General features: G+C 35.6%; 3 protein-coding genes across 3 annotated transcripts in view; 2 read left to right on the top strand and 1 right to left on the bottom strand.

Moving 5' to 3' along the window:
- Window positions 1-530, top strand: part of LOC133850344 (uncharacterized) — a 6,476-nt gene extending 5,946 nt beyond the window's left edge. The window contains exon 2 of the mRNA XM_062286403.1: window positions 1-530. This exon is cut by the window's left edge and continues 544 nt beyond it. Coding sequence (XP_062142387.1) covers window positions 1-198 — 198 coding nt within the window. The 3' untranslated portion in view covers window positions 199-530.
- Window positions 531-2,998: 2,468 nt separating this feature from the next.
- Window positions 2,999-7,861, bottom strand: LOC133850499 (eukaryotic translation elongation factor 2). The gene is made up of 5 exons (XM_062286626.1): window positions 7,735-7,861; window positions 7,048-7,262; window positions 6,449-6,976; window positions 4,339-5,035; window positions 2,999-4,271 (listed from the first exon to the last, which is right to left on the bottom strand). Exons 1-5 carry the CDS (start codon window positions 7,735-7,737, stop codon window positions 3,180-3,182), a joined length of 2,535 nt encoding a protein of 844 aa, XP_062142610.1. The 5' UTR covers window positions 7,738-7,861; the 3' UTR covers window positions 2,999-3,179.
- Window positions 7,862-26,219: 18,358 nt separating this feature from the next.
- On the top strand, window positions 26,220-53,713 carry LOC133839649 (uncharacterized). Its single transcript, XM_062271287.1, is given in 10 exon segments — window positions 26,220-26,437; window positions 35,659-35,948; window positions 35,951-36,077; window positions 36,145-36,456; window positions 36,515-36,714; window positions 36,776-37,077; window positions 37,139-37,221; window positions 47,517-48,725; window positions 52,752-52,957; window positions 53,017-53,713. Coding segments are annotated over 9 exon segments (2,601 nt in total). The 5' UTR covers window positions 26,220-26,437; window positions 35,659-35,905; the 3' UTR covers window positions 53,136-53,713.
- The last annotated feature ends 18,376 nt before the right edge of the window (window positions 53,714-72,089 follow it).

Below are 72,089 nucleotides of genomic sequence, written 5' to 3'. Positions count from 1 at the left end.
TCTCCACAGTCCGGCTTGGAGGTCGGATGCCTCGTCCTGGTTCACGAGGACAATACGCCACCTCAGCGGTGGATAACTGGAAGGGTCGCAGGCGTAACCCGAGGAACAGACGGCCAAATACGGGTGGCCGAAATTAGAACGGGCACTGGCACATTCAAGCGCCCAATCCATAAACTAGCACGGTTGCCAGTGATTTGAAATCCCACGTCGGGTATTCCAAGGTGGCCGGTGTTAAATCAAGCGCCTTGTCCCACTGTAAGCCTGCTCAGCCTAACTGAGCAGTTACATTTAGACTCAATTTTGCGCTCTTCTTTTGCTATAGTTGTTACAGTTTAGTTATAAGCTTTCGCTCATCTTTGTTTTCTAACTACTATTGTCGGAATAACCGGCAAACAATAAATTGTCACTCTCTCCTTTCGCAACTAGCAAACGAATCAGACGTGTTTTAATTTGCGCATCAGCAGCCTTCAAAGTGTCTCATCTTTTTTGCTCCCAACAACAACAATATATTTTTCGATTTTCGTAATTTTACACCATTATTATATCGACGGTTTTACACCAAGCAGCGGCATCTGCGTTGGAAGTATCGCAACAAAACTTTGGAAGCGTTACTTTTCTACTGGGTTGCGTCGCTGTTCTGGGAATCTGCATCAATTTAATTAAGTCCCGAAAAGATTTGTTTTGCGCTTCAAATAATGCCCGCCATTGATCGTTCCATTTTGTGGCGAGACCGATCGCACTTCTGATGTCGGAGAATAAGGATTAGGCACTGGAGTGATTGGCTTTTCATCTCCTTGCATGATCTCTTTTATGGCACTTCGCACAGCAAGTCGCTTGCAATGTTCTCTGTCGCGTAACTCGAAGCAGACTGACTCGCAAGCCATCGCTCTCTCTTCGCCAATTCTTCTATTTCACCACAATTATTTCATCATCAGTCTTATATTGTCTCTATTGCATCAGACAAAAAACTGCAAGCGTCATGCTCATTTGAGTTTGTATCAAATGATGCTCTGTCCATTTAACAGAATGTTACCTAACATACTTTCCGTTAACTTTAAACTAAACATTGTTTCTACAAAAAAATGTATGTAACAGGCAAAAGGAAGTATTTGCGATCCCATATACATATGTATATTCTTGATCAGCGACAACTTCTATAAAGATATAGCTATGTCCTTCAGCCAGTATGGATACTTAGATTTACGCATAAGCGTAATTTAAAGAATTGTCTTTGTTTTGGAACACGCAATAATAATACTTGGAGTCTCTTCGATTTCTGAAAATTTGGTTGTGATCAAACAATAATTAAAATATTAATTAAATACACGAAAATCAACTTTAATAATACCGAAGGCTATATTCGATATTTCAACATACTATTATTCAAAACATTCTATAAAGTATGCCAGATTGACCATAAAGCAGTAAATAGTTGACTGTGGTAGCCGTTTATTGCTAAATAACTTTTAAAATTTGTATTTAATCGCGACCGAATTCAGGAATCATAAATGGACATTATTCTATATACCAATAATCGCAGCTCTAGCTTTAAAGTTGCGCTTGCTATTCGATGTTTATGATTTGCTGAAGTGTGTGTATAGAAAACAAAAAATTTAAAGCTACCGTCGAGAGTGCTCGTGTTCGACTGTATAAATTCAAAACAGCGCGGCATTATTAAAATATACCAAATATTATACCTCCAAAATATTAAAACAATGTTGAATGTTAACAAGGAAAACACCTAACAAGGAAAACACTTTTTTTTGGTTCAAAATTAGCTGTAATCATCATTAGCCTAATCTGGGAAATACAGTGGCAGACGGCTTCGGTTTTTTGCCGACGAGACTACCTTCTATAATTGTATTATGGTGTTATTGTATCATGTGGGAGCCATTCGAAGTTTAATTTATGTAGTTTTGTCTTTGTCATTGAATCATCAACACGTTCTTGTTGTTAGTCAACAGTGAGCAAACGCGGCACCCTATTTGAAGAGAGCTTTCTCATAGCTCGTGCAATATGAAGCCAACATATTCTTTTGATATCTTTTCTGATGTCAGCTAACTCACGCAAATTTAATTTTCGATCATTGAAAACGATTTTGTGGATTTTTTTTTATATTTTCTGTTGCGACCTAATTTTTACATCCTCTGGGTTCTGCATCATCGGTGTCTCTTCAAACGCGTTTGAAGTAAGCAAACCAACGTTTTGTTGGTGTTTCTGATGGAACGGAGTTTGTTTTTGATCCATTGTTTTGAAAATAACAAAAGTAGCGTCACTCTTACCACAATTACTTAGAAACTAATGAAATTTTAACAGCTGTCTCTTGAAGGATAATATTAACTGACTGCAATAAAACTAGCACCATCTATGTGTTAGGCCCTGGACTTTTCAGCCGATATGTTAGGTATATTTATGTAGTACTACATTAAAAAAATGCCATTTAGCGCAAAAAACGTGCTTGCCAGCGTTTGTGCCATTTAGAAGCATTTCTTTAATAACTTCGGTAACTTTTATATGATCTCAACCAAATTTTTAGGAATCACAAAGGCTAAAGACTTATAGCCTTTTTCCACTGCACTCAGTTTTTTTACGTTCCAAACTAACTTTCTTTCTTATGGGTTTTTACATTGGGCGAACGTAACATTCGACCTGAACGGAAAAAGTACTACTACTATTAGTAGTAGCGGGGGAGGGTGTGGGCGTGGCAAAACTTTGAAACAAACTTAATCTGCGTGCAAACATAACGAGTAATATCGAAAGTCATATCTTATAGTCTGAAACGAACAGATTGACATGACTATGTCGTTTCGGCTGTTGACGCTGATCAAGAATATATAAATACTATATATATGTATATACTTTCAACTTTATACCAGGCAGCTTAGACTTTTCAGCACAATTTTCAATTTCGATCTGTTTCAAGCTTCTTCCAAAGTTTTGTTGATATTTGCGTTGATTTTCAGATAGTTTGTATAGATAGTTAGTATATAAACCTTAATTACCATTTCACTTGATTTATTTAGTTTTTACTGTTTTACAAATCAATAATCATTAAATTTTCTTTAAATGTGTTTTTAAAACGCTGCCAAGCCAATTATTTTTTGATCATTCTCGTTATCTTGCTTTACCAACTGCAGCCCTTTGAACACCTAAACCCATATAGGTTTATATTGTCGTGCTTACAACTTGTCCAAATACTGCGATAGGTCAGGCAGACCCTCCTTGAGACCCTTGCGCTTACGGGTATCTTGAACAATTTGATAGGGCTTGCTAGACGGCTCGCATGGATCACCAGGCAGCACTTGCCAATGGTCAAACACACACTGTGGGAAGGCCTGACCACCGGTGTTAGAACGTAGATCAGCAGTAAAGCCGAAGGACTCGTTGACAGGAAGATATGCCTTCACTACGAACATAGGCGTGCCAACCACTTGATTCTCCTCGAAAACGTGACCACGACGTCTGTTTAACACGCCGTAAATGCCACCAACTGCGACTTCGGGGCACTGGATTTCGCACAGATAGACAGGCTCCATCAAGCGAGGTCCGGCAGTAATAGCAGCAGCATACAGACAACGACGTGTAGTTGGAATGATCTGGCCACCACCACGATGAATGGCATCAGCGTGGAGGGTAACATCATAGATGTTAAAGCGAACACCACGCAAATTCTCATCGGCCATAATACCTTCCTTAGAGGCCCACTGGAAGCCGGCAACCACAGAATCCTTGATTTCATTAAGGTACTGCACGGACTTGGTGCAGTCGAGAATAAAGTTGGGTCCAGTGCCATCGGGACCAAAGCACCAGATCTTACGGGCTTCAGTCACATCGTAGTCGTACTTCTCAGCTAAATATCGGGCACGAACCTTGAAGTCATCTTTGGAGCTAACTTCACCATTGTCAATATCTTCGGGCAGACCATCAGGCATGGGTAGAGCTTTCATGAGCAGACGGTTGTGCTTGTTGGGAGACTTTGACAAGCACATCTGGTTCGACTCTTCGGAGACGGTTTCACGGTACGACACCACAGGATCGGATTTCTTCAAAGGGATACATGCGTGATCTTCTTCTAGATCCTTAAGACAGATTTCCAAATGCAATTCACCGGCACCGGCAATGATGTGCTCGCCAGATTCCTCAATGATGCACTGTACCATAGGATCAGATTTGGCCAAACGTTTCAGACCCTCAACCAATTTGGGTAAGTCGGCTGGATTCTTAGGCTCCACGGCCACGCGCACAACAGGCGAAACGGAGAACTTCATCACCTTGAATTTAAATTTTAAATAAAGCACAAATTATATGTAAAATCTTGCAAATTTTAAACGATTTTACCTTCATGTTATGGGCATCTTTGAATGTAGTGATGGTACCAGTTTTAACCAAAAACTGATCGACTCCGACCAGCCCACAGATATTGCCAGAAGGCACATCTTCGATGGCTTCAACGTAACGACCCATCATTAGAATGGTACGTTGGATAGCCTTCTCATACAAATCTTCCTTTTTGCCGGGCGTGTAGTTGGGGCCCATGATGCGGCACTTCTGGCCAGTGGCCACTTTGCCTGAGAACACACGTCCGAAAGCGTAGAAACGTCCCTTATCTGAGGTCGGAACCATTTTTGAGATATACATCATAAGTGGACCATCGGGATCGCAGTTCTTGACAGCAACGGCAGCCTCATCGTCATGAGGTCCCTCGTACAGCATCTCCATACGGTACTTCTGAGCAACAACAGGTGATGGCAAATGAATTGCAATCATCTGAAGCAGAGCTTCTCCGGCTGGCAGCCAGGTGCGCATCACGGTTTTCAATAAAGCTTTACCGTCCTTGTCCTTATCTTCATGCTTAAGAGCAACGCCGATCTTCTCTAGCAGATTGTTTATTTCTTCCTTCTTGTAGTTCATAATAGCATCAAATACTTTGTAAATGGGATCCAAAATGTACATACAGAAGGAACGTTTGTTGTCCACTTCCTTTTGCTTCTGCCACTTCTTAGTTTTCGCATTGAAGAAGTTTTCTCCCCAAAGTCTGTATAGAATTATATAATCATTGTTAAATTGACAACTCAAATAAAATGTATTTTATTTTATTTTTAAGAGCATGCAACCATTTGCTTTAATTGATTTAGTGAGAAACTACAGTGTACTCGGTCGTGTGATACTTGCTTACCCTTTTTTAATTAAAACTAAAGCACAAAAAAATATACGAAAAAGTATTCCTGCAGCAACTTCATAAGGTTTTAACTATGTATATACAATAATTTCAGAAATTAGAAATAAGTTTCAGTGACTCCATTAAATAATCGGACACTACTTTCACAAATCGAATATGCCTAACAACTAAAACAAAAGTTTACTATATTTGAAAACTTAACGTTCTAATTTCGTACTTTTTTTTGAGAAATACTAAAAAAAAAAAAGTCTATTTCAAAAGATAAGAAACTTCCCAATTTTTGCCTGGAGAAAGAAAGCATTTAAGTAATCATAATCACAATGCACACTTAAATTCCAGACTACGTAGTAATAAAAAAAAAAACCCCCCCAATAGGAGCTCAAATCTAATCAACACAGATCAAAATCTAGTCTCTCAAAGATTTTGAAACAGTGATCGAGAAACTAACCAAATTTCTATATTGCCCAAAAATGCATGAAAATAACAAAAATTCTACGAGGCTGTTGAAGTCAGGCCTATAAAAGGCCTTCTCGAAAAATTACTATTTCAATTTTCTTGCGAGACTTTACATGATCTGACTTAGTTGTTTCTTGTCGAAGGAGGGATCTACCAAAATATTTTTGCAATTTACTGGGAATACAGACAGAACAAAATGTGAAAAAGTTTAACTTAGGTATTTCTATTATAAATATTGCTAAGAATTATAATATATAATATAAAGGCATAAAGCAAAAGCTGATGCAGTCTGCTTGCATGCAAAAGTCTCGATAAGGGAGAGAACCCTCAATTAAAGTGGACATAAATACTTATTGCAAAACTAATACCTTTTATTAACCTATAATTATAAAAAGATCTATTTATCTGATGTTGCTTTTCAACCACATGTACACCTTTTACATTTATTTTTAAGAGTTATTTTAATAGTTAGCGAGTACAAGATTCGAAAATATAGTTGTAGATACTCCCTTTACTCTTTTTTATGTTTATAATTTTGCGCTATACATTAGAAATAGCATCTTACAATTTTGTCTAGTCGTTGTCTTGGCAATATACCGTTCGAGACATTTGGAAAGAGATCTCGGTATAGCGTTTCAACAGCGGCTGTTATTTAATCTGCTTTTATTGTTGGTGCACTTGTGGCGCAATCATTACGCTCGATTCTTCAAAAATTTCCGGATTAGGAGCTAATTGAAAGAAGTCGTACGCTCAGCGCCACACGTTTTATGCTAAAAGCGAAAAGTTTTTATGGAAGCGATAGAATTAACTTACCGGTTCATTAGCTTGACAACATCGATCTTGAACTTCTCAGAGTACATCTCAGAGAACTGCTTGAGAGTGAAAGCCCAACCGTGAAGACCTGATCCAAAACCAACCGAGCCCTTTGAGGGATCCACGCGCACTTCACCCATTGGACCGCCATCGTCGTTGTAGGTGGCAATAATAACGTTTACATTCTCAACAATCCGCTGGAAAGTCTGATACAGCTCCTCAGCATCCAGTTGCAGCTCCAAAAGGGCACGATCCATTTTATTCATGAACAGAATAGGCTTAATACGCTCGGCAATTGCCTGACGCAGCACAGTCTCGGTTTGCACGCACACACCAGAGACACAGTCAACGACGACGAGAGCGCCATCGGTAACACGCAGAGCAGCTGTCACTTCGGATGAAAAATCAACGTGACCGGGCGAATCAATCAGATTGATCAAGAAACCCTTGCAGTCCTTCTCACGCTGGTCAGCATGGGTGATGAACACCAAATCCTTATCTTCCACCTCAAAGTACATGGAGATAGCACTAATGTATATGCCAAACATAAATGTAAGTCAGGAGTAATTTTTGATTTTATTTTTTTTGACTAAACTCACGTTGACTTGATGGTGATGCAGCGCTCCTGTTCATCCTTACGAGTATCGGTGAAACGGGTCTCGCCAGCCTTTGCACCAGCAATAATACCAGCTTTGGACACCAACGAGTCAGTCAGGGTAGACTTACCATGATCAACGTGAGCAATTACGGACATGTTGCGAATATTACGCTTCTTGTCCATCAAGCCACGGATTTCGTCGACGGTGAAGTTGACCTGTAAACATTTTAGTAAAAAAGTTGAAAAGCAAATCTAATAATAATAATAACATATATATCAAAAATGGAGTGCGCACCACATATATCTAAGTATGAGCATAACAGTGAAATTCATCTTCCAAACTATGGAATAAATTGAGGTTAAAGCAGGAAAAACCACTAAAAGAACCCATAGGGTGACTTTAAATTATTTCGCAAGTGTTGAAATATTGCAATCTCCAATGTAAATACATACATACATTGTATGTGCTGTGTGCAGTGTTGTTGTCATGACTTCGCATACGTCATTTATTTCTTTGTCTTGTCATTTATGTATTCAAGTACACACACACAAATGTTGGTAGCATACCATTAGTTTTTACAAAATATAATGTAAATCCGTAATATTATGGTAAAAATTACTATGAACTTAAATCACACATTTCATTTTACTGCATTAGAAGGAATTATTTGGATTTATTTTCACCTACCATTTTGGATGTTTATTGATTTTCGTGGAACAACTTTAAAAAGTACTACACGCCTGCACTGGCGTTCGACAGGAAAGAACGAGAAACGTCGCAGCTTTAGAGATGGCACAACGAGCCATCGATAGTATCGATACATTTTGTACCAATGATATCATATTTATCTTTTTAATACTCAATTTGTGATGCACTTCTATGATGCAAGTGTTTACACCTCAACTGCAGAAGTTTAGCGGTGAATAACTGAACTACTCAGGCAGCAAGGAGAATAACAAAGACAATAGATACAAATCAACCGAAAATTAGCAATTAAATATATAATATAATGCGACACTGAGGGCATTCAAAAAGTATAAGTATATATAACTTATTTATTATTCATCAAATGACTCTACTTATTTTCGTTTTACATCATAGAAAGCCATGTTGCAGAGCGAATAATAATTCTATACAAATTGGTCAAATTTATCGTTTCGACTATTTTCTTTAAACCTTTTCTTATGCCTCAGTGTATTTCTTTTGATTTTTATGTAATTTTTTTTTCTTAATTTTCTTTCCAATGCACAATGCATTGATTATTTGCACAATGCATTGATATCGATAAATTTACTAAAATATTAGCCATAATAGGTTACCTTCTCAGAGTCATTCATGTATTGAAAACATACTAACGAAAGCATAGCGTGACGAAATACGCTTGTGCTCATCTTTCCGCATGCGATGTAGGACTAAAATAAGCAAAAGAGTTTATTTTTTGGGGTCGCAATAGTGACGTTGCAAAAGATATGGTTTGTTTCAAGATTTGGAGTAGTTACATATGTATTATATGGTCAATGACATTACCATCTACATATTTGTTGTAAATTATATGTGAATTTGTATTTTTCACACTTTTCAAGCAAGAGATTAAAATGAGAATATCAGTCATGTTCCGGTATTCACTTTTCGTTTTCGTTTTGGGACCAAAATCGAGATTTTCGTTTTTGGGTGCTCCGGTCTTCACAAGTTTTTTGTCATCGTTTTGTTATCGGAACGTTTCATTTTTTACAGGTGAAACAGCTGACTTGTGTTTTGGTCAGAAGTAAACAATGCGAAAAAATGCCTTTCGTATGTCCAATTTCCTGCGTGGGTAGAACTCACATAAGGATAATTTTATCCTGCATAGTTGATTTATGGTTCCCCTGAAAGAAATATATTTGCCTTTTGTCTTTTTTGCAAAAAAAGATTTGAAACTTTCTTAAAAAAAAAATTAGTTCAACGGCAATCAGCTGTTTCATACAAAAAAAGGGGACCTTTTTAATGGATTTCATTCCGGTGTTTTCAACAATATATTTATTTTTTAATATTTTAGTACTTAAGTAATTAAATTAAATAAATTCATTTTTAAAAAATATATTTTACTCAACTTCAACAAATTTGATGCCATCTGTTTTATCATACAAGTATTTTTAACTTGCTTTTTCATTCCCCCAAAAGTATGGCAGCTTATGACCGCTCCACAGTGGGCGATTTGGTCTCGGCATTTAATTCAAATTTTGAAATTTAAAAAGCGTTGATATTTTTTCACAAGTCGACAATAGATACTTTGATTAGATTTATCAAAGCGTTTAAAAGCTCTACGGTCAACTGATCATCAGCCGTGAACGGTCAAACTCACCATATGATTTTGCAAAGAGCTCTAGAAAATTCTTTCTTTTTTCGCGCATTGATATTGAGTTTCTCGGAAATTTACAATTTTTATTGAATTTTTTAAAAGTTTGGCTTTTTATTATATTCAAGGTATGTATTACAATAAATATCAATGTTTGTGACCGGTCTATAAATATGTAGCTCATAAAACGTAGTGGTTAATCAACGAGTTTGGATTAACGTACACCTGTCTTTCGTGGAGTCGAACTTACTGGATTCAAGTGGACTCAGTCTAACTCTTTTATTAGCCGAAAGTGTGAATCAGTGGCGTCCAAAATGTGTAATATGAACTGCTATTACCTGCTAGCCTTCAAACTATGGTACTTTTTAGGAACAGTGTTAGTACTAAAAAGGGATCTTTTTTTAGTATGACACTCAGAAGTTATCCCATTTTTTTCCATCATCCCATTATTTTTTAGATAAAGTTTATACTACTGTGGCAAAAAGTAAGGTGAATTTGTTCGTAAAATGAAAAATCTTTATTTATTCTTCTAAATCAATATCATGCCCTTCAAAGTAATCCCCTCCCGATAAAATACACTTATGCACACTTTTTTTCCTATCCTCGAAACATGTCAAATAGTCCCTTTTCGGTATAGCCATCAGTGCCTTCTTCGATTCAGCTTTTATCTCCTCAATCGACTCGAAACGCCTTCCCCGAAGTGGTCTCTTTAGTTTTGGGAATAGTCAGAAGTCACTCGGAGCCAAATCAGGCGAATACGGTGGTTGTGGAACGATATGCGTCGAATTTTTGGCGAAATAGTCAAGAAAAACGTGTACAGAAATTGGTCGTTTTTGGTACCAAACGAGATTGGACTTTTCGTAGGCCCAAATGGTCTTTCAAAATGGTTTTCACAGATCTTTCTGATGTTCCGATCATATCAGTAAGGTCTCTAATAGTCAACCGACGATTTTTGCCTCCACTTCATTGAAGCGTTGGTCATGTGTTGACGTCGATTGTCGTCCGGAGCGCTCCAAGTCATCAACACGTTCTCGAGCCTCTTTGAAGTCTTTGTACCACTTATAAACATTTTTTTTGTGACATCACCAAAGGTCTTCCGCAACATCCTCAACGTTTCCGCAGCCGAAATTTCATTCCGCAAACAAAATTTGATGGCACTTCTCATTCAGACATTGTTGAAAATCGAAAAATGCTCTTTTGGTCGCTTGGAAAACACAAGCGTAAATATATTTCTGATAATGACATTCATATGAAATTTGGCCCAGATGTAATCAACAGTCTTGCCAACTTAAGAAAAAAAGAATTAGGCCGAATTGTTAGGCCCGCGAAGTTTAAATTGAAAATTCACCTCACTTTTTGCCCACAGTAGTATATGAAATTTGTTAATTGAAGTTTAAAAAAAATAAAAGTAAAACAAAATTTTATATTTAATAAATTTTTTTTTTTAATTAAAAAAAATAAAAGAAATGTAAAAAAAAATTTTTGTAACTTAAAAAAATTTATGACTTTACTCAGATCAGTGAAAAAAACCTTCTGAAGACATCTATTTTAGTATAGTATATAAATGCCGCTAGCAAGACTACATCGCCCACTGTGCACACCACATAGCGTGCGATAGATAAACTATAGATGATGTGTGATCGAACCAAAGTTATAATACTAATGGGTAATGGGTATAGTTAGCAAAGAAAGATCAGGCAAGTGAGAGCTGTAATTTAATTTCATGCCACGAAGGGTGAAGAGCAAAATTTTTTTGAACGGATGAGCGGGGATAATTAAATTCATGAAGTCTACCATTAATAAAACCCGGCACGCCAAAGGCACGAGTAGCTGTACATAAAGCAGGCCATCCAAAGGCGAGCATGTTTGCGAATATGTTGTGCTCGACGAAATTTTTCTGGTGGATGGTAGCGTTCGTCGTCAAATTTCGTGTTCGTCAAAATGTTCGCATGGGATTAAAATTATTCTATTTTGTCTGTGTTTGCACGAACATGCTCGCCAATGGATGGCAACGTTGGCTCGAACAACATTTCTGAAATCATTTAGTAGAGAGAAGACGTGTTTGCGAGCGCAAAATGAGCAAAAAATATATGCAAGAATTCATTTTTTGTCTGCAAAATCAATTATTATATTATTATATTTCAATTATTATGCGCCCAAGGCTCTGGGGCGAAATTCCTGTTAAGAATTTCAGGTCCTTATAACTTTGGCCACTACTAAATTTAACAGTTTTTCATATATAGAACTGTCCATTTGAAGAAATTTTATTTTTCTTTTTTTCTAAGCAAATATGTATTGCCATCAGTGCAATTATACTGCCGCTGTCGTTATCCGTTGACATGTTGACTGCTTGAAAATTCCCCGACAAATGATATTCGCGAGCATGTTGGCACTAGTTGGTGGGCAAATGAAATACAAGTTGGCGAGCATATTCGCAAACATGCTCGCCTGTGGATGGCCTGCATAAGACATACAAGACAAACTTATAGCTTGGATCGAAGGAAGTAAATTAATCGTATACTCAAGATGTCCAAGTGCTTTTGCATATGGGTAATTCTCTGGTAAATGACGCGTGCGAACATCTTTACAGTGACAAAAAAACATAAACTAAAACAATTTTAAAAATAAGTGAAGGTCATTCTTAAAGCTTTGGATAAGCACTATTTTCAGAGATAAGATCAATTATAGGAACTTGTTCTGTTTTACGATAAAATATATAAATTCGTTCAGATTTTGGTTTTGCCTACGAATTTGTTAATTTTTGCAATTATCAGAACAGAAAACAAAACAGAAAAAAAAATTTCAAAACTATTCTTAACTCTAATTAAAGTACTAATCTAGAGCTATAAAAATAACATTTTCTTATTTTTAAAATTGTTTCAGTTTATGCTATTTTCAATGTAAAGAGTCTCGCACGGGACAAATTCCGTCATGTAATCACACATACTAAATACTGAATGTATACTAAACTATATATATATAAATATATGTATTATATTATATAATGTGCAATTTTTATACCCGCCACCCATAGGGTAGAAGGGTATTATAACTTTGTGCCGACAGGAAATGTATGTAAGAGGTAGAAGGAGGCATTTCCGACCCTATAAAGCATATATATTCTTGATCAGATAGAGATAGAGCTACAATTTTCGACAGTATTTGTTATGTTTGCACGCAGATCAAGTTTGTTTCAAATTTTTGCCACGCCCATTCCCGCTCGTGCAAATCAATAATAACAAGAGTAATATTAAAACTAGACGTTTTGGTATATACAATAATAACAATGTTGCTTGTGATTTCTGATTTTAATGCGATCAGATAAAAATTGTTTAAGTTATTAAAGAAATAGTTTTGTATAGGCAAAAACGCCTTCTATGTACATATGTATGCGTATGCATACATATGTATATACATGCTCGCCTCTATATTTGTATCTGTATGCATAGAGGCACTGCGATAGCTGTATTGGTAGAGTGCAAGCATATTCGTATTGTGGTACTTGGGGAACTGTGGTTCGAGCCCACTCGGGGTTTAAACTTTTTTATTTTTTTAATCGTTTTTATTACAAATATAAATAAAAATTGTGGATTTTATTAAAGAAATACTTTTGTATGGGCAAAACCGCCTGCTATGTATGTATTGTATGTATGCGTACATATATGTATATACATGCTCATCTATATTAGTATCTGCATGCATAGAGGGTTCAAAAGCAATGCGATAGCTGAGGTGGTAGAATGCAAGCCGAGCATGTTGTGGTGCTCGGGTTCAAGCCCGCTCGAGGTACAAACTTTTTTTTTTAACCACCCGGTCGGTGGTCGAATTCCGATCGAGATACATGGATATCTATTTTTAATATTTTGAGATTATTACCGTAATATTTTGCTTTTATTCAAAATGGGTAACGGTTATCTCACAGTCGAGCGCACTCGACTGTAGCTTTCTTACTTGTTTTTATTGTATTGTACTACATTTACTGCAATTAAAATTTAATAAATTAATTTGACACCAAGATTGGAAGATGTCAAGGTTATATATAAATATATACATACATATATCTTTTCTAAATATACAGTGGTTAGAAGATCAATGTTCGGTCAAACTCTGTGCAAAATAATTTTGTACCGATGCTTGACGTAATTATATTAACTATATTACCTAACTACATAACCTATAGTTTATTGAATCGCTTGTCGATACGCTCTTTTTCAAGTTAGTTGAATCATGAATTCTTAAACGAAAGCAACACGTCGCCTCTTTTCGCAATAATTAATTACTTATAAATTAATTTTGTGACCTCGCAAACTGATGTTTGCTTAAAAAAACTTTGTGCATCAAACATTTTGGCGATTAAATTGGGACAGTGCTTAAATAGCTTATAAACAATTGATTTCTAATCTCACAACTGCAACGAAAAGTAACAAGTACGTTAAGATAGTTCCGCAAGTTTAGAGGCACATATCAATAAAAAAATATCGGATAAATAAACTTTTTATTTTAGTCTTTTTATGTGATATTTAATCTTAAATTAAAAAAGTTTAAATGCAGAACAATGGGAAACTAAATTATCTGTCTACTAAATCCATGTTCGTCAAATTGCATGCAGGATTTATATACTAAAATTGTGAATGAAAAATTGGGGTAGCAACATTTTTGCCAATATCTCCGCTTTGACGAGTTGTCGGCCAAATCAAATTTGACAAGTTATAGATTACTGTTTTACAATAACCTCAGCTCCAGCCCCATACAAAATGAGCACAAAAAATCAATGTTTCCGATTAATGACCATAACTTTTTTTTTTGTCTTTCTTGTCGGCCATTGCGCATATTATACTTTCGTAGATACAACTATAAAGAAGATATGTATTTGAAATCCTTTATGCTGTTTTTGAGAAAATTGACCTTTTGTCAACTGGAACCAGTCAGGCCAGAGCCGACTCAAATCGGAACCCTTTAGTGTTAAATAACACCCTTTGGACTTTGGGGGGACTTTAAATACTTGCAGAAAATAACGAAATGCAACAACTATAACTAAAATTTAATATTACATTTAAATACTCTATTTACATATATTTTGATTTACTATAATTAATAAATATACGCAATTTTATATTCTTATGTAAATCGTAATTTTGCAGTTTACCTGACCACTGTTAGCGGTAAAACACTATGTCAACGCTATCATCAAATTATTCTTCATATTTGCAGATGTCGCGCTATTTCATTCTATACGAATCAAATATACAAATATTTTGCTTTTTGCTTTATTCAAATCGGTAAAGACGTTTTCGAGAAAATTCAATTTTTGTGATTATTGCGAAAAGTACAAATCAATTGAATCTGTGAAGCTAGTACAAAGTTAGCGTCGAATTTTTATTTTGCAGATTTTTCAACATTTTGACTATGTACATAATTGCTCAATACTTTAAAAAAATAAATAATTAACATATGTATTATTTCCCAATATATACTACATAGCAATTAACATAGTTTCCGAGCAAATTCAAAATATATCTACATTTTTCGATTATACGCTCGCGAACATCTAAGACACGAGCAATTGTTGTTGTCTTCTTCCTAGAGACTTTCGTCGCAGCAAAACAAAATTGTCGTGCGCTAGTACCAACGCGGGTGACGGACAGCCAATAGGCTGTTGCCAAGGATGTGCTGTTACGGCTGGTCACATTGCATGGGTCGATCTGAGCTCGCATCTCGAAGGTGTCGATCAGGATGTTGGCCGACGGGAGGATTCTCACAGCTTTATCCTGTAGCAAGGAAACGCCCCTTCGGCCAGAGGTGAGGCCTGCTCATGGTGGGAAGGCGAGCGGGAGCGGGGCCGCGCTGGAGTCGGAGATCGAGCCGGGTCCGGTTGCTCGTTGCGTCGTCGCTGCCGGCTAGGGCGAGCGCTGTGTGGCTCTTTGAAGTGTACTTGTTAATAAGTACTGCTCTCAACCGTTTCTCAGCTGTCAGCCTGGCACTTCCGTAGTGGATGGATTCCGCGGCACACGCGACACCGGAAGTAGTTGGTGCCAGCGGGGAATGATTATTATAGTAGCCTTTTTTACATTGTCAATGACACATGGAATAGGACAGCATAGGACGACGAATGGAGAAACGAAGTAGAAGGTAACAATAATAAATAATTCGTCAGTCCTTCCTTCCTTCAGTTTGGCGATGGGTTTTCCGACCTTTGTGTCGGTGCCTATCTTGTTTGAATGAATGATGAGGCAGATATAAAAAAATAGGAGTGGTGACCACCGCCTGCGGCGAGATGGATGTCATGTGACCCAATTCAATGCAAACGGGCTTCCGGAATGGAAGAGTCACCCGATATCTGCCACATCTGCTGCGTGAAGTTGTGTCTTCGCAGCTAACCAGCTTCGACGGAATATCCTCCGCCTCCCAAAATTTGGAGCTTAGTCTGTCGAGTTGATCGTCTGCTTGGATAGCGACTCTTGTCGAGACGGTTGTCAACACATTCTGGGAGACGGGGCCGGTGAGAATGCAACCAAACACGGTTTGTTGGCCAAGGAGTGAGCCACAAATGTTTGGCCGGGAACCGCTCAGGATGACTGACGGAAGGATATCCGCCAATTAAAATGTTAATCTGAGCACTTTTGTAGAAATATGTATCCGCCAGTTCAATCGCTGGTAGATCCTTTAGGAAGCCTTTCGGCACATGGGATAAAGGCAGCTTGTCTGGCAACTATGGAACTTCGGCTTCGTTGGAGAACTAATGCTGAAGTTACATAACTTCTGCGGTTGGGCCGCAACTGCATGATTTAGCTCAGATACTTGGGCTTACATGGATTGGAATGGCAACTTTATGTGCTGGAATAAACGCTCAGAAATGAAAGTCGCTTCGGACCCAGACACAGTGTGCGATTTGGTCTCGCTAGCGGCATTTAATTAATAACTTCTAAACTAAAATAGATGTCTTTAGTCGGTTTTTTTTACTGATCAGAGAAAAATCATAGAATTTTTTAAGTTAACATTTTTTTTTTAATTTTTTAATTAGAAAAAAAATTTTTTTTTAATTTAAAATTTTGTTGTACTTTTATTTTATTTGAACTTCAATTAACATATTTCATATATAAACTTTATCTAAAAAATTATGGGATGATGGGAAAAAATGGGATGACTTCTGAGTGTCATACTAAAAAAAGATCCCTTTTTGGTACTGTCGATGCCAGATGATGGCAGGTTTGACCACTCAAAACAGCTGACAGTGTGGTCGCGATCAATTGATATCGATAGTGACAAAGCTAGTATACTGTGCGTGCACACGCGCAGTCACACTGATCTAGTTTATCCTCACGTTGGTCACCCTGCCCTCTTTTAGTGCTTTTTCCTATATCATATGTTTCTATTCTCGGCACAACAAGTGCATTTTCCAAGTTCAATAAAAGACTTTGTAAAGTTTACAAATATACATTAATTCCAAAGCGAAAGTGTTGTTTATTTATCTGAAGACGCCCCCTTACACATTTTGGTCCTTCGAGCCGGATATATAATTGGATTCGCTCGACCCCAGCAATAGCATTGGTTTTCTCAAGATAAGTACTACACTTTCATACATTCTCCATACATTTTGTGCAAGTGTCGTGTTCGCGCCATATTCTTTTTCCTTGTACATTATATATATGTGACACAGCATACATATATATAAGTACATAAGCGTTCTACCGGCTTTCTTTCCGCAATCTTTTCTACTTTGTGTATACTTTGCACCGTATATATATATATATATATATATCCTTATATGTATATGTATATGTATATGTAAGTATTTATACAGTTTAAAAAAGTTCGCTTATATTTTCCAATTTGGCCGCTGTTGTATGTACTTTGTTACATCTCTGTCGTTTCGCGTTTGCTTTTTTGACACACTCTAGTGTATGCAACCTCTTCGTGTTATTTTACTCTAAATAACAAGGAAGTTGCACTTCATTAAGAACAAACGCGCGTAGATCCACTACACTCCATATATATATATATATATATATATATATATATATATATATATATATATATATATATATATATATATATGTATATGTATATGTATATGTATATGTATATGTATATATATATATATATATATATATATTTATAAATATATACCTATATATATATATACATATACATACGACATATATACATCCACATACGACACACATACATACATGTACACTTCCATACACGACACTTACACACGTATACACTCCGTATATGTTACATATATACTGATAATATATATATAAGTCCATTATTACACATATAATATACATGTATTATCACATACATACACGTACACTTCCGTACACGTTACATATACACTCCGTATATGCTCCTTATAAATTGATATTATATATTGAAATCCGTTATTACACATACAATATATATATTATCATATCCATTTCCGTATACGTATACAAACAGCAGCTATCACAACGAGTGTCGGCCTTGTTCACTATCCTGTGACAGCCGAAGTTCCTATCTTTTTTGTGCTTGCTCTCGGCTGCCGAAGCGTAGTATGTCCAAAAGCCAAAGGAGGGAAAAAGTCTCTAAACTTTCCTTAAAGCTTCCGACCACAGCTCGTCGCCTGTCGTCCGCTTCGCCCGCTCCTTCGGGATCCAAATCCGCCACTCCTGCCGCTCAACTCCGAGTCAAAGTTGATCGTCCGTCGCCGTCTGCTTTTTCTGCAACTACATGATCCGTCCAGGCTAAACTTAGCAACACCCGTGCGATGGCTCTCAGGAACTTCGTCGCCGTCTCTGACAGACTGGTGCACTTTGAGAGTCGGGTCAGAGGGCCTGCAGCCGAGAACGTACACACGTACGAGATCCGTCGTGACCGCCTGCAAGCCCTCTGGGACAGTGTAGAGGCCGCTAATGCCACGTGCGCTGATGCACTGCATCGAGACGGTGACAACGACGGCATACAGGCCATGGAGGCGGTGTCTCGCCCATGTAAAGGGGCAAATTACACAAGTTTCCGAATCAACCAGGAGTGAAGCATCCGCTCCTCCTGTGTACTCCAGTGGCTGCCGGCTCCCTCCAGTCGACACCGAAGTATTCCGTGGGGATTACTTGCGGTGGCCGACCTTCCGTGATCTTTTCACGGCCATCTACGTCAACAATCCGAGGTTGACTCCGGTTGAGAAACTATTCCATCTCAATTCAAAAACCGCAGATGAGGCCAATGAGATCTTAGCCAAATTTCCGCTGACGAACGATGGTTTCGCGTCGGCTTGGAGTGCTCTCTGCGAGCGATTCGAAAACAAGCGCTTGTTAATAACGAGCCAGTTAAAATTCTCTTCAACCTGTCCACGGTTTCGCAAGAGTCTGGAGCAGCGATTAAGGAGCTGCATGGCACACTTCAGCGGTGCTTGACCGCTCTTGACCACTCAGACATTTCAGTCTCTAGTCCTTTCGCCGACTGCATCCTGGTCTTTCTTTGCTCATCCAAGCTCCCCAAACTTACACTCTCACTATGGGAGCAATCACTGGTGGACAAGTCCAAGATTCCCGCATGGCAGGACATGAGCACATTCCTCAACGAGCGTTATCGTACGCTCGAGGCTGTTGAGGACGTGAAGCAAAACAACTCGCAGAACTCTACCGCTGGACCATCCCGTTCACAGCAGAGTTCAAAGCGAGTTAACTCTTTCAAGGCCCAAGTCAATCAGAGAGGCAAATCGTGTGACTTGTGCTCAAAAGAGAACCACCCTGTCCGGGTATGTCCAAGCTTCCTTGAAATGTCGGTAAACGATCGGATGACTTACATCAAACAGAAGAGCCTCTGTTTGAATTGTTTTGCAAGAGGTCACCAACTCCGAGAGTGTACGAGTGCGCACAATTGCTTGACATGCAAGGGGCGGCACCACACTCTTCTCCATCGGGGCGACAGTGCCCACGATGGTGCCTCTTCCTCTTCCACTTCAGCCACACTTTCCAACATACAGTCCACTCCGAATCAATCGGCAACAAATGTGCAAAATTACTTTGCCATTAACGCTCAGAACATCCTTCTCGGCACGGCGGTTGTCAATGTATGCCATTTAGGTACTATCTACACCGCACGAGCACTAATCGACTCAGGGTCCGAAGCGACTTTCATTTCTGAGCGTTTATTCCAGCGCATAAAGTTGCCATTCCAATCCGTGCAAGCCCAAGTATCTGGGCTGAATCATGCAATTGCGGCCCAACCGCAGAAGTTATGCAACTTCAGCATTGGTTCTCCAACGAAGCTCCATATCGAAACCTCAGCGTTCGTTATTTCACAACTGGCAGACAAGCTGCCATCAGTCCGTGTGCCAAAAGGCTTCCTAAAGGATCTACCAGCGATTGAACTGGCAGATTTAACCTTCTACAAAAGTGCTCAGATTGACATCTTAATTGGCGCGGATATCCTTCCGTCAGTCATCCTGAGCGGTTCCCGGCCAAACATTTGTGGCTCACTCCTTGGCCAACAAACCGTATTTGGTTGGATTCTCACCGGCCACGTCTCCCAGAATGTGTCGACAACCGTCTCTGCGTTTTCGACAAGAGTCGCTATCCAAGCAGACGATCAACTCGACAGACTAAGCTCCAAATTTTGAGAGGCGGAGGATATTCCGTCGAAGCTGGTTAGCTGCGAAGACACAACTTCACGCAGCAGATGTGGCAGATATCGGGTGACTCTTCCATTCCGGAAGCCAGTCACCACTTCTAATTTTTATCTGCCTCATCATTCATTCAAGCCAGATAGGCACCGACACAAAGACGAAGAACCTACTTCGTTTCTCTATTCGTCGTCCTGTGCTGTCCTATAATGTAAACTGTGCCATGTGTCATTGACAATGTAAAGAAGCTACTGAAATAATCATTTGATCTTATTTCGTTCCATGTTGCATGCCCTTCTCCGTGTGGATGGGCCTCAACTCGCTCGTACACATTGAGATGTACTTCTACTACATGATCGCTGCCATGGGACCCGAGTACCAAGAATTCATTTGGTGGAAGAAGTACCTGACCACCTTCCAAAGATTGCAATTCGTGGCCAGCTTTACGCATCAGTTCCAGTTGCTGTTCTACGAATGCGATTACCCCAAGGGGCCATGGCGTGATGTTTCTGCTCCTCTTCCCGTTTCTCCGAACGACCTCACCTCCCTGGTGCTCGGCACTGATGTGTATCCTCACATCTTTCAACCTGGCATCCTGCCGAGCACCAACGGTTTGCCAATGGCCCAGAACTCCACATTGAGTTGGATTCTGTCCGGTCCATGTGGACAATAAATCCGTTTGCAACTCATTGCAAGGGGGGGAGGATGTCGATGCCAGATGATGGCAGGTGTGACCACTCAAAACAGCTGACAGTGTGGTCGCGATCAATTGATATCGATAGTGACAAAGTATACTGTGCGTGTGACCTTGTCACACGCGCAGTCACACTGATCAAGTTTATCCTCACGTTGGTCACCCTGCCCTCTTTTAGTGCTTTTTCCTATATCATATGTTTCTATTCTCGGCACAACAAGTGCATTTTCCAAGTGCAATAAAAGACTTTGTAAAGTTTACAAATATGCATTAATTCCAAAGCGAAAGTGTTGTTTATTTATCTGAAGACGCCCCCCTACACATGTACTAACACTGTGCCTAAAAAGTACCATAGTTTGAAGGCTAGAAGGTAATAGCAGTTGATATTACACATTTTGCTTTTAAAAATCTAATCAAAGCATCTGCTATCGATATGTGAAAAAATATTAACGGTTTTTTAAATTTGAAAATTTGAATTAAATGCCGCTAGCGAAACCAAATCGCCCACTGTGGTGTGGTCGCTACTCCGCGCGGTATCGTTGGGTCAGATGTAGTGCTGTCGGTCAGCACGTTAACATCCAAATAAATAAAGTTGTAACTGACATTCTTCAATATTTTGTGCTCATTGAGAGCTAACATATGTATGTATATCCTGCTTACAAGCGTATAAGTGTCTTCAAGTAGTGCAAGGCTATAAGACGACCAGTGCACTATGGTCCGAAAGCCCAAATTTGTGGCATAAACTCTAAAAATGGACCTAAGATTCTGAAAATTTGAACATATATATCTGGGAGAGAAAGATAGAATTTCGGAAAAAATTTTGTGTCAATTTGACCACGCCTTCCCCACTCCCCCATATAACCGTCCGTATGAAACACTGGATCTCAGAGACTATAAGAGATAGAGCTATAATTTTTTTTCGACAGCATTTGTTATGTTTGCACGCAGATCAAGTTTGTTTCAAATTTTTGCCACGCCCACTTCCGCCCCCGCAAATCAAAAAAATCGAATAAAAAGCGTAATTTTAAAGCTAGAATTTTGGTATATACAATAATTACTATAGTAGTTATGATTCCTGAAAATTTGGTTGCAATCAAATAAAAATTGTCGAAGTTATTAAAGAAATACTATGAGCAGCGCTGCATGAGAGAACTCATAAACACATGCAACATGTATTGTTACTTCAAAAACGGGCAAAAATGGGCAAAAGCCATTACTAAAAATGGATTCTACAGAGATTTGTTAAAAATATTACATTTTTACCTTTAAGGCACTTGTAGGCACTTAAAACAAAAGCTTCACAGAACACATGTACTTTTGTTAGAATAAGCTAGAACAACACATTTGCAACACATTAGTCAAAACAACACAAACATTTAGAAATATAGAAAAACGTTTAGTAACTATTAATTTACATACCTTGACCTTTATTTTCCATTTACACACTTTTAACTTTTAATGTTTGGTTCAATTGATTTACGAGCTGCAAGTCGTCAAAATTTTCGCTGGTTTTTTGTCTAAAACAAAACAACACGGAACAGCTGACTTTAAAAGCGCACAAAAAAATTAGGGGTATTCCCAAAAAATTTTATCAACATTTTTTTATATCATATAAGTATTCAAGATACCAAAAAAATAATTAAACAACTTATTTCAAAAAAATCATTTATGCCGCAAATTTGGGCTTTCGGACCATAGTGCAGTGTTGACAGTAGAGGTGGAGAACTATCGATAGTGGGCGGCATCGATAGTCGACGATAGTTTATTTTAAACCATCGATAGTGCCATCGAAAGTGGCTCGATAGCCCAACAAAAAAATTTGTTTTAAGCAAATATAATAAAACAATTGTTTTTTTTTTAACTAAGTTGCGAATTAAAAATAAAAGAATGAAACGAATACAATAAAATATGCTTTGTTTCAGCAAAGAGTTGCGATTTAGAATAACATTTTTTTCTTTGAGCCGGAATGTAGTAAACATACCCAGATTTAAAAAGCAATCTATATTAATTTAATTAATATTTTTGGAAAAATAAGCTAGAATAAGCTAAAATTAAAAAAAAAATGCTTAAAAACAAGATACACCCAAATGAGAGAAAACATGAAATTATGTTTTACTTGGATGGCAAATATCATTGGGAGCTATACTTATGATAAGATCTTCAAATTTTCATTGCACAATTTCCGAAAGAAAAAGCATTAATTCAAAGCTGATTGTTTTTAAATTTATAATAGTTTTTTGTACGTGTGAACAATAATCTTATTAAATATCTAATTATTGCCCATTGTAACATGTGCTTCTTCGGTTCGCTAAAAATTTGTTTATACATACGTACATATATCACTTTCGGCAATTTAACAAACGTTTTATTTAATTTCACAACTCCGAATGATTGGTGGTAACACTTTAGCCAACTTATCGATCTTTGATGACACTATCGATTATAAATAAATTCACGATCTTTTGAAATGCTCATAACCATCAGCAAAAAAAACAAGCTTTTACAAATCAAACCGTTGATGTCGCAAATACATTTAAAACTTGAATATGCTAGATGAATTTTAAAATAAGCTATATTTCAAGCTATAAGCTAGAAGAACATTTTACAAGCTTTTCCAGTTTCAAATATGCTACAACTAGCAACTAACCGATAATTATCGATTGAACCGATTGAGTACTCGATTATTCTCTATCTATATAATTACATCGACTGTAATAGTTTACTTTTATACTTTTAGACCAAGTGCATATGCTTTAATGATGCAGTTCTATGATGCATCAAAAAATGCTTCATAGAACAGCTGAATATTTTTATTTTATTTATTTATTTGGACGTTGACGTACTAACGGCATATAATTAAATTAACTTAAAAATATGTTAGGATATATGTATAAGAAGATGAAAAACAATTAAATACTCGATAAATATGCTAATAATAAGGTTTTGAGCAGAGGAATCGATTTACTAGAGCAAATTACGTTATCGAGATTATTATAATTCACACATAGAATACAGAAGAGGAAGAAAATTCCTAGTGATCCTGACCGGAACTGCAAAACTAATTTGTCTAACACCTCCAATGAAAAGAGCACCTTGCATAGTTTTACGGTCAGAAAGAGAAGGAAGGTTTAGTAATAAAAGTCTACTGCGATAAGGTGGTAATTATTATATTAAATATTAGGATTCCAATTTAAACTACGAAGAGCAAATATCAACAATTGTTTCTGCACCGACTCAATTCTATCTTGATAAACCCTATACTGGGGATTCCAGACAAGAGATCCGTACTCAAGTATAGGACGAACCAGCGAGAAGTACAAAGTTTTGGTAATGAAGGGATCGTTGAATTCATTCGACCAGCGTTTTATAAATCTTAGAACACCCATGGCCCTATTTACAGCAGACAGAATATGTTTATCAAATTTTAGTTTTGCATCAAGCAGAACCTCCAAGTCATTCACAACTTCAATTCGCTCTAAAGGAGTATCATATAAAACATAGTTATTTACCTGGGAAAAACTCCTACAGAAGGTATAAAGGTGAAAGAGTAAACAAACTCAGTCAGGAAGAAAAAGAATAACAAGAGCAATAGAAACAAATCTACCGAAAAGCGGAGTGCATTAAAAAATTCTAATTACTATACCATAATAAATAACTCGCTCTGCAACGATTATAATCTTGTACAAAGTGTTCAAATGAAAGTCTTGCCGATTTTCGTTGTGCCTATTTACTTTTTATCAATATTTTTAGTTATGTTTTTAAGAATTGCGAAGAAAGTTTAAATAATTTTCAGGCGATAAAATTTGTATGTGGAATAATCAGTTTTTTTTATTGATATCGCAAAGTTATAGCCAAAATATAGCCAAATTTTCAGAATTATTGCCGCAAGATCAATGATGTGGATCAATTAGCCACTCTCTCTTATACACAGCAGCTTAAGGAATGATACGGTGTAGGGTTCTACTTAATGCAGTTCAGTCTAAACAGGGTATTATTGGCTATTTAGACCAAGTGAAACTGCTTCAATCAGGCATGCTCCGATATTCACAAACGAAAAAATTGGTGCTCCCGTTTTCACATTCACAAGATTCTTTCGAATTGCAAAACGAGAAAATTAGTCTTGTTGAAATTATTTGCAAAAGGAAAAAAAATAGTTGACTCATTGGTTTATTGTCGTTCTTTTAAGACCACTAGAAGATCAGTTAGGCTTGCAATTATTTGTAAAACGACTAATTTCTGTCATCACCTCAAATTTGGAAATACAATTTTGCCGTTGGCAACAATAATTTTCGGTTTGGTGAGCAAGCGATAAGTCAGACACCATGAGTTATCGCCTAAGCTGCCATACTTTAGATGGAATGAAAAAGCAAGTTACTTGTATATTCAAACGGATGACACTAAATTTGTTGAAGTATGTCATATGTTTTTTAAAAATTAATTTATTTAATTTAATTACTTATGTGCTAAAATTGTACAAAAAAAAATTGCTGAAATCACCGGAATGAAATGCATTAAAAAGGGTGGCATCCCCTTTTTTGTGGGAAACAGCTGATTGTCGTTCCACTATTTTATTTGATAGTGGCCAAATTGATCGTCATGGCGATTTTCTAAACATCTTATTATGTGTTCGTCTACTCCTTTTCATTGTTTTTACTTTGCTTTCATTTTTTTATAGGAATTGCAAAGCAATCTAAAATATTTTTAAAGCGACAAAATATACAAGTAGAATAATTAGCTGGCTTTCATCGAAATCGCAATTTTTTCGATAATTATTAACATTTTCAAAATCATTGCCGCATCACCAATGATTCGGCTTCTTTTGCCGTAACCCTCTTACACACATCCATCGGAAGGTTCTACTTTACGGATATTTTCAATAATGCAACCCAGAAATTTTAAAGATAAGGTCTTTATAATTTTGTGTGCATGATGGCGTCTCACTCCAAAATTATTATTTGTAATATTGATCTAATAAAAGGTACCAATAATATTACTCTAGTGTCAATAATAGTTAAAAAAAAAGTTATGCCCTTAAAATTATAAAGAAAAATTCATAATTGTTTATATGTTACGAACAATTATCTTTCAAATACTCTTTAATTCAACGATTTCTTATTTGGATGAATTTAATTCATATATTATATATGAGCATCTTATACTTGCATTCTGCTTTAAACGTGGAAGTATTATGAGTGGAAACAGTTCGTTATTATTTGTTATTTAAGGTTGCCATTTCGAGTATAACAGTATAATGAATTACTTGCAAGATATGTTCGAGTGTTGTTAGTTAATGAACAAATAAACATTGCAGGCTATTTGTAAGTCTGAAATTATATATCTAAAATGTTTTTTTTTATTGGTGTCTGAACAGTGGCCTAAAACAAAATACATATGTAATAACTTATTGTTAAAAAAAACTTTCTTAATTTTACAAGAGACCGATAAAAACGCGTCTGTTTAATTAACAGAATGCAAGTGTATTTGTATGTATGTACATATGTAAAACCTCATCCAAGTCTGATTCATAACAATAAATGACAGAAGTAATCGAATTCTCAAGTGTTATGGTCATTGCTTGGAAATGTAATTTGAATGGAGTTTATTGAAATGGAAACAAAATTGCAAACCCAATAAATATTAACAAAATTGAATGTAACTACAACAAAACAAAAATCAACGAAAAAACAATAATATTTTCCTCTAGAAATAACATTACGTAGTGTGAACATGAGTCCTAGAAATGTGCCTTTGTGTATGTATGAATAAAGATGTATGTACATATGTATGTTTTTGTGATGTGGGCGAAGTTAACTACGGTGTAGAATTATTCCTTACTCGACGAAAATGTTTGGTTTTATTAATTATGGTTATTTATATACATTTATATGTATGTGTAAGACCAATCCGGAATTTGTTTATCTATTTTCTAATGTGAGTTGAGTAATGATAGATTAATCTTGTACATACATACATACATACATACATGAGTATTTGCGAACAATGCACATAAGTTGTACGAATATTAAAAGAACAATGAAATTTAAATTAATATTAATATTTAACATACAAAGCGACTGTTATAAAAATTAGGATTGTATTAGACAGAAGGAATAACTCCCTTTAATTTTTATTTTCAAGTTCAGGTGTATGTTCATGTGTGTATATTTTTAGATGTGTCTCGAATATTTTAATTAGTAGAATTCGATTTTTATGTTTTTGCCTTTTCAACTGTTGCTGTGAATCTCAAAAATATGCATCTGGACATGTACATATGTAAATGTATCAGCATATACACAAATCTCAATATGTAAGAAATTTAAATGTGTGTCATGGTTTTTGTTGTATTTTTTCATGAGGATATATAGGATACGCTAAAAAACGTATAGCAAAAAATTTTACATAAACAAAAATGAGCATTTTCTATATACATGCCTATATGCAAATATATGTATATATGAACATCCATGTATGCATGTACATATGTACTTATATTGTATACCTGCAAGGATTCGTCATTTGCGAATCGTATAATTTCTCATCGGTAAAATGAAAAATATAACAAGATTATTATTAAAGTTAAGGAAAATCCGAAAAAAAGTTTGAGTAATCGTAAAACGTGGACCACATTCTCAATCAAATTAAGAAGTTATTGTTGTTTTTTTTTTGGTTTACATAAAATAGGTGAAATATACATATGTACATATGTATGTATATTGATGATAAATATATTATGTATTAAATAATATGGGTCAGTCAACTTATATATGTAAATGCGTTTTATCATTTATTTTTATAAGCAAATTTTAGCAATAAGTAGAAGAGATTTAGTAATTTTGTTATGGCATACATTGTTTCTCAAAAATTCCAAGATTGAGTAAATTTATAAATGCGTGTTACCAAACATTCCCCCTTTGAAAGATTTTTATCAAATTTGAAGAAAAGTATGGATTTTTAAATTAAGCTATCTTTCTATAATTATCGTGTTAAAAATGACTTCTGTAGCCGTACTTTCATTTCCCTTACATGTTTGTTTACTATCATATTGAAGTCACTATGCTGACACACAATCGCAATAGTACACATGTTTTTGCATGACGACCAACAATTACACAAATAAATTGTAAATAGGAATTGTACAGAAATTAATTCTTCTTTAATTAATTTACAAGATTTCAATATATTCAGTGTTTTTTTTTAATTAATCTCAATTCGGATACAAAAGAGTGGTAACACTTTAAATCAGGGAGAATTTAGTAGAATTAAATCGAATCGATTAATACGTATTTTACTTAAAAGTAAAGTTTTTTCTGTTCTATCTTAAGACAAATCACTGACAATACTGTGTTACCCACGTTTGTTTATTATATAATTATTTGTTTTCGATGTATTCAGTTGGTATACCGATATCTTATTCCCATTGCTTTGCTTGTACATATTTGTAGTTTGAGAAAATTAATTTTTTTTTTTTAAAGATGCTCTATTACTTTTTTTTAATCAATCGTCAAAAAATGTGTGTCGCGTTTTTTGCGCACCCACACTCACACACTGATATGGTTTTAAAAAGCTTTTTATACCCGGTAGGTATAAATATGGTATACCCAGAGGGTATAAGGGTATTATAACTTTGTGCCGGCAGGAAATGTATGTAACAGGTAGAAGGAGGCATCTCCGACCCTATATACTCTTGCATCAACAGCTGAGACGATCTAGCCATGTCCCTCTGTCCGTATATGTAAGTATGTGTCTGTCCGCCTGTCCGTATGAACACCTAGATCTCAGAGACAATAAGAGATAGAGCTATAATTTCTTCTCGACAGCATTTGCTATGTTTGCACGAATATCAAGTTTGTTTCAAAATTTTCCCGCGCCCACTTCCGCCCCCGCAATTCAATAAATTCGAATAACAAGCGTATTTTTCAAGCTACAGCTGCGAATTTTGGTGTAAAGAAGTTATTAAAGAAATACTTCTGTATCTCACAGTTGAGCACACTCGACTGTAACTTTCTTACTTGTTGCTAATCGTATTATTCTATATCAACATGCCATTAGTGTTTTCACAACTAGAACATCGTCTTGTACATCCAAATTTTTATCCATTACAAGTTACTTTTGAAAAAATAGCCTAATTTTAATAATATCGATGTTTGATATGTCCAACAAGTTATTTGCAACTTTTATAGTTGCTGAAATCTGGGTGTCATTTGTGGAATTTAGCGGGTATTATTAAATTAGATCGAACTATCGAGAATCCAAAATAGACTGATTGTCAGAATATATATTATTTATGTACTTGATGATATCTCTGTGTGAACATACATTTTTACTCTTTAGTACTATTAAGTAAAGGATCTAAAAATATTTCTATGGCTGGACAGGGAGGGTTGGCATTTAAACTTTCTTCGATTTTACATAGCCCCTCGAATTTCTTGCTGCTATTTCAGGCATATCGTAATATCAATATCCAAAATTGTTTTAAAACTATAGGAAGATTATTTATGAACAATGCGAAAAGGTTAAGGCGGAGTTTACCATATTAAGGAGCTCCAGAAGGGGTCTGGTATGGATAAATAAGTAAACTACACAAATGCACCAACATCTTCGCATAAACTATCAAAAAAGTTTACAGCCGCGGCTGTGTACATGGTTGGGAGCTCCATCTGGCGAGGAACATCACTCATTTATGGACAGAATATCCAATTCAAACGAAACCGACTGTAAAGATATGGAGCAATAAATTTGTTAGATACAAAATAAGTAACAATACAAAACTATTTAAAAAGATTGCAAATCAAAGTTTGGTTTTGAACTTTATCGGGTGTTCCAATCGTATGTGCATATATAATACGAGGGTAGGCTACTATAAAAACGGCCTTACAAAGAAAATAATTTTTTTTTTTAATTTTGCTTTTTTTATTTCTCAACATAATTTCCTTTTAGACTTATGCACTTGGATCACCGATCCTCCAGTTTCCCAATACCTTCCATAAAATAAGATTTGTCCAGGTCCTCAAAATAGGAGTGTGTTTCACAGATTACCTGTTCATTTGACTGAAATTTCTTACCCCCAAGCCATTTTTGTAAGTTTGGAAATAAATAATAGTCACAGGGTGCTAAATCTGGAGAATAGGGTGGATGGGGTAGAATTTCGTAGTGCAATTCACACAATTTCGACATGGCGACAACGCTCTTGTGAGCGGGAGCATTGTCCTGGTGAAACAAACCTTTTTTCTTCGCCATGTGCGGCCTTTTTTTCTTCAGCTCCGAATCAAATCGTCCCAAGAGATTGGAATAGTATTCTCCCGTAATTGTTCTGGCTTTTTCCAGATAATCCAAATGAATTACACCTCGGGCATCCCAGAAAACCGTTGCCATCACCTTGTTGGCCGACAAACTGATCTTTGCCTTTTTCGGTGCCGTTTCTCTAGTTAAAATCCATTGCTTTGACTGTTCCTTACTCTCTGGTGTATGGTGATGAATCCAGGTTTCGTCAACAGTCACAAAACAAGGAAAAAACTCGTTTTTGTTTGCGTTAAGCAATGCCAAACTCTCCTTCGCAATGTGCAAGCGGTTACCTTTATTTTCCATTGTGAGCAATCGCGGCACCCATATTGACGAAAGCTTACTCATGTGTAAAAATTCGTGTATACTGTTTCCAACGCGTTCCCGAGAAATGTTTAGAGCATTTGCAATCTCTCGCAGCTTGATTCGGCGATCATCCAACATCTTTCCATGTACTTTATCCACAATTTCTGGTGTTGTCATCTCTCTGGGACGACTCGGGCGATCATCGTCAAAAATGCTTGTCCGCTCGCGTTTAAATTCAGCAGTCCAATATTTTATTGTTGAAAACGATGGAGCTGAATCCTTATAAACTTTGTCTAACTCCTTTTTAATATCGTCGTCGGATTTCTCTTTTAAAAACGGAAATCTTATGACAGCACGATATTCGATTTTATTCATGTTGACGACAATGCAAAAGTAAATGCGCTAAAAGTCGCGCCAAAATTATCAGTGTTGATTAAACCGCATGAAACTTTCACAGTAATCAGCTAATAGAAAACACTAATCGAATAAAATATTTACGAATTTTTTCTTTGTTAGACCGACTTTTTATCTGCCCACCCTCGTATGAAGACAGGAATATAAGAAAGTTATATATTTGCTTTGCTTCTTTTTGTCTGATGAACGGAATTCTTTCAAGTGTTTTGAAGTAAGGTTTTCAATGCACTACATCTCATATGGGATACTGCTTGAAGTCTGTATCTAAATATAATGCTGTTAACAGAGCTTCACCCTAGAAACTTTTATCTAATCTTGCGTCATTTAGCATGCCATTTACTTTTTGGGTAAATGTATTTATTATTCGCTTAAAAGCATCGACGTTTAATAATAAGTAAACCATTTATGTACTCAAATCTCCTTCATATCATTCGACAAGTATTCTCTTCTATTGCATTATTTGCAATTAGAAAAATGTTATGGTCAATGAATTACCAAAACATCAATCTGTTATGCCTCATACTCAAAATGTTAGCTCAACAGTTCTTGTGGGTATAACAGCTGAAAAATCAACTGTTAAATATTTATTTGTGTATAAAACAAGTAAGAAAGCGACAGCATTACAATTACTCATGATATTCGAGTTTTGTCAATTTGTAGGGCCGGAAGTGGGCGTGAAAAAAATTTGTAACAAACTTGATTTGATGTTATGCTACCCATAAGGTAGAAGGGTATTATAACTTCATATCGGCAAGAAATGTATCTAACAGGCACAGAAGGCATTTCCGACCTTATGAAGTATATATATTCTTGATCAGCGTCAACAGCCGAGACGATTTATACATGTCCATCTGTTCGTAACAAGTGTTATTTGACAGCTGGAGTGAAATTTTTGGCACATACAATAATATCTACAGTCATTATTATTCCTGAAAGTTTGGTTGCGAGCAGATAAAAAAATTTTGAAGATATTAAAGAAAAACTTTTGTGCGGGGAAAACTTCTGCTTTCTAGGGATCTTAGTTGCTTTAGCTGGTATATTTTGCACTCTATGGTATATTGTGCATATAGTACTATGTCAATATACCAAACATACAATTCGGTATATATATATATATATATATATATATTTTGTATTTTTACGGTACATTATTTTGGTATATTTTAAGGCAAATTCCGCACTGTTTTGCTTTTATTCATTTTTACTTGTTTTATTACAGCTATGTTACTAATTATTGGATATTTAAAAAAACAGTTTATATGTATGTTGGGCATTAGATTTTGCCGGTTTGTGTGCGTAGTTGTGTCTTTGTAACTAGCACTAGCAAATATTGGTTGCGCTATAGGAAGATTTTACCATCTTAGGCAAAACTGATACTGATACGATGACAGTATTCGCAGCCGTAGATGTCTGCTCTGTTGCTTGTGCGTAAAGTGGATTGGGATGGCAGCAGGTGTCTTGGCGTGAGGGCTTCTCTATCGTTAAGATCGTTGCTTGGCGACGCTATTGGTATGTGTTAAGAGGTGGTTCCACCTTGACTGACTGATCATTTAGTCAGCTCGTCCCCTCACAAACTATAAACTAAAAAGCTCTTTTGATTGTAATGCACGCTGATCCGAGTTTTCTGTGTTTCTTAAGTACATTGCTAGCTTTGACAACGTTAGTTATACATTTCCTGAAGAACATCTTTGTTCCTGACAAACCTATTTAAGAGTCATAGAAAACAATTAGTTTACAGATCCACAACAAATTCCAGTTTAAAGGACTTACACGTAAAACAAGCTAAAACGACCACAATCACGGTCGAACCCACAAACTAGGAAGGGGCCTGATTCGCGAACTTGATCAGCTGATAGATTTTCCATAGTTCAATAATTTTGACTAATAATGAAAACCATACTGTAAAGTCATATTTGCTGCCTGAGAAGAGACCATTACCTCTACCCCTTCATGACAGTGAGTCTTATGCATATTGCAAAGATACAGAGTTCAGAAATGCGACTTGTAGGGCAACAGTAGTAAACAATTTTGCATAATAGAAAATTGACTCATTAGGGAATCTTCAATCTAAAACTAAAAGCAGCCGCACGTATGTTTCATTGGGTCTACTAGTGTGTACAAACGCATTCAACGGTTCACTATGGTCAAGCCGACAACTTTTCTCTACCGAGAACCAATTTTTAAAAGTTAACGCTAATCCTCGATATTGGCGGCGTTGCATCAGAAAAGAATGCAAAATAATGTTGCGTGCCAGGAATTAAAATTTGTTAAAATTTTTTTATAAATAGTGTGGCTTATTCTATGTGTTTTGTTATGTGAAGCGTAAAAAAATAGTTGTTAAAGTGTGTCATCCAACATGTTCCAATTAGAGAACGAGTCAGCAAGCTACATTCGAGTGTGCTCAACTGTGAGATAACCGCTACTCATTTTGAATAAGAGCAAAATATTGCGGTATTATTTTCAAAATATACTGTAAATACTACAAAAATACTGAAAAGGGACCAAATGGTATATTTGTAGTAGCACATTCACAATATACTATAGAATGCACAATATACCAGATTGTCAGCCAAGAGCCCTAGTAAGTAGGCGTTTGTGTCCATACAAAAGTATTTCTTTAATACTGATCGAAACCAGAAGGGTATAATTTGAAAATCAATTGAGTTTTTTTTATAACTCTTATAGAATGGCTATATGTAGTATAATTCATATGAGCAATTTTACCAAAAAAAAGGGATAAATTGGTAAAATCGGACAATTAATTCCATGAAATTTGAGATATTTTAAGTCCATTTAAATGAACAATATAAAAGCTCTGCTTAAATTAGAGATCCTTAATAATGCTCTTATTATAGGTTAACGCATAACAAAAAATTATTTTCTATTGAGTCTTAATCCATTAATAATCTGGAGCCAATGTGAATAAGTAATTTCATTAAACCAGCAAAAAACTCAATTTATTAAAAGACAAAATTCATCAAATTTATATTTTTTAAAATTATCCATATTTAAAAGAAATTTGATTAAAAAAAATATATTTCCCGTAGGCGTGAACACGCCCACTTTCCCAAAATTATTCTAATTACAAATGGGCAGAAATTTAATCCAAAAACAAAGTGTGCAGAAGTGGTTCTCTTATCGGAAAATTGCTTTCAAAAGCATTAATTCAATAATTAATAAGGTTAATTCACAAGGGATATACTATTAACTGACATCGCCGATTTGTATAAGTATTTCGTAAATTCGTTATTGAAATAAGTTTGATTTTAGAAATCATCTGAATACTATCATATTATCTACACTCATAGTTTTTATACTCGCTACCCATAGGAAATACATATACATATTTATATTTAGTTATTTTCAGCTGGTTGAAATAAGCTGTGGTACTTTTTTTTGGCATTTTTTTGATTTTCAATAATTTTATATAGTAAACAAAAAATTAGAGGATAAATGAAAAAGTATCTTGTATATTAAAACATTAAACTAAAATCCTGCGTTTAAATAAAGTTAATACCTCTTTTAGTTTGACCAGTACACTAACTCAAAGTTGTCGGTTGGTGGTGGTTGAAATAAGCTGTGAACCACTGTATGTAATGCTCTGCTTACACACCCAGTCAGCTTTTGCACAGTTGATCGTGTCCCGCTTTGCTGCTTCCACAGCAAACAAGTAAGAAAGCTACAGTCGAGTGTACTCGACTGTGAGATACCCGCTACCCGCTAGCAATATATTTTGCGGTATTATTCTCAAAGTATACCACTTATACTACATATCAGCGTCAAAAGTCGAGGCTATATAGCCAAGTCCGTCTGTCTGTGCATCTGTCCGTACGAAACAGTGGATTTAGACACTATAAAATACTTATAATTTTTTCTCACAAACACTTGTTAGCTTTGCACGCAATCATATTATATTATATTTTAACTACACTCAATTTCACTAATGTGAAGTGCGAATGCGATGGGCGGGTGGAAATCTATTTGCCTAAGCAAAGTCTGCGACAAAAGACGTTTCAAAAGAGAGATTTATAAAAATTAAATTATTTTCACCGTAATATTCGCTACTTAGAAACGTATAAGTATATTAGATTTTTGTTAAAGAGACAGAAAACAAACATTTTAACTTTATTTTTATCCCCGCTACCCAAAGGGTAGAAGGGTATTATAACTTTGTGCCGGCAGGAAATGTGTGTAACAGGTAGAAGGAGGCATCTCCGACCCTATAAAGTATATATATTCTTGGCTCAACAGCCGAGCCGATCTAGCCATGTCCGTCTGTGTGTCTGTCCGTCTGTCCGTCTGTCCGTGTAAAACACTGGATCTCAGAGACTATAAGAGATAGAGCTCTAATTTTTTTTCGACAGCATTTGTTATGTTTGCACGCAAATCAAGTTTGTTTCAAATTTTTGCCACGCCCACTTCCGCCCCCGCAAATCAAAAAAATCGAATAACAAGCGTAACTTTAGAGCTACAGCTGCGAAATATAGATATTAATTAGTATTTATGATTCCTGAAAATTTGGTTGCGATCAGATAAAAATTGTGGAAGTTATTAAAGAAATACTTTTGTGTGGGCAAAAACGCCTACTTACTAGGGCTCTTAGTTGCTTTGGCCGATAATCTGGTCCATTGTGCCGTCTATGGTATATTTTGAATGGTGTACTACATATATCGATATACCAAACATATCATTTGGTATATTTTTAGTATTTTCGATATATTTTGAAAATAATACCGCAATATTTTGCCTTTATTGAAAATGGGTAGCGGGTATCTCATAGTCGAGCACACTCGACTGTAGCTTTCTTACTTGTTAGTTTGGTGAAAGTGTGAAAGTATGTAGTCTATTGCCAAGTAATTTTTGTCGTTGAACAACGTACTATTATGATTCTTATTTATTATTTTAAAATTACAAATTTTATTAATAAAATAAAAATAAAATAAAACACTGACGAGCTTCATTTTGCATTTATAGGTTGCTACACATTAAATTAGAGACCAAATCGCATAGAATATATATAGAAGAAAAAAACCAATTGGAATCGAATTTACCTAAAAATAAAATAAAACGCTGCTTGAGTTTGAAAAAAAAATTAATTAATTAAGGCCAAGAAACCACTGAATCTAAAAGCGTGAGCCTAGTGGACCCTGGACAATCGCCTAAGCAATAGATAACATTTTTACGACGCCAACCAAGATCATAAAGTATCAGGAAGAAATTAATGACGTTACTTGGGCCTAGCGCCCCTGGTATGGCCTTTATGATGAAAAAAAATATAGATTTAATGTGGAAGTGAATCTTCAAGATTTGGTAGAGGTAGCACTCGTTAACGAGGTACTCTTTGCTAAGATACGATTATTGGATGGCGGCTCATTTCAAGAGTATAGTAGCCGGTAAATATATGGAAGTCTCGATTTCCCTTTTAAATATAAAACCTTGATCGTTTCATTTCGACATTAGCGAGGAAGTGCGCAATCATCGGGTGGAATGGAATCGTAATTTTGAGTTCCCATGTAAAATGAGCGCGAATGCTTCTACCGGCGTGTTGGATCCTTGTCATTTGCGTATTTCAATACGAAAGGAAATGAAAGGAGGTCGAAGTTATTATAAGCTAGGTTTTATTGATCTAAACCTCGCCGAATATGCTGGTGCTGGCCTAACTTCACGACGCTTTCTTCTCGAAGGTTATGATTCGCGTCATCGTTTGGATAACTCTATGTTACGAGTTAGCATAAAAATGCATATGTTGAGCGGTGATATTCTCTTTAAAGCGTAAGTAATGTAATTGGTTTAAGCAAATGACAATGAAACTGTTGTTTTTTTGGTGTAGCCCAACGTCTAGTCTGAAGAGCAAGCAGTGTAAACCGGCATCTGCGGACGATGATGCGTGCAGTGGGCTGCAAATGCCAACAGCTGCGGTCTTACCCAATATTGGCAGTAGCGGTGGAGCTGCTATTATTCCTTTGGGGGGCGTTTCCAGTACGATTTCATCACCTGGCACTCGTCCCGTGTCTGTTGCCAAGGATGATGGTATGTTTTACATATTACTCAATATACATATCTAAACCTATGAATTTTATTTTTCATACAGATCAAGAAGTTCACATAGCACCTATTATAGCAGACTCGGGATTATCCGAGTCCTCTGAATCTGCAATTACTCTAACCTCGGATAATTTACTACAACATGTAATAGCTTCTTCCAGTGCGGCAACACCAGTCATAGTACCCTCTCAACCTGCCTTGTGCACCATTGGAAGTAACAATAATGGGACCACACTCCCTTTGAATGTTAGTGGACTCGGTAGCAGTGGGAGTGGCGGAATTGGAGTAGTTAATACAGGTGCTGTCACGGAAATGGGTCATTCCAGAAATTCTAGTAATACTAGTCAAGTGAGAATTAATATTAAAAATTAAAAATATATATGTGCATATAGTATTACCTTTTTTTCAGATGTCGAAAGGTTCGGGTTATAGTAGTTTTTCTCATAGTCAGCATTCACGCCAGAGTTCCGAGGGTGACTCGAACCATGCTAGGTAAGTAAATAAAAAAAAAAAGAAAACATGTATGTTTTCAGTTTTAATAAGTCAGTATAAAAACGGACAACTTTAATTTAAATAATCTTGAATAATTAGATAAGACATTAAATTTTATACAATTTTAGTGTATAAAAAAATAAGTCACAATAAAAGAACAGTGATTCTAATTATTTGATCGAAAGAGTGGTGGGACTAGGATATTTAACCAACAAAATCGTTTCAAAATTTTGGTCCATTAATTAGAAATAGTTCATGAAATGACTTTTGCGTTCGAATTATTAATCTAAAATGATGCCTTCATCAAATTTTCGTGCCAAAGCTATATCAATGCAAGACTACTAGTAATTAAATACACTACTAACACATACACAACTATTATTCTTTTTTTTAAACAATCTCCTTATACGTTTTGAAATCAATGTTGCCATTTTAATATAATTCTTATTCCATTACTGCGACCCTTAAAAGCAAGATCGTCACAATGATAAATTCTTGGTTAACAATTTGAAACAAATATGGTTTAGTTTTCAATCAAATGTTTGCAAAAAAGCAATATAAAAAATTGTGGAAATATTTTTAACATTGCTTCAGATTATTGGGTTTTGGGTGGTACTCTTTCTCAACATTTGAAGACTGTCGTCAAATAGCTAAATAATGCAAAAACTATTCTATTGTTTTTTGGGCCAGACAAATTATATACGTGAGATCCGCATTATTTGATATTTTGTTAGTACTTCGTATTTCTTTTTTTTTTATATCATTTTTACTCTTTTGGGTTTTCGGCTATTAACCGTTCGGCCAATTTGCGTTCGCAAGTGCTTGTTGGCAAAAGTCGACGCAAAATTTCTAATTCATGGCATATTATTACTCTATTTTTAAAATTTTGCAATGAATTATACTAAAACTTTATTGATCGCCCGCACACCCCTGTTGACTAAACAAAAAGTAACCAACCAATAGAGATGCTATACTTCAATGTGATAAAACTTTAAAATGTGTTAAATAAAAGCAATGATTTAATTGAAATTCATCTGACAAAAATCGATGCATGTCTTTCCGGTTTTAAATTCAAACATTAGAAAAAAACTTTGTAATCTTGCACCGTTTCGCTCATTTCATAGATCATCGGATTTCAAATGGCTAAGATTCGAAAGATACCTGCTGTTTTATGAGATCACATTGATTTTTATTGCGATTTAGATATGGACTACGACTAGGCTATGCTTGCTTTGCAAGTCTTTAAAAAAAACCAAAGTACAAAAAATTAAAACAAAAATTCTTTTTCCCTTGAGTTTGTTTAATTTTGCATCCTTAAACAGGAGCTATAAATTTTGTTCGGCAGATCAAGTTTGATTCAAATTTTTGCCACGCCTACTCCCGCCCCCGAAAATCAACAAGTCTCGAATAACAAACGTAATTTTAAAGCTTCAGCTGCGAATTTTGGTGTATACAATAATAACAATAGTAATTATGATTCCTGAAAATTTGGCTGCGATCAGAAGTTATTAAAGAAATAATTTCGTATGGATAAAAACGATTACTTACGAGGGTTGCTATTTATATTTCTGGCCTAATCATGAAAAAGCTAATATTTATCATCAAAAATGAATTTATTGTTTTTCAAACCAATTGTCGAAACACTTTTTCCACTCCGAATGAGGTACCTCCAAAACATGGTATTTGAACGCTTCAATAGTATCTTCTGGTATCGAAAATCGTTGAACACGCCTTTTTTTCTTAACTTGCGGGAATAAAAAGAAGTCATTGGGTGCCAAGTCAGAGTTCGCGTTGTCATGGTGCAGAATGATCCATCTTTTGTTCGATTTTCGAATTTCTACAAGGACTTAAGCAAAAAAAATTGTGGTGTACCACTCAAACGTTGCTCAAGCGGAACAGTCGCCACATGACCAGATTAACCAAAGAATAAGGCATCCATTTGCTTCGAAGTGCTTCTTCCATGAACAACTTTTGTCAGACTTGGCTCGTCTTCAAAGACCCACACGGTCGATTGCTGTTTTGTTTCGAGCTCATAAGCATAGATCCACGATTCGTCACCTGTAATGATCTTATAAATGTCTTTTGAAGCACCGCGAATGTATTTTAATCAAAACTAACCTGTTTACGACCATGCAATATAGAATGTATTCTGGTGGTAAAAATGTCCAAAGATGCCGATCTTGTATTATCAGTTCACGCACATCATCAATGTTTTCTGGCTAACGACTCTTTTTGGACGACCTTCATCTTCGAGCGAACATCGGCCACGATAGAATTCAATAAACCAGTTTTTCACAGGACTATAGGATGGCGCCTCATCTCCATACAAAGACTTAAATTCATCAATGCACTCTTCTCATGATAATCCACGTCGAAAGTTGTGAAAAATTATTGCTCGAAAGTGTTCACGAGTTAATTACATTTTTCTGCCGAGGTTTTTTAATTAATCGTTTATCGATATCAATCATGGTCACACATGAAAATGTTGTATGGAGCTTTTGTCGATAAAAGTCCAAACGTTTTTTTGAGAAATAGCCAATTCGTCCTAATATGGCTACAAGTGACCTAGGCCAGAAACTTAAACAGCAATTAAATAGCGGTACGATATTGATATATCAAATATACCATTTGACATATTTTTAGTGTTTTTGGTATATTTTGAAAATAATATCGCAATATTTTGCTTTTATTCAAAATGGGTAGCGGGTATCTAACACTCGACTGTAGCTTTCTTATGCCAAATATACAATTTGGCATATTTTTAGTATTTTCGGTATATTTGGAGAATAATAATAATTTTGTTTTTATTCATAAATTCTTACAAGCAAGGCTGCATATAAAATAAAAAATGAAGCAACCAAGTTGCAATAATTTATGTTTGGGATATTGTCGCCATAGAAATAGGCAATGAATGTGATTTCATCTGTTTTTTAATAATTGCATTTGCCTAATAAATATTACAAAATAAAAATTACGAAAATACTACAAAAATACTAAAAAGTATAACAAATGGTATATTTGGTATATCGATATAGTACCACATTCAAAATATACCATAGGCGGCACAATATACCAGATTGTCAGTCAAAGCAACTAAGACCCCCTAGGTAGTAGGCGTTTTTGCTCATACGAGAGTAACTTCCACAATTTTTATTTGATCCAAATTTTCAGGAGTCATAATTACTATTGTTATTATTGCATACACCAATATTCGCAGCTCTAGATTTAAAATGACGCTTGTTATTCGATTTTATTGATTTGCGGGGGCGGAAGTGGGCGTGGCAAAAATTTGAAACAAACTTGATGTGCGCGCAAACATAACAAATGCTGTCGAAATTATAGCTCTATCTCTTATACTTTCTGAGATCCAGTGTATCATACGGACGGATAGACAATTTTTAAGGGAACATTGAAAAATCTGCCCTTTTGATAATTTATGGTCCATTTAAATTTATTATTTGTAACATATATTTAAATTCCAAATTTAGTACCGTTTGAAGTTATGTATGTAATAAAATTAATTCTTCAAGCATCCACTTTTTTGATGAATTCATACATTTACGTATAATCTTGAATTGTGATAATAAAAATTTAAAAAAATGTGAAGAAAGTAATTTAGGTAAAAAGTAGTGACCAGAAAATAATCGAGAAATTTTAACATATTTCAGGAAAATCCCATATAACTTTAGGTAGTTTGTAAAACATACATAACACATGGGCTGAAAAGTCCCGGGCCTGACAAAGAAAACTTGCTTTTTTTGGATCAAAATTGGCATTACACATCAACTTAATCTTTATCAAGAGCATCGCAATCATTCCAGAGCCGCTGTAACATTTCAATATAAATTTTTTAGAACGATTTATTTTTTGCCTCAAAATAGGCTTCAATTTCAGTGATAACCTCTTCAATCGTGCGAAACCTGCTAACCTCCAGAAGTCGCTGGGAGCCTAATCTGGCGAATTAGTGGATGTGGGAGCAATTCGAAGTTAAATTCATGTAGTTTTGTCACTGTCATTGAATCATGAACACATTTTTGTTGTTGGTCAAAAGTGAGCAAACGCGGCAGCCATTTTGAAGAGATTTTCTCATTGTTAAATGCTCATGCAATATTAAGCCAACATGTTCTTTCGATATCTTTACGATGTTAGCTAACTGACGCAAATTTAATTTTCGATCATTCAAAACGATTTTGTGGATTTTTTTGATGTTTTCTGGTGTGACCTCCCCATTTGGACGTCCACTGGGCTCTGCATCATCGGTGTCTCTACGACCACGTTTGAAGTCAGCAAACCAACGTTTAATTGTTGTTTCTGATGGAGAGGAGTCCCCATAACACTTTTCAAGCCAAAGCTTTGCTTGAACGGTATTTTTCCCCATCAAGAAGCATTGTAAGATTAGAAGACGAAATTGCATTTGATCCATTGTTGTGAAAATGGAAAAAGTAGTGTCACTTTTGGCTCAATAACTTACAAACTAATGAATAGAATATCATGAAATTTTAGCAGCTGTCTTCTGAAGGATTGTATTAACTGAAAAAAAGGTGACTGCAATAAAACTTGCACAATCTATGTGTAAGGCCCGGGACTTTTCAGCCCACGAAGTGTGAATAAAAGTTTAAAATATATTTAAATAGTTAACATATTTAAGTTTCTTATTTCATAGTACATATGAAATAACCTATTGTAATTCTTTGACATTCAGAATAATACAGTACCGAATCCAATGTGATATTAATTATACACTCACTTCGTGGACCTGTGCAGCTATTTGGCTTTAATTGTTTTAAGACTAGACACATCGGATAGGCTTCGAAGATATAATAAACGATATTATTCGTCTTTAGAATACGCTTTACAATGTGAGTTGTCTAGTCATAGACTGCAAAACTTGTTTCATTCACACGTATGTATTTGTGTTTGTTGTACGACTGTTTGTTTAAGCTCAGCTCATTGTATGCATCGTATAGATATGGTTTAGTAACCACAACACCACCTTCTAATGATGCAAAAAAGTCATCATTTCTATATAAAGATCCACATCCAAATGTTATTTATTAAGGGTAGTATCTCCACACATACGAATTTCCCAGCCTAATCAGAAATGTCAATATAAAACTTTAACTTACTAGCAATCAAAGCGTAATTATATCTGGAAAAATATTTTTTTCACAGATATAATTACCTTTTGCTTGGATGCACATTTATCAGAACTGTTTCGAAATGATGTTAAGCCTCTATTGACAGCTATTATTCTGATTCATAAGTCCATAGGTTAAACATAGTATGTGCAATGTACATAGCTAAGATGTAGTATATGTTGGTGTGCAGTTCAGTATCTGTCCAGCGAGTTATTATTCACAGTTGCATTAAATTTGACTACTTTTTCTGGCCTAAACCCATTTTATAAAAGTTCAGAATAAATCAAGCTTCAATGTTGCATACTAGAATTTTCAATAGATGTCGCCACTGAGAAAATAACAGCTGATAAACAGAGCTCATGAAAATGGCAACCTAATATTAAGTTTTTCATACAATTTTGAAGTTGTGGATAGTGAAAATCTAAACAATATTCGTTAAATGTTTGGAATTAGGTTGAATTAGGAGAGTATTTATTATATGTTTGAATGCTCCAAATTTTAACTCTCTTAAGAAAGACACTTATTGCACTATTGAGTGAAGATTTCAAATGCGTCCACCAGAGTATATCCATGTAATATATTTTGTAATTCAGGTAATTTAATATAATATAATATAATTTAATATGGGTTTGCTTATCTAATCAAAGACTAAAATGCGTTGTTATTACTTATTGCTGCACGAATAAGTTTAATTTACTATTGTTATAAACACCTCCCTAGCAACTTCTATTTAAAGAAAAAGCGAACGACTATCAAAACATTTTAGATTATGTTAAAAAATTACCTTAAATAAATTGTACATATTTTTTATTTTTATATTAAGTAGGGTAGGTTCCACGACCATAATTTTTTTTAATTTCTATAAACTATGGTTGTCTTAACTTAATCCCAAAAAGCGAATTTAATTATGCTCCGTTCGATATTAATTTTGGTCAGAAAAAGTGGTCAAATTTCCTATAGTGTAATGCCTTTATTAATAGTAACGAAAGAATAAAAAAGTCATATATTCATTTTAAAAATTAGGTTTCATTTATAAGCAAGAAAGCTTTGGTCAAGTGTGCTCGAGTGTGAGATACCCGCTACCCATTTTTAATAAAAGCTAAACAAAATTAATATATCAAATAGATATTAAATGTTAAATTAAATTAAAAATTTTACCATACTTAAAGCAGTCCCAACTTTTGCTGTATAAAATTATTTTCAAAATAACTTTTACAATTGTTATCTGACTATATCATAATATAAAGAGGAATCATAAAGTCTGTAGTTATGATTGTAAGTAGCAGCAAGAAAAAACTACCATCGAGTGTGCTCGAATGTGAGATACCCGCTAACCATTTTGAATAAAACCAAAAAGTGGTATTCTTAAAAAATATATACCAAAATTCTAAAATATACCGAGTGTCACAAGTACTACAAAATATACTAGATTGTCAGCCAAAGTAGCTTAGACCTCATTGCAAGAGGTGTAATTTGCGACACAAAAGTTTTGACTAAATAACTTCTACAATTTTTATCCGATCACAACCAACTTTTTAGGAATCATAAATACAATAGTTATTCTATATATAGACTATATACCGACTATATCTTCAAAATTACTCTTGTTTGTCGCTTTGCAAGGGCGGGAGTGGTCCTGGCAGAAATTTTAAACAAAAGTGATCTGGGTGCAAACATTACAAGTGCTTTCTCCCTTTATAATAGTCATTGATTAAATTAAACACTTTTCTTTTGTATTTATTGATTGCGCCACGTTTTTTTTTACATGTGATAGAAAATACTGAAAACAGCTGGAGTAGTATAATAGAACTCACATGGGGTACTCGTATTTGGTGCTCAACATGTTAGAACATGACAATTCACACAAGAAGCGTATAGCTTTTACGGTTTCTTTTCAAAAGTGAGACCAGCAATGTTGTCCGCACTTTTACAAGTTTATGAAATATATGTGTACCTCTGCTGACCTTTACTGGACACGTAGACAATGTTTTTACTACACCTTTTTTTAATCCTTCCTCCTTATTCAATATGCATATATAATTAATTTTCCCTCAACGGCTTCGCAGTCTAGATTATATGTATAATAAAATCATTACCAAACTAATGTCCTTCAGAGTGGTAAACCATGTCCATGATTAACATCATTTTTTTTTTAGGTTATATACTTTACCAGATTAGGCCACGGTTAACACAGAAATCTTGTCATTATTAAATTAACCAAATTATTAACCAAATTTACAGTAAAATGCAAATTGTTTTAATCGAGCATAGATTACAGAAAACAGTTTAAAGTTTGGACCTAACCGCACTATGGTCATCTAGTCAACTCGCTCAAATTTATGTCTAATTTGTCTTTTCAAATGTGTTTTTGAAATTGGCAGCCGCTACACTTTATGTAGAATTTGCCATGCTTTCTTTTTAAATATTAATTATTCTCATGCATAAAATTATAAAGTACGCATTCGTTTTGCATTGGGAATTCAAAATGTCATTATTTATGTTGTCGTTTTTGGTTGTCTTCTTTTACATTCCCTCTAACTATAGTCTGCCGCGTGGTGGATCGTACGAGGCAATTCCGGTTTTCACGGGTTGTGTTTTGTTGGGTAGTAGTTAGGTGTGGAGCTGTGTCATTTAGCCGGTTGCCGTAGGACCAGAGATCGGCAGACATATCTCCTCACTGAGTAGGAAGTGTTCTACTCAAACAGTTTGTTTTTCCATTGTGTATCTGCGGAAAGTCGAAGCGCCTTAATTGATCGATGTTTTCGTGCACCGTGAAATGGAGTCACTTGTGACAAGAACTCACGTAAAGCGTATGCAAGTAATTAGGACTATCGTCGCAGTAGTTTTACCTTTTTCAGCAAACGACCAATCAACAAATGAATTTATATATTTTTATATATTGATAAATGTATATAAATATAATAGTATTTTATTTATATCAATATATACATGTATATATATATTATCAAAATATATAAATTCATCATATATATATAGATATTTAATATATACATAAAACTGGCTCTCGTATTCAAAAACTCATTTATTAACTAAAACTAACATATATATGGGTAATTTCATGGCAAAATTTGTCCCGTGCGAGACTTTTTACAGTGCACTGCATTGAAAATAACATAAACTGAAACAATTTTTATGTGAATGTTATTCTTAAAGCTGCTTAGATAAGCACTATATTTAGAGCTAAGATTGATTTTAGGAACTTAGGAACTTGTTTTACGATAAAATATATAAATTCGTTCTTTTTTTGGTTGTGCGCACGAATTGGTTAATTTTTGCAATTATCACAACAGAAAACAAAACAGAAAGAAAATTCCAAAACTATTCTTAGCTCTAATTAAAGTTTTTATCTAGAGCTAAAAAAACAAACTTTTCTTATTTTTAAAATTGTTTCAGTTTATGCTATTTTCAATATAAAGGGTTTCGCACGGGACAAATTCCGTCATGGAATTACCCATATGTATATACATACTACATACTAAATGTATACTAAACTATATATATATGTATATATATATATACATATATATATAGTTTATATATATATATATATACACATATATAATGTGCAATTTGAAAACTCACAAGAGTTTGTATGATATTATATTTTTCCGCTTTATTCGCGAACAAAGAATGGACCTAATTGTCGTTGCAAGACAACGAAAGCGAAAACGGAGAGAGTGATGACGCGCTGATGAGTTCTCAATTTCAACTGCATTTACATATGTTTCTATGTTAGGTTACATTAAGCCTAACTTAACTAGAGTGGCGAAGCGAGGCGAATTCGCTCAGAGAGCAGAACGAAAGCTCTATTGCGCTCTCGCTTCGCCCTAATTCTAATAACTTTATTTGATACTTCATGCTCTTAAAGTAATATACATCAAATGCGCCAACAAAATTTTTATACCCGCTACCCATAGGGTAGAAGGGTATTATAACTTTGTGCCGGCACGAAATGTATGTAACAGGTAGAACGATGCATCTCCGACCCTATAAAGTATATATATTCTTGATCAGCGTCAACAGACGATCTAGCCATGTCCGTCTGTTCGTCTGTCCGTATGAAACACTGGATCTCAGAGACTATAAGAGATAGAGCTATAATTTTTTCGACAGCATTTGTTATTTGCACGCAGATCAAGTTTGTTTCAAACTTTTACCACGCCCCCGTAAATCAAATTTTAAAGCTAGAGTTGCGAATTTTGGCACATTCAATAATTACTATAGTAGTTATGATTCCTGAAAATTTGGTTGCGATCAGATAAAAATTGTGGAAGTAATTAAAGAAATACTTTTGTATGGGCAAAAATGCCTACTTACTAGGGGTCTGAGTTGCTTTGGCCGACAATCTGGTCCATTGTGCCGTCTATGGTATATTTTGAACGGTGTACTATATCGATATACCAAACATACCATTTGGCATATTTTTAGTATTTTCGGTATATGTTGAAAATAATACCGCAATATTTAGCCTTTTTCAAAAATGGGAAGCGGGTATCTCACAGTCGAGGACATTCGACTGTATTCGTCTGTCCGTTTCTGTCTAACAAAAATCTTAGAAGTTATTGAAAAAACATAACTACCCACATATGTTTAAAGGCCTATCTAATATTCTTTACAAAAATACAAATCATTCTTAATTCTCTAATTTTTGAAAATCTTTTGCCTAAAAGTTATTTTTTGATTTCATCGGAATAGCATATTACATATATTAACTTTTAATGTCATTTAAATAATTAATTTATGGGTTATGTACTATATAAGACGGCCCACGTGAATATATAAATATTTGCATATGCACCATATCTATAAAAGTGATCGACAAAAATATAAATTAACCCGTAATATAGGCTATTTGATATTATTCTTATATATTATATTTTTTAATTTTATAAATTTTATTTTATTTTATATTTGTTCTAATTTGCTTAATCCTCTTTGTTTCTTTTATTACCAATATTTTGTTTTTATGATACCTAACTAATAATTCGGATAAATGGTCATCTAACCAAATACCAACATGTAATAAATTATTCATATAAACTAAACCAAAATTCAAATAATCAATTGACGGACGTTGTAATAAAAATTGAGTGGTTTTAGAAAATCCGTTTTTCTGCTTAATAGACTAAATTACAGAACTCTAAATGCTATGCAATTGAATATACCAACTAAACGACACCAGAATGAGATAGAAATGGCACATAGTCAGGGGCTAGGATTGGCACTTGTGCATGAGCATGAATTAATTCCTTCAGTTCTGCAATCAACCAGTAAACCTCAGCCGCATAAATTAAATGTTAGCCTAACGACACATATTGAATATGAGAACGATGATATTTATCTTACGCTTAATGAAACGATGAATGACAGTCAGAATCATTCGAGCGTTGAGGACTTCAGCACGCCCATTGCCGATTTACCCCTGCCAATTTTGCGGCAACCAAGTATTACCCACAGCGTGTCTCCTTTAAACATAACGCAGTATTATGACAATGGGGATACGAGCGAATCAGATGAATGTCCCAATGAAGATTTCGGCGATAACGATTCCGGTTTGGAAGAGAATTATCACACGCCACGTGTGGCTAAAATTAAATCCATGGAAAATTTATCCATACTGGAAATGGAGTTTCACAAGGCTTCATTGGAACTGGACCGCAATTCACCGCGCCGACTGAAGCAACTATATGAACATGCTCAACTACCTAAAATGAAGTCGCTAAACAATCTTTGCTTTGATAATTATTCCAAAAAGTTATCACGCGATGAGTTTCAAAGCATAAAGGAAAAATTATATTTGCAACCATCGAGTTCTCCCACATATCTTCATATGTATTATAATAGCAATCTGCGTAACAATTGCATAACATCAGATGGATCATCGAGCAAATTATACGTCAAGAATTCGCAGACACATCTAAAACAAGCTAAGATAGGCAATGCTAAGTTTATTGGTCAAGGGAGTATCAGTGAGAATGCGCAAATGTCATCCCATTCTATACACAAGATACGTTCTATGGGAACCATTCCTGATGCTCTTAGTGAAAGTGCTGAATCTGATCAGTTTCTAACACCTACTGCAGAATGCAGGCCTAGCTTAAATCGTCGAATACATTCTGCTGATAGGTCAGCCTTGGCTAGTAGCTACGTAAATCGTATGCTCACGTATAATGTGATCGATTCGCCAACTGACTTCACGGATTCCGAGACACTAATGTCACATACACCATACGAACTTGCTTACCGCAGCAGGCTCCAGAGTGATCCGTCGTCCACACTGTTGGTCACGCAGGAGTCTTACATGGTCAAACCACGTTCTACGAGTGCTGTAAACGATCTTATGAGGTGCGTCGCGCTCAATAACAAATTAATTTTTTAATCGTTAAATGCTTATTATTTCGTGCCTACAGACAGTCATTTAAAGCGCTTAAAGTTCTTAATTCGTTATCATTTAAGTATCTGTAACCACGTCTCTCATTTTGCTATCGCAATTAATTTTGTTGTTATTTATACTATTTAGATAATTAAATGTTTTATTAATAATTTTAATTTTTATGAAAATAGTGAATACGATTACGGACTTATAAATACTTCTAGCTAGCGAAAATTTTCCATTTAACTAAATCGCTTTTTTGCGCTGAACTCCATGTTAATCAATTAAGTGAGCTAATAACAGCAAAACAGTGTGAAATTATTTTTTTTTATTAAAGTACCGAAATATATTAAAATATACCGAAGGCTTTTTACACTTACAATGCACATAAGTAAATAGTGAAAATATACCAGATTGTCAACCAAAGCAACTAAAACCCGTCACAAGAAGCCGTTTCTTGCCATATACAATTATTTTTTAAATAACTGCTGCCACATTTTTTGCAGTCGGGTGACCCAACGTAGTATACACAAAATATGGTATATGATATATTTTATATTTATTTTGGTATATTAATTATTAATTATCAGGCATGCTCCGGTTTTCGTTTTCGTTTTGAAAACGATTAATTATATTATTATATTATATATATATATTATATTAATATATTATATTAATTTTATAATTTTTTGAGATTATTTTTAACAATAATACCTGATTCGCATTGTTTTGCTTTTATTGAGGTAGCGGGTATCTCACAGTTGAGCCCACTTGGCTAACTTTCTTGTTAAATTTATGTTAGTTCCCTGAAAAATAATCATATCATGTAGAAAAATAAAAATAATTCCAGGGTTATTATTATCTGTCTTTGTTATATATCGAAATTCTGATGCCACGTCAAAAAAAATGTTACCCTTCAAAATTTATTTAGTGTAGACATCGACTTCGTCGTTAACAGAAATATTTTAATTTCTATATCTTAATTTGAAGAATATTAAGCCAATTTATTATAGATTTTCCAACTTTTTTAAATATACTAAAGCAGCTTTATTATCTTTATTGATAAAATATAATATATATACTTACATTTGACAAATCGGCTACAGTTGTTTTGTAAAAAATGTCATTGAGTATTCATTACGTTTAAGATAGTCGATATACTTGTATGTTGTTGTCAAGTTGCCATTTCATATACAAAATTCTACATTCTTTTCTTGATAAGTATAAGTGGTGGTACCTCTAGCCTTTAGGACATAATATATTATCCGATATTACACTTGGTGGGGTGAAAAAAAACTTGACCGTCAGTAGTACCTAGTGGATCATTTAAATTTAGCACATTAAATACATTTTATGTAATTGGCCATGTTTTAATTTACTTATTCATTAAATTTTACTTTTTTCATCTTAAGGACGTTACATTAGACCACCTATGTTACTAAGTTAGTCCCTACACCAAATGGGTAAATAGCTCATAGAGTATACACATATATTCTTAATAAGCCGGATAGTCGTTATAATCATATTTGTTATGTGGAAGTTCTTATATTACTATTTTGTCATTGAACTAAATAATAATTTTTACAATTATATCAATAAAGTTTGTTGTTAATAAGTTAAATGAAGTTTATCAACTGCCAAGCCTGTCCATATGTGCATTTAGATCTCGGTAACTATTAGTGATTGTGTTATTTTTTATATATACTACAACATTTAAAATATACCAGATTGTCAGGTAAACCAATTAACTCCCGACAGCAGCCGGTTCGATTTGATTTGATTTTATCTGCGAGCAATAATAAGTATTATTAAAGTAATTATAGTCTCTGAATTCAAAGTGTTTATAAGGGTCGGAGAGTTCTCTTCTGTATGTTTTATACATTTTCTGTTGGCACACGAAAAGATATAGAATATAGAAGGTAATTCTATACTACCTATAGGTAGTGATTATATAACATTCTTATTTCTGCTCAGAGGTTAAACCTAATCAGTCAATTTTAAATTAAATCAATTTCTACATGCAAATAAGTTCTAATAGAAATGTAGGACTGGATTAAAAAATAAAACTTCTTTATAACAATTCAATCAAAACAAAAAATATATTATTTCCTGCTGAATAATATTATTTGAATATAATTAAGTAGAAAGAGAGTTATATACATATACTCTTGTACATAGGGAACAAAATAATTTACTTGAAATATATTTGATTCAATATTTATTATGTATATTTTGCAAATTATTCTTCGACTTTTTCTTCCAACGATGAAATTAAAAATCCTCTTTAAACAATAAATATGTGTATAAATTAATACAAAATAAATAAAAACAAACAACATAACAGAAGCTTCAGCGGAGTTCCGCGTCGTTTCTTCGATTGCAGCGGCAGCAGCAGTGGTACTTGCAATATTAACACCGTTTGCAACAGTAATCGGCAGCAATCAACAACAGCATCTGGTATAGCTGCAACGCATGTTTTGGTCTCTAGTTCTTCACCTTATGGAACATTAACAAGTACACATTCAAATCACTCTGCCTCCTCGTCAAACGGTAGCAACAGCAGCAGCAGTGGGGCTCCAGTCACATTCCAATGTAATACGAGCAACTGCAACGATATATACGATGTTTCACCGCCTCAGCAACAAGCCCTCATTGATTCACCCACTGGTCATGGTAGTATTCACAGGCTAGGAAGTGTTATATCAGGAGATATTCTAAGTTCATTGGCGACTAGCCCAACTGATGCTTCCAGTATGCGATCGAATCCTTCAGCTGCCTCGTTATTGCTCTCAACTTCAGCTGCTGCTGCAGAGGCGTCGGCTTTAACTTCTGCCACAACAAGTTCTTTCTGTGGTGCAACGCTTTCACCATTAGCCACTACACAAATAATACGCAGGCCCAGTGTTACAATTATGTGGGTTTTTTTGACAGCATTTTTTGTTTGAATATTTTCGTTTTGTAGCAAAAATTGTACTTCTATTTGTACTATATCACTATTTAATATTTTGATGTTGACATATGTATGCATATTATGTATATATGTATATAGAACATGTGTTATCATTTATTTGCTTAAAGTTGACTGCATATAAAGTAAACTTGACAAAAAAAATCACCAATTTGAAGCATCATTTAAAATATTTATGATTTACTGTTTAATAATATTTATCTATGAAGTATAATTTTTAAATATGATTTTGTGTGCGATCTGTTTCCCGATATAAATAATTTTCCATTTATCTTTTATGATAGTAAAATATCAGTGAGTTGAGCGGCATATCCATATATAGTACAATTAAGCAATTGATAACAAATGCATTTTGCAAACATTAACATTTAAGGGCATATATAAAATATATTTTTGAATGAACCAAAACTGTTTACTGCAAGACAATTGCCAAAGCTCGAACAAGAGTGTGTAGACTTAATTAGTTTTCAAATCAATTTGCTTAACTAAAAAAATTATGAAACCCTTTCAATGTAAATTTTAAAATAGTTTTCTAAGATATTAACCATGTTGTTACAGTGAACACCTAAACTTTGCACAATTTAGAATTTTCGATTATTTTTAAAAGGAGTGAAATATTTTAAAGTCTTATGAACAAATATTTGTAATCATTCAAATATTTCATTCATGCAATGATCACCAATTGTTCTATTTTATCATTTTTCCAATGTAATGAGCAGGAATAAGCAAAGAACATTAAAAAAATGATGCCTCCAAAACAGTGACCTAAATAATTATAATGTTTTTAATTTATGATTTTTAATTTATAACATACACATACACATTAAGTATCATATCAAGGCATGATAATATTAATAGTCGTTTTTTAAGGCTTGTCCATGTTTTTAATTGCACCTCTTAATGCTTATACTATAAAGATAATTTTTTGTTACAAGTCTAAGCAAATCGTACACACATAGTTCTTGAGTAAAATATGACAATCGTAATAACATTTTAACATTCATACAATATTTTAATTTCGATCCGACAGGAATCCTAGCTCTGGTTCGTTAGTAATAAGTGAAACTGGATCTCTCGACCGCACGAAAAACAGTGGTGAGAAACGTAAGAAAGGCACTCTGGATGATAAGCCTCGAGTTTCGGATCGAGTAGAAGAGACACGCGTCAATCCTAACTCATTAATAGATGAAATTTTGAAAGACACCAAGCTTGACCAGCTACCTGAGTCTGCAGAAAGTATTTATCGATGCAGTTAAGTATATTCAAATACATCAATTAATAATTCTTCGTTGTAGCGTCTGGTCTGCAGCTGTATATTGCTCGAGATGGTACTGCCTCACTGGGTGGTCATGAAGTAAAATCAAGTGTGCGATCGGGAGCTTTCAAGCAGGTTGTCATGCAGGACCGAAGATAGTTGAATTAATTTGTGAAAAAATGCACTTCAGAACTACAACAAAATCCAAATAATATATAAACTGTAATTATGTTGAATTAATACATATAGGAATAATTTATATATGTATGTACATTTACATTTTAAGAAATTTCCACAAAAGTACATAAGTATGAGCGTAATGACGCCATTATTATCTAACTAGTTAAATTTATAAACAATGTATAAAATGTAAGTGTAACAATCGAACCGCATAAACTACTATATACAAATGTTAATAATTAGCGCACTTTTCGTTATGCATGCTTTTGACGAATAAATCGTATGACAAAAAGATTGAATTTCTGGAAAAGTTGGGCCGAAGTCAATTATTCGAAACCAATATTCTTGTAGTTTGCATAATGGAATATTTTAACATATATTCATCCAACATACTTCCGTATTCAAAAAAAAAAAAATGGAACCAAATCCTTTTTCTTTTTGACAACAAAAAAAAAAACCAAACATCATGTTACAAATTTATTTATCACCAAAATTCTTACTTCTAAACAAAAAAATGTAATAAAATAGGTACAATTAAATAAAAATGATTAAATCAATTTGTTTTTTTTTATAAACGGAAGTAAATTGTCTTTGAAATATGCCAATGGTTTGGATTGTATGGATTATTTTTCGTTGTGATATCGTTATAAAATTTTTACAAATTGAGAAAAATAATTTACGTTTAAGTTAAATTTGGTTAACGACAATTATACTCATATGAAGATAAGGGTAAATTGATTTTCTATATTATTCCATAATAATTAGTTTGAAAAATCATATATTATAAAAAAAATTAAATAAATAAAAATAAAATAAAATAAAATAAATAAGTAAAAATAAAATAAAATAAATAAATAAAAAATAATATTAATGAAAATAAACTGAAAAAATAAAATTTCAAATTTTTTACATAAAAATCATCTAAATGGAATAATTTAACAATTTTGAATAATGGTAGTTTTTCTTATCCAGTAATAAAGGGGTCTGTAATTAGGTAGGTAGGGAGGTAGAAACGGCTAGCAGGCGCGAAGCATAGGACAGTAGAGGTCCGCAGATGTACCGGTATAAGTTGTCTTGTGTCAGAAGTCCCACACTAAGGTAGCATTTATAGCAAAAGCAACATCCTAAAGGGTAGCCGTGAAACGTCACGAATATTGTTTAGACACACCGATTGAAGGAATTTCAGCCGGAGTCAGGATAACGTTGGACATATATACTCAGAGGATGTGTTTAAGAGTTTCCTTAACTCTCGATTCGTAACAACTCCTACACTGATCAGTATTCATGATTCTCTGCATTACCGTATGAGCATCCGAAAAAAAATTACCAATTAAAATGCCAAGTTGTAGCCTGCAGTCTTTCCTGGAAAGCTGCAAAACGTACTTGGTTAAGATGATGTGTATTGAAGCACATATCAGACTTACGATTTTGCATTAGTTGATAAAGCGCTATCTCTAGTTTCAACGCAGCTTAGAGTGAACTTCAGAACATTATACATGTTGCTGATATCGAGTCCTACCTTCTCTTTGGCAATGGTATCTGCAATTTCATAGCCTTCGATACCCTTGTGTTTTGGGATCCAGATGTATTCAGTGACTACAACCTTGGTCTTGATCAGATCAGAGTGTATTGTTCCTATTGCGGGTTGGCTGTCAACAAAGATGTTAATTGAGTTAAGATTAGAGCGTTTACTGCGAGCCATTCAGTTTTGCCAATGGCAAAGACTTCAGCATGGAAGGTGCTGCAATGGTCAGGGAGTTTGTAAGAATGCTTGGGAACCGGACTGGGGCAGCAGACAGCCACACCAACGCCGTCTGCCGTCTTTGACACATTGGTTAAGAGGTTAAGGGCTTCGGGAATCCTGAGTCTTTCTCGCCAGTAGCCCTGCTCTTTGTTAACCGTATTAAAACCTTATCAACTCTTCATTCAACTACTGAAGAATCGCATTCAGCTATACATAATAGGTTAGTGTTATGCTTCTGCAGTTCTAGTTATATATAATACGTTAGTTGAGGTGCCACCGCTCAAACAGATTTTTGTTTCAAGTATTGCTCCTAAAACGACATCTGATGATGTTCGTGTTTACATTAAGTCCAAATCTGGAGAGAGTGTTAAGGTGGACAAATTTGTTTTTTATACCCGCTACCCATGGGGTAGAAGGGTATTATAACTTTGTGCCGGCAGGAAATGTATGTAACAGAAAGAAGGAGGCATCTCCCACCGTACAAAGTATATACGTATATTCTTGATCAGCATCAATAGCAGAGACAATCTAGCCATGTCCGTCTGTGTGTCTGTCCGTATGAAACACTGGATCTCAGAGACTATAAGAGATAGAGCATTTGTTATGTTTGCACGCTGATCAAGTTTGTTTCAAATGTTTGCCACGCCCACTTCCGCCCCCGCAAATCAAAAAATCGAATAACAAGAGTTACTTTAGAGCTAGAGCTGCGAATGGCATATGCAATAATAACTATAGTAATTGTGATTCCTGAAGATTTGGCTGCGATCAGATAAAAATTGTGGAAGTTATTAAAGAAATGCTTTTGCATGGGCAAAAACGCCAACTTACTAGGGTTTTAGTTGCTTTGGCTAACAATCTGGTATATTGTGCCGTCTATGGTATATTTTGAATGCGGTACTATATCAATATACCAAATATACCATTTGTTATATTTTTAATATTTTTGCAGTATAATCGGTATATTTTAAGAAAAATACCGCAAAATATATTTCTTTTATTCAAAATGGGTAGCGGGTATCTCACAGTCGAGTACACTCGACTGTAGTTTTCTTGCTTGTTATTTAATAGAATTGAATCTGGAAAGCCTTTTTACAACAGTAATTATATAAGCATTTACTAGTGTTATAAACAGGTAATTAAATTTCGGATTTTCCGGTTATTGATGAATGTTAAAAACCCAAAAACTCAAGGCAGGTAAATTACACTTAATAAAACTGATTAGGTGTATTTTTACTTATTTTTGTTCCTTTCCAACATATACAAATTCTTTAAAATTTAATTTTTATTATTTATATAAGTCATCAAACAAATACACTAGACAAAGCCAACAAAATAGTTTTCGAATTTAAATGTTCTAGAAATAAAATGAGTGCAAGAGCGCACCAGCAATAACAAGAACAATACAAAAAGCCGCCGGCAGTTCTTGCATCTCAACAAACATACATACAAATATACATATGTATGTACATACATACATTTTTTACCAAGTGTACCCGATACACTCACCCATAACCACCGGCACCGGCTTTACCCGAGTGCATAGAATCACAGATCGCAAATTGCCGAGTATGCCTCGGCACTTGCACAATAAGTGTCGGGCCTTTCTCGATACTCATACTCATGAGTATAAGCCATTTTAGGCACCGGCATGATACAATTATATAATTGTATCATGGGCACCGGTACAAGCCTTTTATACACCGGTACTCATGAGTATGTGTATTTTTTGATACTCAAACTCATGAATACAAATGTATCGAAAAGGCAAATGAGTAACTGGGGCACAGGTTGAGTGTGTATACCCGTGCCGTTCTCTGGTGGGAATTACAATAATCTCCACAACGTAATTGGCTTTAGTAAATCAATTCATCAACTTACAACTTACAATATTTATCTAGTATTTAGTTATTTTGTAGTCGGAAGACTCTTATTGCCTTGAGGACTTAAATCGTTTTACGAGCGAAGCGAGTCTCAGCGTGTGCGTTCCAATTTCACAATCCAACTGAACTCGATTCTCAACTAGTCTTGATCTTATCGTTATCTCTTTCTTCCAACGCAACACTGAGCCACACTAACGACTGCATATAAGTTAAATTTTTGTTTTAAAATAATTACAAGTGAGAAAGCTGCAGTGTGCTCGACTGTGAGATACCCGCTACCCATTTTGAAAAAAAGCAATATATTTTGCGATATTATAGTCAAAATATACCAAACATACTGCAAAAATACTAAAAATATACCAAATGGTATATGTGGTATACCGATATAGTACCGCATTCAAAATATATCATATACGGCACAATATACCAGATTGTCAGCCAAAGCCACTAAGACCCCTAGTAAGTAGGTGTTTTTGCCCATGCAAAGGTATTTCATTAATAACTGTTGATGCCAGATGACTGCAGGTGTGACCACTCAGGCCAGCTGACAGTGTGGTCGCGATCGAAAGTTATCGATAGCGACAAAGCTAGTATACTGTGCGTGTGACCGTGTCATACGCACAGACACACTGTTCTTGGTTTCCTCTGAAGATGGTCACCCTGCCCTTTTTAGTGCTTTTTTCCTTCTCCGCCTTCTTTTCATATGTTCAAATTTCTACGCACATGCACATGTACTTTTTCCAAGTGAAATAAATACCATACAAAGTTACAAGTTGTGATAATTTGAAAAAGTAAAGTGTTATTATTTACATGCACATGTACTTTTTCCAAGTGAAATAAATACCATACAAAGTTACAAGTTGTGATAATTTGAAAAAGTAATGTAATAGGCCGCTTGTCGTAGTTGAAATTGACTAAGCCTAAAAGTATGCAACATTATTTTTCTTTTTCTGCACTCATACATAATTATACCTATTATTTATTATATTATTTATTTATATGTTTATTGTCCTAGTTAATTTGTATTATTTAATTTGTTTAGTTGTATAAAATAATTTGTAGTCTGAGAAAATGGTACTCAATGTCTTGTCATGTTTTGTTCGGAGAAGCGGAGCTTTATTTACAAATGAGACTGAAAGCTCCAAAAATAGCGCCATCTATTGGTGGACCACGATACGTGCAAGCATGAATTGCTAGATCAGCTGATCGTGTTAAGTCCAGACCACAATAGACAAGCGATTACCTTTTTGAGTAGGATTAATTGTCAAATTTCCAAAAAAAAAAAAGGGTTTTGTTGTTGGTTTTGGTTGGAAGAAATGGTTAGCAGGTTATGTGCAGAACCTGATAAAGAAAAAAAAAATAGTGGAAAAGTGCATGTGCTTTAATAGAAAAAAAGTACATCAGTGAAGTGGTTGGTGTAGTAAGATGCTTAAAACGTACTTGTGAGTATACAAAGATACTTCATTGTATAATTGTTATACTGAGTCGTTAATCTGGTCATCTTCTTTTTTTTACAAAAGTGCACCTTGCCGTCCACTTTTAGCTGTTTGTCCACTAGAGGAATTTGCCAACTGGCGTAAATAAACCAAGTGCCGTTTTCCAGATTAGGGTAAATATTTGTTATATGTATATTTAGTTTTTTTTGTGTTCTAAGTTTAGTTTTGTCTATTTATTTTAGATTCGGCACCCAGTATTAATTTATATAACTCCGTCATAAATTATAATATAATTGATATAAAACCCAGTTATAATTTATATTAAACCCGGTATTAAGCTGAATAAAATGACCCAGCCATAATGTATAATAACCCAGTGGTAGAATTTTAAATTAATTTAAAATTAAACTTCAACACACACAACTGCTTGATTAACGGCCAACCCCAAAAGCTCCAAGTCGCAGCTGTGCTGGACACATCAGCTGTCTGGGCAACGCAAACATATGAGCTGTTGCTAGCTGCAGACGCTCATTGAGCACAGGAGAATTGCTTCCCAGCAGGTGGTGTTTCTACTGCAAAACACCTGCGTCCGGCAGCCTTGCGATCTCCGTTGGCTATTTGCTCCGCACTTGTGGTGGCATCGATGCCGAGTATCTGCGTCACCCAGGAGGAAGGCGAACGGCAGCTTATTTTTTTTTGTTTGTTTATTATTGTTAATTTACGTTATGTTGTTTAACTATGCATCTATAAGTGATAGTCCATCAATGTTGTAAGTGTAATATGATGTGGCGAGAAAGTTGAACCAACAACTTTTCGGGGTCCTTCATAATACAAGTACCACTGTACTATTGTATAAAATAGAAATGGCAATCATTTAAGAAGGCATGTAAGGCAACACCTATAGGCAAAATATCTTTGTAAAATTGAATTTAGTTATAAAATTAATGTTTTTGTATTGCCTGAAAAGCATGTAAAACCATACTTGCATACATTTGTATGTATGTATGTTTGTTTTGATCGACGCTACCGGTCATAGCAAGCAGCTTTCATGCAGGCGCAAAAGCTCGCAATTATTATTATTCCCCATAGATACACCACAGACAGGCACCAACACAAGGAAAGATCTTTCTGCGTGGGAGTCTCTAATGTATGTAAGTCTGTTTCACTCTAACTAATTAATAATCTATGAGCTAGAGCTAAAGCTTCCCTTTTGCTGGTGGTCCATCTGACCATAGCGCTGCTACAGCTGTCTGCAGTCCCAGCGGTCAATGACCTTGCGAGACTGGCAATAGCAAAACATTTCATTGAGTGACAGCCATCAGCTGATCCTCATTTTTACTTGCATCTAGTGTTTGCCTATATTCGGTGTGATGGTCTAACATTGCATTTCTAAATGAACCCAAAACTAGTTCATTTTAGCTAAGTTTTTTTCCTTCTCTTAATTTATACAACATTTAAATGCTAAAATAATTATTTATATTATATTTATGCTAGAACATATTTTATATTTATAGGTTAATTATTTTTAGTATCTATTTATTTACTTTTTTTCTTTTTGGCCTTATTTAATTAATTCTGCCTCATACACACTTACTATGTTTGCCCGTTAATCTATTTATTTATTTATTTTTCTTGTCATTTTTTTTCTTGTCATTTCATAATGTTGTTAATATTCAAAGTATTTTTGTTATCTGTTAATAAATTAAGTATGTCCGCTTAATTGTTTACTTTTATTTGGAACCATGCATAACCAAGCAGGAGTAGGTTAGCCGAACCACTTCTTTTAGGGATCCTGTCAACTATTAGTTTTTGGCAATGAATGCAGGATCATGGTAGGGTGGGCGTCTGCACACAATAACAGCTGTGTTGCATGAGAGAGTGGCTCCGTCTTCTTTGTTAACCTACCTTCCTCTCCTTCCCTTTCTCGTCTCTTTCACTATTGTTTATTGTAACCTTCCCATTACACTCCTTCTTCTCTGTCTTCCCTTATGTACGCGAATTTTAAATGTATTATTGTTATAAGTGGTGCGTCCTATTAGTTGGCCCTTTCCTTAAACCCCATGCTATCTGAGCAAAGCCCGGAGAAGCCAGCGCGTACGCCACACTAGTAAACCTTCCACCAGCACCAGACGAATACCTCCTTAGTGATTCGTTACAGATATAATTATAATTTAATAAAATATTTTTGGCGCCCAATCGTGTGGCCTGTTTTATGTAGAATCTAAACATGGCCTATATAAAAAAATTATGCTCTAGAATCAATACCATCTAGTGATTCAAGTCCTTTTTGTTTGTCTTTAATCATATTTGTGTACTAGGTTAGTCTCTTTGTGTCTGTGTTATTAGTGAGAAAGTAATACCTCATCAGTTCAGGACCAAAGAACTTAACCAAGACGGTAGTGGTTGACGTTTTCGAAAATAATAGCTTCAAAATGGCTTTATACTCAAACGGTCAAACTGTCTACTGTCGTTTATATGCTATCGTATTTCTTAAGGTGTAGAGCTTACTTTGAAAAGTTCGTGGACCAGATCTGCCTCTTGCGGTAAGCAAAACACCTAATGAAAACGGTGGAAATAAAGTAGTACTACAAAATTAATTCAGCAATTGACAGCTAAACTCATTGACTGGGGTTGCATAGTCCCGTGGTGGCGCAAGTCAGCTTAGTGTGTTTAGTATTGTTCATTGTCCGTCTTTAGCAATCATAGAAGTTTAAAGTGTAGTAATACTAATTAGGCGATATATTATCGACTGAGTATGGTTTGCATGCGCTATTATGCTATACTTAGTTTTGAAATAATTGCTCTTAAAGTCGGTATTATTAACATAAAGGAGCTTTATGAATGCTTATATTTTCCCCAATTTCTTTTCTTTCCCGTTAGTGGCTGTTAAGGCATTCACATTTCAATTAGTGTTTGAAACGGATCGTGGCTCAGAGCTGCTTTCTCGTCATACTAATTGAAGGTATGCTTATCTAGCAGCTAGTCCTATCCATTCAGGTGGGTTAATTAGAGTATCTGGAGTCTAACTTACACTCTGTGGAGTTTTGCATGGTTTCCAAATATCTTATGAATCGTGTTTGTTGAATTTGCATTTGTATTATTATTTATTTATCTATTTATTTGTTCAGTTATTTTTGTGTGTTATTGTTGGTATTTATCTATTTATTTATTTCATTTTTTTTCTTATTTATTTAAATCTTTATTTATTTATATATTATGTATTTTCCCATTATTATTATTTATTTATACATTTGTTTGGCGTAGCAGAATTTCTCTTTAAGTAGCAGAAAGTTCTGACGCTTAGGTTTTAAATATCATGCCAGGTCACATAATTCAAGGGGAAACCATTTGTTGTGTTTGTACACAGGAGGTCGAACATCCAGCTCAGTTACTAGCTACGAGTTGTAATCATTATTTTCACCACGCCTGCTTTGAGACTCGCACTGACAATAGGAATTTATGTCCAGTTTGCCGAACTGTGTTAATAAGATCTTCCATGAATCTTGCTGAAGAATTGGAAGCGGCCAGTTCAAGTGCAGCTATGATAACTAGGGGGCAAGCGAAAGCCGCGGCGGCGGTCGCATCGGCAAATGCCAATGTAGGAAATTCTACTGGTAATGGTAGTAGGTCCAGTTCGCAGCCAAGGCAGCCGACTCCAATTCCACAAGCTCCGCAACCGGTTGTAGTTCAGAGTCCAATAGCTCAGCCAGCAGCAAGTGCTGTCGGCCAAGAAATACAACAAACAATTGCGGCTGCGATATCAGCAGCATTAGTGCAGCAGACGCAGATACTATCGCAGGTGATGGAAAATGGGTTTCAGAGATTAGTTCAGCAACAGCTAGCTGTCAATTCTGAACCAATCCAATCTATTCCTAGACCTTCTCAACCAAGTCCACAGCACCAAAGCTTTGAAGAGTTGTTTGGATTACCAAATCGGCTAGAAACGAATCCGTTGGTAAATCAGAGAGCGCCGCAAGTTGGTGTCAACTCTTCGCCACAGGGTTCACAACTTAGTAACAGTTTGCGACCCGACAGAATTAGCCAGATTATTGCTAATTGGAAGCTGAGATACTCTGGTCATTCGTCTATGTCGATAGAAGATTTTCTTTATCGCGTAGAAGCATTGACTCGGCAAACCCTTGACGGAGATTTTGAGTTGCTAGCCAAATATGCGAGTAACTTGTTTGAGGGTAGAGGAAGTGAATTTTTCTGGAGGTACCACAAAAGTGTGACGGAAGTGCGTTGGGCAGATTTATGCAAGGCATTGAAAAATCAGTTCACGGATGGTAGAACCGATTTGGAGATTCGAGCAGCTATTTCTCAACGAAAACAGAAAGCCAACGAATCGTTCGATCAGTTCTACGAAGCCATTGTGGCATTAGTAGATCGGTTGAACAGCCCAATGAGTGAGCAGTCCATACTGGAGGTCTTGCGAGCCAATTTGCTTGCTGATATTCAGCACGAATTATTGTATGTGCCAATATTCAGCGTTGAGCAGTTGCGTCACACTGCTCGTACGCGAGAGAGGTTTTTGCAAACCATTTCAATGCCATCAGCCGTTCCAAGAGGTTTACCGAGACGGCATGTAAGTGAAGTCACGGTTCAAGCCACAATGGATGAAGAGGATGATGTTGAAGAGCCAGAGAATCTGGAGGTGGATGCTCTAACACTTTCATGTTGGAACTGTGGGAAGAGTGGTCATCGATACCAAGATTGCGTAGCCGTACGTAAAGTATTCTGTTACGGTTGTGGTAAGCGTGACACTTATCGACCCAGTTGCACGAATTGTGCAATTTCAACCAAACCTGTAGGTGCGTGCACCGTTAACAAGTGCACGCAAACAAGTCTCAAAGGGTACCAACCCCGAGTAAATGAGGATAACAGTTTATCCAACATAGTTTCGGAAATTCAAATAAACCCGGCCAGATCTATTAGTTTGGATGTAGAGAATGTTTGCAATTCAGGTATTCGCAATAAACAGCGGAAGGGGAATTGCATAATAAGCAATAAGGAGGAAAAGAGAGCTGTATTAGCGCCAATAGTGGATATCATTGGTGATCCTCGTCCTTATGCCCAAATCGAGATGCTAGGCAAAACGATAACTGGGTTAATGGACACTGGCGCTACTATTAACTGCATTGGTGGGAAGTTAGCTGAGGAAATACTAGCAAACAACACCGAATATACGCAACTATCGTCATCGGTGAAAACTGCTGATGGAAATAGGCAGCGAATTTGTTGCGAATTGAGTGTTCCTGTCCAATTTAAGGGCAAGATACAAGCACAACAATTTTATATCGTACCGACTTTGTCGCAAGACGTATATTTGGGTATTGAGTTTTGGAGAGATTTCAAGCTATTGCCAATATGTTTGATGCACCCGGCTGACACTGACAGCATTGCCTCAACTACCTTTGACAATTCGCAGCAACTCGAGTTGACATCGGAGCAACAAACAGAACTGGCAAATTTCATGCGAAGGACCTTAAGCAATAATCGCTTATCTTCGCACCATTGCTATTAAGCTACCTCCAAGCGGGTATCCCACTTTGTCGTTTTAACGACTAAGTGTGATTTTGCCAGGGGGATGTGTAATAGGCCGCTTGTCGTAGTTGAAATTGACTAAGCCTAAAAGTATGCAACATTATTTTTCTTTTTCTGCACTCATACATAATTACACCTATTATTTATTATATTATTTATTTATATGTTTATTGTCCTAGTTAATTTGTATTATTTAATTTGTTTAGTTGTATAAAATAATTTGTAGTCTGAGAAAATGGTACTCAATGTCTTGTCATGTTTTGTTCGGAGAAGCGGAGCTTTATTTACAAATGAGACTGAAAGCTCCAAAAATAGCGCCATCTATTGGTGGACCACGATACGTGCAAGCATGAATTGCTAGATCAGCTGATCGTGTTAAGTCCAGACCACAATAGACAAGCGATTACCTTTTTGAGTAGGATTAATTGTCAAATTTCCAAAAAAAAGGTTTTTGTTGTTGGTTTTGGTTGGAAGAAATGGTTAGCAGGTTATGTGCAGAACCTGATAAAGAAAAAAAAAATAGTGGAAAAGTGCATGTGCTTTAATAGAAAAAAAGTACATCAGTGAAGTGGTTGGTGTAGTAAGATGCTTAAAACGTACTTGTGAGTATACAAAGATACTTCATTGTATAATTGTTATACTGAGTCGTTAATCTGGTCATCTTCTTTTTTTTACAAAAGTGCACCTTGCCGTCCACTTTTAGCTGTTTGTCCACTAGAGGAATTTGCCAACTGGCGTAAATAAACCAAGTGCCGTTTTCCAGATTAGGGTAAATATTTGTTATATGTATATTTAGTTTTTTTTGTGTTCTAAGTTTAGTTTTGTCTATTTATTTTTAGATTCGGCACCCAGTATTAATTTATATAACTCCGTCATAAATTATAATATAATTGATATAAAACCCAGTTATAATTTATATTAAACCCGGTATTAAGCTGAATAAAATGACCCAGCCATAATGTATAATAACCCAGTGGTAGAATTTTAAATTAATTTAAAATTAAACTTCAACACACACAACTGCTTGATTAACGGCCAACCCCCAAAAGCTCCAAGTCGCAGCTGTGCTGGACACATCAGCTGTCTGGGCAACGCAAACATATGAGCTGTTGCTAGCTGCAGACGCTCATTGAGCACAGGAGAATTGCTTCCCAGCAGGTGGTGTTTCTACTGCAAAACACCTGCGTCCGGCAGCCTTGCGATCTCCGTTGGCTATTTGCTCCGCACTTGTGGTGGCATCGATGCCGAGTATCTGCGTCACCCAGGAGGAAGGCGAACGGCAGCTTATTTTTTGTTTGTTTATTATTGTTAATTTACGTTATGTTGTTTAACTATGCATCTACAAGTGATAGTCCATCAATGTTGTAAGTGTAATATGATGTGGCGAGAAAGTTGAACCAACAACTTTTCGGGGTCCTTCATAATACAAGTACCACTGTGTTGTGTATGCGTTGCGTGATGTGTGCATATGAACTGACTTTATTGAATATCTATGTATAAGTAATTGGTGATTACAGAGTTGCCAGATAATTATTAGTATAATAATGTACGATAGTATTATTGTTAGTGAGGAGAGATTTTAAAGTTTTTAATTTCAGTATATATAACACATCTCCTCCCTAAATTAAGAGCGATTGTTAGTTTTTGATTTTCTAAAATCTTTTGGCTGGAATCGGTTAACTCCTTGGCGAACTCGTGTGCTTTGGCGGACTGGTATTCCCGATGGACGTCGTGCTGGTTGAACTTCCTTGCTCTGTTGGGTTACGGTTGCTGGTGTATCAGGGGCTTGTTTCTGAGCGGATGATGAGTTTAGCGGTTCATCTTGGTATTGAGACTCTGGACTTTTAGTAGGGATGTCAGGTACAAACCAGAAGTTGGTTGATTTGTCATCGTCGTTATCATTTGAGGATCTTGATTTGAGCTGATTATAATGGCGTTTAACATAGCCACTTTTGATGCGAACTATGTACATCATTTTCCCGAGTGTACGATCAATTATTCCTTCAATCCACTTTTCTCCCTTGAAAAGTTTCGAGTGAAGACCGGCTGATTAACTCTGTATTTGGTGTCTTCATGTTTGTGTTGCACAGGCTTCTCAAATATTTGGCTCAATAATGTTCGAACTGGTCGACCGTGTATTAATTCCGCAGGGGTTTTTCCTTGGGCATTTGGTGTAAACCTGTAGGATGCGAGGTATTTGGTCACTGCTTCTCGAACTGTCAAACCATCAGATAAATTTTTCTTTACAGAAAATTTGAAAGTCTGTACAAAACGCTCTGCCAATCCGTTGGATGCGGGATGAAACGGTGCTGTAGTAATGTGCTGTATTCCATTTTGTTTGCAAAATACTGCGAAGGCGTCAGCAGTAAATTGTGGTCCATTGTCACTCACTATTGTTTTTGGATATCCCTCAATTGCGAAGATTGAGGATAGTGCTGCAATCGTGTGGACGGTTGTAGTAGACGGCATTTGAACAGCAAATGGAAATTGTGAGAAAGCGTCTACGCAAATTAGCCACATGGCGTCGAATATTGGTCCCGCGAAGTCAATGTGAATACGTTCCCAAGCTGTTGATGCTTCCGGCCAACTGTGATATTCTCTCGGCGGTGCTGGATTGTTGCATTTGCAAATGGTGCAAGAATTGACAAGATTTTTGATGTCTTGGTCAATGGTAGGCCACCAAACATGTTGCCTGGATAGCTGCTTCATACGAACAATGCCCCAATGTCCTTCATGCAGGAGCTGCAGAATATGGGCGCGAAGATCGGCTGGTATAATTACACGACTGGCATCTGTGTGTAAGCAAAGTAGTTGTCGGTTAGTAGTGATTGCAAACCTACGATTAAAATATGGCAACAAATCGTTTTGACTCGGTTGAAGTTTTTCTGGCCAGTCTTTAGTGACGAATTGTACGACTTGTTTGAGAACTTTGTCGTTGCTTAAGTGTTTGTGAATTGTGTCAGCATTAATGGGCGGTGACGATTCAAGAACCGTGTTGCAGGCTTCCTCTTCTTTGTCGAAGTCTGAGTCCATACCTACTGGAAGGCGTGAAAGAGCATCGGCGTTGCCATGTGCTGCTGTGGCACGATATTGAATCTCAAAGGTGTATGCCATAAGAATGATAGCCCAACGTTGTAACCTATTTGATGTCATCGAAGGAAGATGCTTGCCTGGATTGAAAATAGTTACAAGTGGCTTGTGATCTGTTATCAACGTAAATTTTCTTCCATATAAATATTGGTGAAATCGTTTTACTCCAAAGATTATAGAAAGTCCTTCCTTTTCGATTTGGCTGTATTTCACCTGGTGTTTGTCTAAAGTTTTTGAAGCGAAAGCTATTGGTCTTTCTGTGCCGTTATGCTGACGATGGGAAAGCACTACTCCAATACCAAACGATGATGCATCAGTTGCAAGTATTAGCGGTAAATTTTCGTCGAAGTGGGCTAGTTGCGTTGCATTGATAATGTGCGACTTTAAATCCGTAAATGCTTGTTGCTGCTGAGGTCCAAACGTGTAATCTACATTTTTCTGCGAAGTTGGTTCATGGGAGCAGCCAATTGCGAATAATTTGGAATAAAGTTGCAATAGTAATTTACTTTACCCATAAATGCTTCCAATTGCTGCAGATTCTCAGGAGGTTTCAGTAGTTTAACCGCTTCTAGGCCTGAGCTGTCTGGAAGAATTCCATGTGCGCTAATTCTCCGTCCCAAATATTCAATTTCATCTTCGAAAAGAAGCATTTCGCGATTTTGCATCTAATTCCATTTTCCTGAAGGATTGCTAGAACTTGGTCTATTCTCTTTAAATGTTCTTCACTGGTCGGCGCTGAGATGATGATGTCATCCAGATAATTTCCACAACCTTCTATCCCCTTTAGAAGTTGCTCTAAATATCTTTGAAAGATTGCTGGTGCGCTGGCTATCCCGTATGGAAGACGCTGATATTGGAAAAGCCCCAGCGGTGTGTTCACGACCATGATTTTCTTGGATTCCTCATCCAGTTCCATTTGTAGATAAGCATCCTTGAGATCTATTTTGCTAAATTGCTTACCATGACGGATGATATGAAATAGAGATTCCTTTGTAGGCAACGGATACTGTTCCACATCGATTTGTGCGTTTACTGCTTGCTTAAAGTCGCCACAAATCCGAATTGCTCCACCTGGTTTTGGTGCTAGAACAATTGGGGATGCCCAATTGCTGAACTTGACTGGTTTCCATATTCCGGCTTGTGTGAGCCTGTCTGCTTCTGCCTTGAATTGCTCAATTTGTGCGAAAGGAATTTGGCGGCTTTTGTAAAATTTTGGCGTTGCTGACGATTTTAGGACTATGCTGGCTTTGAAGTCTTTGATAGCTCCCATTGCTGACTCAAATACGTCTTTATATTTTTTGCAGATGTCACTCACTTCGTTACTGCGCACTTCATTAATGTTCGACACTGGCATTATATCAAACCCGAATGTTTTGAATAAATCCATTCCGAAAAGATTGGTCGAATGTTCCACATTTGCCACAATTATGATTATTTCTTTTTCATTTTTGCCACACTTCGCGACAGTGTGCAGCTCTCCGAGTAACGGAATTGGTGTATGTCCAAACGCATGTAACACTCGCGAGCACTTGTGCAATACTGGTTTGTTTAAAAGCGCATATGTATTTGAATTAATTACAGAAGCTGTTGCTCCTGAGTCCATTTGAAATGAAATCACTTGTTTAAGTATTTCAAGTTCAATGACTTTTTTGTTCATTTCACTTTTTACTACGCCTGTAATACTGTTCACTGCTTCTATTGCTTCTATTTCGTTTGTTTCGCTTTTGTTTTGTTTTTGGCCTTGGAATCTATTTCGCAACTGTGTTTTGTCTTGCTTTGACATACAGACGACAGCTATATGTCCTTTTCTACCGCACTTATGGCATTCAGCATCGCGAAACTTGCACTTCTCTCTTTTGTGAGAATGTCCACAACCCGAGCACGATTTTAATGCGTTTTTGTTTGAGCTGGTAACTCTCGAGTTCTTTGAATACGCGTTTACTGCATTAAGTGGAATATTTTTTTCAACATTTTCTTTCAGCGTTGCTACGGTTTTTGTCGTTGTCTCATAGGTTTCTGCAACTATGAGCACATCTTCCAGAGTTGGCTGTGACTTCTGAAGAGCAGATGCACGAACTGCATCGTATGGAGTATGTACTATGATCTGATCTCGTATCATTTCATCTACATATTTTGACAAACAACCTTCCGATTTACATACAAACTGACATTCACGAGCGATCCCGCGTAAATCGGCTACCCACTCTCTATGTGTTTGTGAATGTTGCATTCCTCTTTTAAAGAATTCGTACCGAGCTGCCACAATGTGTCGTTTCGTTGTGAAATGATCTGTGAGCTTGTCTGTGAGTTGTTTGTATGTATATGTGTTCAAATTGTTAGTGCCGAACAGATTTTTTATGAGTTCAAATATTGTTACACCACACCACGAAAGAAAATAAGCTTTTTGTTTTTGATCTGCACTGACCGAATATGCATTAAAATGTTGCGATAATTGTTCGAGATATGACTCCCAATTTTGTATTTCTTTGTCAAATACATGAAATGGAGGACACAGAGATTCACCCGCGTGGCTTGAATCACTCACATTTGGAGCTGCGTTCTTTTCTAATATTTCTTGCATCCAATTGCGTTGCTGCTGCAATATCGCTGTTGTAAATTCTTGCTGTTGAGCAAGAATTGCTTGTATTAAGTTGTCATCTGCCGGCATCTTGATGAATATCAACGACTACGCGACACGATTCACTTTTATTTTATTTTTCTTCGAATTTTTCTCCTCGTCGCCAATAATGTTGTGTATGCGTTGCGTGATGTGTGCATATGAACTGACTTTATTGAATATCTATGTATAAGTAATTGGTGATTACAGAGTTGCCAGATAATTATTAGTATAATAATGTACGATAGTATTATTGTTAGTGAGGGGAGATTTTAAAGTTTTTAATTTCAGTATATATAACACACTGTACTATTGTATAAAATAGAAATGGCAATCATTTAAGAAGGCATGTAAGGCAACACCTATAGGCAAAATATCTTTGTAAAATTGAATTTAGTTATAAAAATTAATGTTTTTGTATTGCCTGAAAAGCATGTAAAACCATACTTGCATACATTTGTATGTATGCATGTTTGTTTTGATCGACGCTACCGGTCATAGCAAGCAGCTTTCATGCAGGCGCAAAAGCTCGCAATTATTATTATTCCCCACAGATACACCACAGACAGGCACCAACACAAGGAAAGATTTTTCTGCGGAGTAAGTCTGTTTCACTCTAACTAATTAATAATCTATGAGCTAGAGCTAAAGCTTCCCTTTTGCTGGTGGTCCATCTGACCATAGCGCTGCTACAGCTGTCTGCAGTCCCAGCGGTCAATGACCTTGCGAGACTGGCAATAGCAAAACATTTCATTGAGTGACAGCCATCAGCTGATCCTCATTTTTACTTGCATCTAGTGTTTGCCTATATTCGGTGTGATGGTCTAACATTGCATTTCTAAATGAACCCAAAACTAGTTCATTTTAGCTAAGTTTTTTCCTTCTCTTAATTTATACAACATTTAAATGCTAAAATAATTATTTATATTATATTTATGCTAGAACATATTTTATATTTATAGGTTAATTATTTTTAGTATCTATTTATTTACTTTTTTCTTTTTGGCCTTATTTAATTAATTCTGCCTCATACACACTTACTATGTTTGTCCGTTAATCTATTTATTTATTTATTTTTCTTGTCATTTTTTTTTCTTGTCATTTCATAATGTTGTTAATATTCAAAGTATTTTTGTTATCTGTTAATAAATTAAGTATGTCCGCTTAATTGTTTACTTTTATTTGGAACCATGCATAACCAAGCAGGAGTAGGTTAGCCGAACCACTTCTTTTAGGGATCCTGCCAACTATTAGTTTTTGGCAATGAATGCAGGATCATGGTAGGGTGGGCGTCTGCACACAATAACAGCTGTGTTGCATGAGAGAGTGGCTCCGTCTTCTTTGTTAACCTACCTTCCTCTCCTTCCCTTTCTCGTCTCTTTCACTATTGTTTATTGTAACCTTCCCCATTACACTCCTTCTTCTCTGTCTTCCCTTATGTACGCGAATTTTAAATGTATTATTGTTATAAGTGGTGCGTCCTATTAGTTGGCCCTTTCCTTAAACCCCATGCTATCTGAGCAAAGCCCGGAGAAGCCAGCGCGTACGCCACACTAGTAAACCTTCCACCAGCACCAGACGAATACCTCCTTAGTGATTCGTTACAGTAAAGTGTTATTATTTAATCCAACGTCGCCCCCCTACACATTTTGGTCCTTCGAGCCGGATCGGATATCGCTCGACCCCAGCAAGCAATTGGTTGACAAGATACATAAGTAATACACTTTTCTTCCTTCATACATTTGTGCAAATGTCGTGTTCGCGCCATATTTTTTTTTCCTTGTACCTTATATATATGTGACACAGCATATATATAAGTACATAAGCGTTTGACCGGCATTTTTCCAGTCATCTTTTCTACTTTGTGTATACTTAGCACAGTATATATATATATATATCCTTATATGTATATGTATGTGTAAGTATCTATACAGTTTAAAAGAGTTCGCTAATATTTTCCGATTTGGCCGCGGTTTTGTACTTTGCTATTTCTTTTTCTGTCGTATCGCGTTTGTCTGTTTTTTTAACACTCTCCTGTGTATGCAATCTCTCTCTTCTATTGGTTATATTCAAATAACAAGAGAGTTGCTCTTCTCATAGCAAACGCGCGTAGATCCACTACACTCCCTATATATATATATATATGGAGTGTAGTATGTATGGACCATATACGGAGTGTATATATATATACATACATATACATACGACATATATACATCCACACACAACACACATACATACACGTACACTTCCATACACGACACTTACACACATATACACTCCGTATATGGTCCATACATACTGAAGTTATAGACTCAAGACTCAATTAGCACATACAGATACGTATACTGTTTCACATACATAAACACTCCGTATATGTTCCTCATATGTTATATTGATACTATACAGTATATTCAAGTCCATTGTTGCATATAATATATATATATTATCACATACATACACGTACACTTCTGTACACGTTACATATACACTCCGCATATGCTCCTTATACATTGAGATTATATATACCAATCCATTATTACACATCCAAATATATTATCCATTTCCGTATATGTATAAAAACAGCAGCAATCACACCGAGTAATAAAGATTCACGCTGCT

The sequence above is a fragment of the Drosophila sulfurigaster genome, chromosome 2L (genome assembly GCF_023558435.1).
Source record: "Drosophila sulfurigaster albostrigata strain 15112-1811.04 chromosome 2L, ASM2355843v2, whole genome shotgun sequence".
Taxonomy (NCBI): Eukaryota; Metazoa; Arthropoda; class Insecta; order Diptera; family Drosophilidae; genus Drosophila; species Drosophila sulfurigaster.
The sequence above is the reverse complement of the archived record's forward strand: the minus strand, read 5'-3'. Positions and strand labels throughout refer to the sequence as shown.

Bases quoted from the DNA above. Each gene is read 5' to 3' on its own strand.
- LOC133850499 (XM_062286626.1), bottom strand. The intron at 5,036-6,448 runs GTAAGTTAATTC...AATTCTATACAG, and splicing joins GTTGTCAAGCTAATGAACCG to ACTTTGGGGAGAAAACTTCT. The intron at 4,272-4,338 runs GTAAAATCGTTT...TTTAAATTCAAG, and splicing joins AAGATGCCCATAACATGAAG to GTGATGAAGTTCTCCGTTTC.